Source organism: Hevea brasiliensis, unplaced genomic scaffold (genome assembly GCF_030052815.1).
Source record: "Hevea brasiliensis isolate MT/VB/25A 57/8 unplaced genomic scaffold, ASM3005281v1 Scaf377, whole genome shotgun sequence".
NCBI classification, from domain to species: domain Eukaryota; kingdom Viridiplantae; phylum Streptophyta; class Magnoliopsida; order Malpighiales; family Euphorbiaceae; genus Hevea; species Hevea brasiliensis.
In genome coordinates this window covers 1-71,843 of record NW_026614892.1, presented here as the reverse complement: position 1 = coordinate 71,843, position 71,843 = coordinate 1, and the positions used below count along the sequence as shown (strand labels likewise).

Genomic DNA, 71,843 nt, shown 5'->3' with positions numbered 1-71,843 from the left:
AAAACAGTGCAAAAAATTATTGTTTTACAGCAAACAGGATTAGGTGGGTTAGACGTGGGGTGGGGTGGCCCAAAGTTAGGTTTCGATTTCTTATGTATAATTTTGTATATTGGAATGCATGAGTGTCAGTACCTTTCTTTAAGCACCTTTCTTTAGTGGGAGCTCCCATCAAGGATATGGATATGTTTGTGGCACAAAGAGAGCTGAGTTCCTATTGTTTTGGTAAGAATGAGACAAGAAATCACCTCACTCTCAATTGGGTTAACTACTACAGGCCCCCGAAGAGAATGAAGTCAGTCACTGCTCAGGCAAGTTCCTGAGGGATCACCAATATCAGGAAATTGACTTGTGCAAGAAATGGACCACCGTCCTTGACATGACACGCATGGCGGAGGACGTAGCTGGTCCCTGTTACGCAATGCAAGTCTCTAGTCTTCTTCATTGTTTCAAGACTCGTGACATTGCAGAATGAGCTGCATTTTTAATTTCCGACTTCATCTGTTGGAGAAAAAGTGACAACCCATACATGCGTATATATTCTTAATATTATTATAAAATAAGCACTCTGTATTACATTAATAACTGTAATTATTGGAAAAAAAAAATTAGTCTAAAATTGGACAAGACATATAATAGATAAATCAAGTTAGACTTCCTTTACTCATAAGATGTATACTTAATACTCTCGTCGAGAGGCTTAATTAGCATGCATATTTTACATCTGAATCAATTAACGAAATTTTGATGGATGAAACTTTATGTATGTTTAACAGATTTGGCAATCAAGTAACCCATATTTTTTTATTCTTTGGCAAAGAATAAGTATAATTTTTTTATTTTGATAGGAGAATTAAGGGGGTGAAAATTAAAACTTGATACTTATTAAATAAGTGATAATTTTAATCATTGAATTAAATCAGTCTAAATAGATAAAAGTTTATTGTTTTTTCAATAGAAAATATTAATTATATACGTCGTTTGATCATTACCCCTAAGTATTGCGAAACTTGAGCTGAGGGATAAAATATAAAAACATAAAAAGGGCAAAGAAGAAGAAGAATTGCTTGCACGGTTGACCCATTGGCTGGAAAATCTGGCACTGCCATGTGAGCCATGTGTAAGATTGTGACTTGTGTTTTCTAAAAGTATACGTACCTGTGCTTGATCCGTCGTATTCTTGTTAAAATTTCAACAAGGCAATTAGCGAGATTAATATTAATACATATAAAGTTAGTTAAATGTAATTGATTATAATGTCACTATTAATTCATGTGTGTTGTGCATTGCATCACTTGTCTTATTCCCTTGTAACACAATCCACTTGTACACTTCTCATTGCTGCCTCCAAACTGCTTAGTTTGCTGCTCTATTATTGCCTTTTTCTTCTACTAATCAGAGGGGCACGGATCAGATTTCAATTGGTTTATCTTCCTAGCTAGCTACTTTCTTTATCTAACCAATGTTCAATCACTACAAGAAATCTATGTTCATGTATTGAAGTTTGTGAACATGGTTCAGACATTAATGGGTCAAGTTGAAGTCGACGTATCAACAAAGCCTAATTAAACTACTTCTTTAAAGCGTCAAGAAAAATTCACCCATATATATGCCTTAATTTTTTCGCTCCTGTTTATAAACGCCAAAAGGAAAATACATTGACCAATCAGATTTAATTCAAAAATATTAAAATTATCTTTAAAATTATAATTATATGTATACATTAAAAAAAAAAAAAATTGAAGGGTGTCCGAAAGCATGGATGGCCTACCATTCCTTAATTGAAGAAGGAAAAATAGAAAATATAAGGAAAAGGATTAGCCATAGGTACGTACAAAGTTGATACAATAATACATAGACTGAAGAAACTAAATGAAATGAATGATAAAATATGACCTCAAACAATGCAATTATATATATATATATATATATATATATATATATATATATATATATATATATATATATTTTTTTTTTTTTTTCTTCTTTTTTTTTTTTTCAATTGCCACATGGGTTACATATTTGCTGAACTGTATAACCTTTATAATATGGACCCCAAAACTTCTTCTTTTTTTTCTCTTTAATTCTTTTTCTTTATTGCAGGAGAAATTAATGAAAGAATAATAAAAGCTATATGCCTTCCTCTATTTTGTGCCAATCACTCATCATTTCTCTTTAGCTCCATAGCTAGGCTTCCCTCATGGAAAAACATATCAACTTAGAGATTGATACTCAAGACAACTTCCTTGCCTCATCTTCCATCACTTCCTGCGCTTCCTCATCGTCCTCGTCCTCTTCTTCTTCCATAACCTTTCCATGCTCAAAAATTGAAGAAAACTGTGCAGCTCCAAAAGGTTCATCGAGAAAAACTCAAGATGAGAGTAGGAAAAGGCAAAAGACTGACAATGAGAATGGGAATGAGCACCCAACATATAGAGGAGTAAGAATGCGGAGTTGGGGCAAATGGGTGTCTGAAATCAGAGAGCCAAGGAAGAAATCAAGAATATGGCTTGGAACATACCCTACAGCCGAAATGGCGGCTCGAGCCCACGATGTAGCTGCTCTAGCCATCAAAGGGAGCTCTGCTTACCTGAACTTCCCCGAACTGGCACACGAACTTCCCCGTCCGGTCACCAAGTCTCCTAAGGACATTCAAGCTGCCGCTGCCAAGGCAGCAACTGCGGCTTTCCCCGAAAGGACTCAGTACCAAGATGAAGCGGAGCATATGTCAGAATCACACAATTTGGCCTTGGACAACACACAAGAATCAACAAGCTCTCCTTCCGCTGATTCTGATGACACATTGTTTGACCTGCCGGATCTATTCATCGGCGGAGTTGATCAAAGGAATGGATTTTGCCAATATTCTTCATCATGGCAGCTGTGTGCAGCGGACACTGGCTTCCGGTTGGAGGAGCCATGCTTATGGGAGTACTATTGGAGAAATTCTTTTGACACCAAAAGTAAATAACCTGGAAAATTTGGATACATTTAACCACCAAAGTCGCTGCATTAATTCTATCAACAGAAAGAAACCCACCTGGGAAAATTATGTTTCATTTGAACCCTGAATTTACTGTCTGTACTAATTGGGTTCTCTCTGGAATTGCAGAAAGATTACATTTTCCTGCTTGTCTCATCGAAACAACACGAGGACGCACGGTGAAACTTTATTGCAGTTTAATATATGAGCACAATAAAGATGATAGATGACCGTTTTCTTTACCTGTATGAGCATGTTTTCAAGTACATATAAATTTAGCTGGTTGCTCTCTCTTTGCATATTTTAGCTTCTTTTCTAGTGACCTTGAGAGGGTTTCTCATCTGGGGTATACTGCAATTGACTTGAAGGAAAAACATTCTTGCTAGATAGATTTTCAGACACCCAAAATTTCATAAAATGAAACTTTAATGCAATTGGGTTTAAACATAAAGTAATTAACCTACCTTGTTAAGTTTAGATACCCTTCTAATATTTTTGGAAGAAAAAGACCCAAAGGTTGAATTGCATCATATGGCAATGATGTCTTTAGAAGCTTTTCTTTTCTTTCTTTTTCTTTACCATCTTTATTTTTTAATTTTAAAGATATATAAAAGAAATTAGTGTGTTTTTATATAGAGGAAGATCTTGGTGGAATATATTTGCCAACATCACTTTTTCTTGCATAATTAGGCCAAAGAAACCAATGTAGATTCCATGGAAATGTTTATTTTTTTTTAATATAATTAATCTTAATTAAAATTTGAAGTTTAATAATTTTGAAGATGACTGTGTGCACATGAATTTAAGTACCTAACCATCTAACTTTTTTTTTTTCAAAGGACGTCTCTTTAATGAAAGTGTGATCAATTTAGAAAAGCAAATTAAAGGGCCCTAGCTCTATCCCATTAGACTTGTTCACTCCATTATGCATTATACTAGTGACAATTGAGCTCTCCATCAATATCTCCTTTGTATTCTATTTGCCCATCACTTTTCTTACGTTTCCTTCTTTTATTGGCTACTATTTTAGAACCGACAATATATCATCTCTTCCCCTATTTTCAATTGTTGCTCTCACTAACTAATTGATTGCAAAATTGTTTATAAAAAAAAATTAATTGCAAAATTATCCTCCTCCCCCTATTTATATAAACAAATTATACAAAATTCAGCTTTACATTTAATGATCACTTCTCCTCATGCAGTGGGACTGTATTTATGTATTATTTTTCAAATTTAAAAATAATTATGAATTTCATATTTTATGAGAAATGAAGCATTTTGTTCTTTAATTAATATGTTGGAAGAAATAAATATAAGTAATTAATTGATTATTTTTAATAATTTTAATTCCTTTAATTAATATATTGGAAGAAATAAATATAAGTAATTAATTGATTCATTTTTAATAATTTTAATTAATCAATGTTGCCCTAATTGAGGAGAGAAAAGTGATCAACTTCTAAAATTAGGTGAAAGTTATTAAAAATAAAAGAATTTAATTTACTATAATTATAATAATGAAAATTTTAAATTTTTTTTTAATCATTAATCCCAAAGAATAGTATGAAAGAAGAAACAAATACAAGAATCTTATCACAGTGTGTGCCACTCGATAATAAGTTAATAATTAATGACACTATAAAAGAAAAAGATGTTCCCAAAATGGAAATCAAATCATCCAAAAATAACTCAGTTAATCGTAAATCACTCAAAACCAATTAGGTTTAGGTATATTCAATTTGATTTCAGATTAAAAATTTTATAACGAGAATGAATTTAAATCAGATCATACATAGAGAGAGTTAGATTCGTCCGCACTTTACTTTTTATAATTTTAGTTTTAATTTTAATTTCAGTTTAATTTAATTTTTTAATTTATATAGAAAATATTTTAAAAGTCAATTTCACTTCAGCTTAATTTAAAGTCGTAAATGAAGAAGAGTCGAACCTATTTTTTTTTTATTCAATAGAGATTAAATGGCCTAAATAATAATTGATAGGATACACAATGAGAGGTAGTCATCTTTTTTCTCATTATAAAGTGAATTATCTTAAAATATGTAGTTGATAAGACTCGAACTCGAGACCTTTTCACTCCTTACACTTTAAAAATGAAGAAAATCAATCAGACTATCCCCTGATTGACAGTAGAACTCAATCTTTGATATTCTCGATTTCAATAAGATTAATAACTTGGTCTACTTAGATTGGGTTAATTTATACACGTTTCTAACATGTGGATATAATGCTCGAGTTGGGCTTGTCAGTAGTCCGAGACAAGTTAAAACGATCAAACTCAAGTTCTTGGAAGGTACGTACAAAGCGTAATTCTGTTTGGGAGAAAAGAAAATATATAGAAAAGTAAGAAAATAATAAAAAGAAGAAGGTTTTTTTTTTTTTTCCTTGTTTGGAAGAGGAGGAAAAAAGAAAGGAAACCCAATAGCCATTTGCAGAGTGATAAGTACAAGTTATTAAATACAAAGAATTGCTGATGCCTATATGGATATTTAAAGGATCGCATTTTGACCTCAATATCATTAGCAGTAGAAAACCTATTATTCTCCCCCATTTTTTCTCCTCTCTTTCTTTTCATTAGGCGATCATCAAGTGTTTTAACGATAAAAATCCTTCTCTTTTTTTTAATTATTTTTTCAATAATTCTCAAATTTATATCTGTTTGTCTCTTCATATATATCATTATTGATAAATTTTGAATAAATAAATCCTTATATATGTCATTTTTGTAGATTTTTTTTTAATATTCTCTCTCATTTAACGTGCTATTATGTGTTTTTATTATTAAAATATTTTGTTTTTTTAAAGAATAGTACTATATGTTGTGCAAATTTTTCCTTCAATACTAAATTTAAGTTTAAAGATTATCCAATGGTATTCATATAAAAAATCAAGAAATTAAATAGTTAAGCATGCAACTCACGTATCGATTAATTTATATTTTTTGTTAATATTATCAGATTTCTTAAAATTTTAATATTATTTTTTGTATGAGTAGTTAATTTCATTTATACAAAAACATAATATGTTTATGTGTACGTTTCTTTTATACTCTTTTTATTAATATATTTTTATTTTTATCAAAATATATATCATTATCAGTTTTTCGGACTTCTTTTTAGTAATTGAAAGCATATAACTTATTTGATAAATTTAAGTCTGAGTTTCTATTCCCTTGGTCCCTCTATCAGTTTTTTGTTTTTAATTTTTTAATTACAAATATTCATAACCCTACTTACCCCATGAAAATAATTTCATGCCTAAGGAAATCCAGAAAAAATTTATATTCAAATAATTAATTTGTAGGTAATTAAGGACTGAAAAACAAGTTTTACCTTGCCAATTGGAATTAGCAAACGTAATTGCAATCCTACGTACTCATGCACGTATGTCTTGGCCCTTTATGGAAATGCTTTAGTTGCCCATTAATGAGATGTGGGAAATAAGGGTTTGCAAATAATTGATTTGATTTTAAATCAAATCGAATGAAAAAGAAAAAAAAAATTGAACGAACTCAATTTACTCAATTTAATTGGTTATTTCAATTTAAATCAAATTTTGCTTATATTTCTAATGAAAAATATTTACTCTAAATAAAGATAAAATAATTAATAAATCTTATTAGTATTTAAACTATTTTAATTTTAGTTCATTTATGTTTTCCCTCTATTGCTCAGTACTTGTCTTTCTTTAAACTTTTATTTGCCTTCTCTCTCAATATATATAAAATCGTCAAAAGCTAAATGCTTCGGCGGTCTGAGAGTCGCTAAAGTTTCATATTCATATAAACTATAGAAAGAAACATCAAACATAAGTGATGATCTGAGAAAGAGAATAATTAGATAATAAATAAATAAAGTTAATTGATAATTTGTTAATGATGAATTTAGATTTTAAAAGCTCAATAGGAGCTGTAATATATGGGTTACAAAGTGGAGAAAAGAGCAAAGAATCCAACCTTGTTTTTTTCTTTTAAGTTGGAAAGAGGTGCATCAAAAGCTTTCTGCTAAATCATGAGACTCTTGAATGCTTTTGATGCATGTGTTTTAATTTTTTTTTTTTTAATTATTTAGAAAATTTATTTTTTTTCATTTTTTATTGTAAATAATAGGTTGAGTGTTTGGAATAAATCTACTGATCATGGTTTAATATTGACTTGCTTTGTTCTAATTTTATCATTAATAAAGTCATGACTTCTAAAAAAAGAAAGGCAATGTTCCTTAACTTAGAACACAGATGGAAAACATGTCAAGACAGCGGTGTTTCTCGCACAAGGACGATACCCTTCAATCGAATATTTCATAGGCAAGAGAACTAAGGAATCCAATGTTCTTTTCTGGAAGTTATGATATATTATTGTACAACTCTACTATAATAAGAGCCGTATATGTATCAAAATCACAGTGAATGCCTGAGAGAGAGGATGACTGTTTTGTATGGGACAATTTGGAGGAATAGCTTCATGATTGATTTGGTTTGCTTATAATCACTTGTTGCTTCAAAGATCAAACCCTTTTGACAGTGAAGTCTGACTAATTATCATTTCTCACTAATTATATTTGGAAGAATGAAAAAACGAAAGTAGCATGGATCTTACTTGCAAGCTTCAGATTGGGATGGAGGAGAAGGACCACCACAAATGCAAGGATATTTGGGGTGTGATTTGAGAGTGAGACGTCTACTAGACCAGAGAGAAGGAACTTTCTTGTCGTAACTCTCTCCTTTCTTTCTTTTTTTCTTTTTCTCGGCAGTGAAAGTGAAGTCACTAATAGAATGGATTGGACGACTATTACTTAGACAAATTCATTAACTTCAAATTAAAAGACATGAATTTTTACACTCATTTTCACCATTTTAATAAAATTTATAACACATTTTTTCTTTAATTGGATAAATTTGTCAACAGCAATTAAATTTATCAGTATTAATGCTCATTTTCATGTTATAATTTCGTAAAGAAATTGGGGTTTTTCCTTTTCTTTAAATTGAGGGTTACAAAGCATAGTTTTGAAGAACAGTTAACAACTGTTAAATTATGAAATGATCTTGTCTCCCTCTTTCACAAAGGAAACAAGCACAATTTCAGAGCAAAAACAATAAAATATAAAAAAGAACTTATCATAAAAACTCCATTTTAAATGCTATTAAAAAATTATTATTTTAATATTTTTATAACTAATTAATAAATTTTTAATATTCTCCTTTGAAAAATACCAAAGCAGAGCACTTAAGAAAGGGTAAATTGAAAAATACCAAAACAGAGCACTTAAGATAGGGTAAATCCAATCAAATGAGAACAGAGGGGACAATGGAAATGCAATGATTCCTTTTTGCTGCATGTTTAATGACACGTAGCTTATAAAACTTCCATAAGAAATCAGCCATGGTCACGGTGACTTCGAGATCAGGCTCTTCATGGAAAGGAAAAATAATGAGAAATAATAAAATAACACAAATCAAATCAAATCAGATTTAAGAGTATGCACTTTGACATTTTGTTCTACAACACGCATCCACATTATTCCAACTCTGCCTCTTGCCCGACTTGAAAACTGAACATGAATTCAGGAACGGCGGGCTTGACGATAAAGGTATTCTTTAATTCACTTAAAACAAATATAAGGAAATTACCTAGTTGAAAATAATTATTGCAAAAAATAATTAAATAAATCGCTCTAAAATTTGAAAGGCTTGTACATAAAATCTGAAGTAATGCTAAGAACATCTTACACAAACTATTATTATAAATACCACTAGTTTGTAAACCAGGAAGACATGTTTCTAAAAAATCCAATGTATTTACTAAAAACCTGTACAGCCAAAAATTTGGTTAACGCTGTCTATGGATGGAGAAAAACTGGCATCAAATACCCAACGCAGTGAGCCAAGATGCCATTATAGAAGCTTAGAACATCACTTGCCATTCTTATGGGTTGCACAACCTCCAATGCCTTGGGTAAATAGCATTTCATCGATTCTGAACATCTGCAAATAATAGATTGAAAGATTCCAGTGGCTCTAAGCAGTTGAACCAAAAAACAAGAATCGTAAACACAATGAAATCAAGAAACTAGGCAAAATCACAACCTAGACTCAATCTAAGATGAATTCAAAGGATTGACAATTAGACAGGAGCAGCACTGTATCTTGTCATCGTTCTTCGCTCAACAATTTTCTAACATGACAATAAACATGAACCTGTGGGATCCATAGCTCATGCCTTTGATCAAGGCACACAGGCAAGAGCGAGCCCAAATTTGAGAACTGAGTCTCATAAACAAGCAGCCCAGGACAACTTATCCACATCAGCCATTTTCTATCTCAGATATAAACAGGCTTCACGTCATTAGGCCCAAAACTTGTGGCACACGCTGGACACTTCCGGTGACGGCTTCCCATAATTCTTTGCACACATGGATTGCAGAACAAGTGGTAGCATTTTGTAATGACAACCTGATCAAGCAAAAGAGAAAACAATGGAAGTGTAGCAGAAAGAATAAACGTGACAAAATGTCTAGTCATTCAATTGGTATACAAGTTAAATTATTTATTAATCGTAATTCTCCATGAAAAATGAAATATTATTTTCACCCTTCCAATTTTAAAGAGAATTTAGAAATCTATTAAGTTCTATATCTAATTTTAGAAAATTAGAAAACTTGTTTGCTTGCTCTAGTTTTTTAAGTTTAAGAAAGCATTTCTATTTGCATTAGATGCATTTTCTTAACTTCGTCATGGCAGAAAATTGGAAAACTATTTTCCCTAAGCTTCCATAAGCAAAAGCATGCCCTTCATTTTTGACAGGTAAACATAATACATATCAATGATCAAGATACCTTCCACAATATCTGTAATAAAAAGATTCAATAATATTATAAATGTTTCCCACAACAAACATGTGACACCAGACCCATAAAATAAGCAGGGAACATCTACCTCTTTAGGTCTTTCAAGGCAGATACTGCACTTCACAATTTCCCTGTATTCTTTAAGTTCCTGCTGAAGTTTTTCTACAATTGATGATCCCTCAGTCTGCGCTCGAAGACGTGAAACCTTTCTCCTTGCTACTTCCAATTCCTCTTCTATTCTTCTCTTATCAAACCTAATAAATGAATAATGATTGATCCATGCCAGCATTTGGAACAAATTGAAAAGAAAGGGAAGAAAATATATTTCCTTACCTCTCTCTCTCTAGTTCTATCTGCAGTTCCAAAAGGGCTGCTCGACTTCTTCCAACCTTGGATTGTGAGTCCTCCAGTGACTCTCTTGCTTGATTAGATGATTTTCTCACATCTACCAATCGCTTTTGGGTATTTTCCAATGTACTTGAGTTTTGAAACTTCTCTTCTTTAAGTTTATGAACCTGGTCAAAACAAATTTTTAACTGCAAGACACAGGTATTCATTAGTCAAAATATAAACTCTCCACCTAAGGTGGTTCCACCACAAAAATGTTAATATAAAAAAAAAAAAAAAAAAAAAAAAAAAAAAAAACCTGATCTTCAATTCTTGCCGCTTTCACATTATAGAAATCAAGAGAAATATTTGCTTGTTGAATCTCCCTTTCCATGGTTCGTTTGTCCATGTGTAGAGAATTCCGCAGCTGTCTTGCCCTCACACCTTCCAAAACAAGCTGAAACAGGCCAGAAAGATGACAAAGTCCAATGGAAGTAAATATATACCACACCAAATAAATGTTTGTTCATGTTAACCCCACAACGAACTCATACTAAACCCTGGAAAAAATATGAGCAAACGGTTGTCTACATGGATGCAAAAAAGGACATGGAACCATGCATTGTATATACAAATACAACATAGACAAAATAGCCCTTCTCACTATTTCACACTAATCATTCTAAACAAAAATTTAATGTGCAACTGAACTTCCACTCTTTCCCAAATTTATCCAAGTCCATTCATTTATTTAAGATGTTAATGTTAAGTATTGTCTATTTCTGATGCGGAGCATTTTGGCATGTTCCAGCAGGGTGTTGTGGATGCCTTTGTGGGCAGATCCTATGGCCGACGCTCAGCAACAAGGAGGGAAAATGTGCTAGCAGATCAGATTGTCGATTAAGTTGATTGCTGTCATGTTTTCAGTTTCAGGGTTCAAGGGAGCTGTTATCAAGGGACCAGTTATCAAGGGACCTGCTCCAGAATCCACATTTCAAGCCTTAATTCATGTTTTCAGATTTTTAAATTTTAATTTGTTGTTATGATGTAATTTTCGTATCGTTAGGAAGCCTTGTTTCTTGTAATGTTGTAACCTCTCTACAAAAGGGGACTGATTATGAAGAAAGAAAATAAGCAGCATTCATTTCAACTTGCCTTATGAGATTAGAAGGTTCTCTCTAACAAGCCCTCAACTAGTGTTCACAATAAGTTCTTCAAGAAAAAGCAGGAACGTGAACAAAGGCAAGACAGTTTCCTCGGAAGATATCCAAGTACAACAACTTGTGATGAGATCCTATTCGAGGGCACATAACAACTTGGTATTAGAGCCAGTCGTCATGGGTGAACCAACCAATTTGGAAGAGAAGCTAAATACTTTAATGCAACAATCCGAAGCTCAATTCAAAGACTTGGCTCAGAAATTATCTGAGCTCGTTCGAACTATCAAAAGGGGAATGAACCAAGATGGGACTAGTAGCAGCCAGCAGAATTTTGTCAATCAAAACGACGAGCAGGACGGAGGGGCGTACAGTGCCTAGACATACGAAACTTGACTTCCCTTGGTATGATGGTTCCAACGATCCGCTAGGATGGCTCAACAGTTGCAAACAATTCTTGCATAACCAGTGTACTTCGGAGGAGGACAAGGTTAGCCTAGCTGCCTTTCATTTGATGGGAGAGGCTCAACTATGGTTCGCAGGCTTGAACAGGAGGAACCTGCAATATCGTGGTGGGTGTTTAAAGAGTACAACAACTTGTGATTCGGCCCTCCTTTGCAAAGCAATCCATTGGCAGAACTTGGACACAGAATAGTACACGCCCAAGTTGTGTGGTCCACTATCCAGCAATGAAAGATGCCATTTTTTTTTTTGGGTAAATTGCTTGTCCAAAAGTCCTGATTCACCTGGAACCCTTACTATTTAGGTTGTGTGGTCCACTATCCAAGCTAGATTAATTTATGAAGTTTCCAACTCTATTTAGGATTTAATTACATTTTCCTATTCTATCTAGGATTACTTTTACTCCTATTTTATCTAGGTTTCTTCGAGTACTTTGGTTTATTTTAACTTCCTATTTAGTAGAGATCTTTTCCTATTGTGTTTCAGAGTTTAAGAACTCTATAAATATCCCAGATTTTTACGTATTTGAGTACAGATTTTCAGCAATAAAAATTCTGTTGAGAATTCTCTCAATTTTCACTCGGTGTATAGCCTATGTTTCTTTGTGAGCTTCACGCTACGTCAAGTGCTATCAAAGCGAAGAAATCGCCCCCAATCAAGATGGCTTACCTTGATGAAGGTGGCAATTAAAGTGGTTCTTGCGACGATGATTGGGGAACCAATGCCCTTGACCATAGGGACGAAATATTGCAATGATGGGAGCAGCATTTTGGAGCAACGGATGGATCTCAAATTCAGGTTTATGGAGGGACACCTTGAAGAAATGTAGATCATCTTGATGCTTTGGGAATCAATACAAACAGGTATATGTACGATGACAGAAGGCCAACAGTAAAGTTAGCTAGTGGTAACCAAATCAACAAAACTTTTTTCGCACATAGCCAATATGTCTACAAGGAAGACACGGAAGAGGAAAATAATTATGAACCAAACAGGTTATATAGACATCCACACAACGAAAGATATAAAAGAGAAGCATATCAACTAATTCTTGAATTTACGAAGGAGATTCAAAGGAAGATGACTTGGAACCAATCAAGTACGATAGGCATCAATGGAATAGTGACTATCGGAAAAGAGGCACATATGGATATGATGAGAGGGCTTTTCCAACCATAACTCGAAGCACTATCTTGATTTATAGCCGAGTGCAAGGGCACCCAACCCAAACATCTATTAGTGGAAAGGGTAGAAAGGCAAGAACAACTTGAATCCAAAACTCAACTTGAAGTTGAGGAGACTAATGTCGAATGATAGGAACTAGAAGCTATGGTTGAAGACGAAGAATGGAAGAACGTGTCAAAGGGAACAACAAATATCATGCCATGGAAATTTCAATGGTAGTTGAGAAAAAAAAAATCCATGGAGATAATATTGGAGATTGAAGAAAATCAAATCAAAGAGATAAAGATTGAAGATTTTTCTAACTCGTTAATTTTTATTGCTTCCATTGATTTTATTTGTTCGGATGTTCTTGTGGAAACAAAGATGAATGCAATCAAAGTCTTGCATAATTTTCCATTGGCTACTTCATCCAAGAGGGCTATATGGTGCACATTCCCAATGAAGATTTTCATTCTCTTTCACTTCAAAATTCCAGGAAGGGTTTATTTCAAGTGGGGGAGAATGATACGTGAGCTATGTTGGTTCGTTGCAACTCAAGGACGAGTTTTTTACAAGTGGGCAAGCATGATGCAGGGCATTTTGGTATGTTCCAGCAGGGGCAGCACTTGGACACAGAATACACAGAATAGGGCGTGTACCAGGTCCCTGCCAAATGCCCAGGGTGTGTAGTCCTCTGTCCAGCAGTAAAAGATGCGGTTTTTTTTTTTCTTTTTTTTTTTGGTAAATTGCATGTCCAGCAGTCCTTACTAGGTTATTTCGGTTCGGTTAAATATGAATTATATTTAATTTTATATATATTAATTGTTTAATTTCATTGATTAATGGTTATTAGGTTCAAACCAAAGTTAAAATTAAACCAAATAACTTGAAAATCAAGTCTAAATTAAAAAATCAATAAAAAAATCAAACCAATCGGTTTAAACTGAACCGAACCGAAATAGAGCTGTTCGGTTCGATTCGGTTTTTCACCTATTTCGGTTCGGTTCGGTTTTTAAAATTTACGGTTCGGTTTTTAAAATTTAATTTGGTTCAGTTCGGTTTGAACCGAATGCTCACCCCTAATCCTTACTCACCTGTGACTTCTTGTTTATCAAGCAACGGCAGCAGAATCCCAACTAGAATTAATTTAGAAAGTTTCCAATTCTATTTAGGATTTAATTATATTTTTACTATTCTATCTAGGAAGATTTTTACTCCTATTTTATATAGGTTTCCTAAAGTACTTTGGTTCATTTTAACTTCCAATTTAGTAGAGATCTTTTCCTATTGTGTTTAGGAGATCAACAACTCTACAAATACCCCAGATTTTTATGCATTTCAGATACAGATTTTCAGCAATAAAAGTTCTGCAGAGAATTCTCCCAATTTTTACATCACGCTGCATTAATTTCTTAGGTTATAACAATCTAAAATAGTTGATATAATAGCATTAGCTACATATTTGCCAATGAACAACCTACATGCCTCTCCAAGGATTTAATATCATAGATACACCACAACGCACTACTAGCCTTTCAAAGAAAACGAGCCAATCCATATAAAGATACTAATTTCCTCCAATAATAGAGTGCACAACCAATCACTGAACACATTAATGTGTATCATGAATTTTACAAAAATTACTAAAACATATGCAAACTGTAATTTACCATATAAAATCTTTGTTTGAGAGCTTGTGCATGTACTGAAATTCAAATTTTTAAGCCCATGATATATATATATATAAGGGAAAAAGAAAAATGAATATTAACACCACGCCAGACAACCCACAAATTAAGACCTTAAAGCTACGACCATTCACACGTATCGGAAACTGAATGTCATTTAACAAATTTTTTTGAAAGAAAGGTTCCGTACAGCCAATCACCTTAATATTATAGTCATCCCTTTCTGTGATTTGCTGCAACAGATGCTGGTTTTGAGTTTGCATGTCATCATATGCTTGTCCAATTATCTGAAGAAAAACCAGATTAATTATTTTCATATAATGCTGTTAAATTAGGAGAGTGTGTAGGGCATATTACATTTTAATTCAATTTTAATATAGGCTTATATAAGTGACTGAGTTGCTTTTACACATCAAAATGACTAGTCAGTTTAATGTTGCAACCCAACCACTTAGATTTACCCTTTCATTTTTGTTTACTCCCAACGTGGGACTTAGATTCCTAATAAATGCTGTGATTGAACAAAAGAAAGACCCATAATTGTGAACTGCAAACTAACCTCTATTTCAGATAAGTAGGCCTCATTTTCCTCATTTTTGGATTTCAGAACATCAGAAAGTCTAGAAATATCCCTGAAATAACAATAAAACAACACTTTTGGATCTCTTATATAAATAAATGTCACAAGATAAAGATCATATGATAGTTCCAACCAGCAAGCCAACAAAATAAAAATATCGCAAGTGCTCAATCAACAACACAGCTTCAGCCTTTTAAGAAATTTATTAACAAACATTGGCATGAACAAGTGCCACTTATTTAATTATCTAGAAAAGAAAAATCATTCGTTTGCTTGTCTAAAAGAATTTTTTAAAAAATGTGGGAAATTTTTTAATTCAGGAGGAGCAGAAATCTTTAAAAGGTTTATCAGAAAAAGTGCACATGGCATGTTTTGAACACATTTAACTGCATACTAGAAAAGAAAGTAATATTAATCACATTCAAATGTCACTTAATCTAATCAGAGGACAAGATCAAAATAGAATTCACTTTTCCACAAAAAGTTAAATTTTACCTTTTGGAAGCTTCCAATCTCTGTCTCAGATCAGCAATGTCAGCTTCTGTCGTGGCGAGCCTCTGCTGGGATATGGCCTCAGCTTCATTAGCTGTCTTCACTCGTAATTCTAAATTTTGCTCATCAAGAAAGGATTTCAAACTTTGAACTTGAGCCCATGCCTTGTATTCAAGATCCTTGGCTTCCATGACATCCCTGCAATTTGCAAAATAAACTTCTAAACTGACATACGTTTTCACATCATCAGGCCAACCATAGAAAAAAGGGTTTATCACAAGGCCACTTTTAATTGAAGCTCCAGAGTTCATTTTATTCAATTTTCAGCATAAGACAAATACTAAAGATTCTTCACAAGAAGGCAGATTGAATAGTAACTATCTATACTGAGGTTGGAAATGTCAAAAGTGAAGCAGCTCTAACCTAGAATCAGTGGATTCAAATCTATACATTTCCAGAATCAGTTTCAACTCCAGATCACTTTCCTTCAGATCTTGGACCTGCAACCAAAGAAAAAGTAAATTTATGAACCAAAACTCTGTAAATTATATCCCAAGAAAAATAGATGCAGGACCTGCTATATGAAAGGAAAAGTTCCCTATTAACTTGTCACCTCACAATATTTGTCATTTTAAGAGACTATTTGACATTGTGGTTCTAACCTGCTTTTTGGAAAAGCACCTTGATGATAATGGAAAAAGCAATTTGAAAAAGTTGTTTAATTGTTTTAGAGTTCTTATGAAAAAAAAAAAAAAAGACACGTCAAATTCAACTTAAAACCAATTTTTAATAGCCTCTAAATAACATATTTAAGGTGGTCTTTTCTCACTAGCAGCTCAAACAACAATGCCAAACAGGCCCTAACAAGGCAGTTATCTCAGCAGCTGTCAGCCCAGTAAACTAAAGATACCAATAATCAAATATCTCTTAAAAGATAAGCAATATTCCAACAAAAGAGGAACAGGAAATGTGGTCATCTTTCTCAAAACATAAAGGGATACAGAATTTTGCAGAACACACGCTAGGAAAGTAGAGGTGAGCATCAAAACCCAATTCATTGACCAATGAGAAAATGGGCCCGCCAGTACATATGCAACCTTGCTAAACTAAAAGATACCAATAATCCAATATCTCTTAAAAGATAAGCAATATTCCAACAAAAGAGGAACAGGAAATGTGGTCATCTTTCTCAAAACATAAAGGGATACAGAATTTTGCAGAACACACGCTAGGAAAGTAGAGGCGAGCATCAAAACCCAATTCATTGACCAATGAGAAAATGGGCCCGCCAGTATATATGCAACCTTGCTAAACAGCAATGCAGTTCAGTTCAAATTTGACACCCCATGCTGTTTTTGACAATTATCATGTGAAATCAAAAGAAGCTTGGCAAACAAAAGCAATCCCATAAAATTGAGTATGATAAAATTCAAATAAAGTGGAAGAGTGAAAACATGACATACCACAGATTGCAACTTTTGTATCTCAGCAACTTGGTTTTTGGATCTCGTTGACAAATTTTCACACTCTTTTACCTGCTCCAGAAAACAAAGCTTTTGATCCTTCAAATGAAAACAAGAATGTAAATGCGCACACACACCATAATTTACCCACCTTCCTATCAAGAACAGTAGAAAGAGACTGTACATCAGCCCTCAAAGAATGAATATCAGAAGTAGCCTCTTTGTAAGTACTCAATTGACGTTGCATATTTCCCATTGCTTCAGGAAACGAGGAAACCAAGGCTTTGAATTCAGCAATGATTTCTTTTCTTCCTGAAATAGAGTAATTCCATCAGAATTTAACCTCAAAACTGAAGATAAAAAGGCAGAATTATTGCAAATGATCATATGAAAGCATTGACAAATTACTTACCAAGTTCTCCTGATGCCTCTTCCAGCTTAGTCTCAATCACATGTCTCTCATTGATCTGTCTCTGTATCTCTATCCCTAAATCTGCAATTCTAGAATCCACAACTGCAGAAGATCTTCGAAAAAGATCAACTAAATCATTTTTCACGTTCAATTCGTTCTCCCTCAATGACAGGTTATCCCTCTCAACCTGTGATTCCAAGGGACATAAGTATGGTCAGTATCACAACAATATCCAGACAAAGAAAATGACACTTAAGGCCTAAATGAAACTACCGACCAGTTACAACCTGTAGTTTCTCATATAAGGCCTGATACTGGAAAACTTCTGATTTTGACTTTTCTAATTGATCTCTCAACAAACGGTAGGCTTGTGAAGAAGAAATACACTTCACATTCTTCAATGAGTCCTGTAAAGTCAAAATTCCCTTCTATTTATATTACTGAACAAGCAGGATTGCCTTCTTGAGGCAATTAACACCACATTCACACAAAGAAGTAACAATGATAGTCTTTCAAAAAAAAAAAAACCTGCAAATTTGATAATTGTTGCAATATTGTTATCCTTTCATCATGAAGACCTTTCAATTTCAGTAGTCGAGAAGAAGCTTCATCCTGTGGAGCTCAAATTTATCAACACGTGTACTTTTCCAGGTCAAGCAATCCAGAGAGAAAAATGGAAAGAAGGAAAGGAAAAACTTACTTGAAGCTCTTTGAGAGCTGACTCCATTTCTTGCAGATTCTTTTGTTTATCTCTAGCCCTATCACCAGGAACAGGCTTACTTCCAAGGTTTAGTACAGGGAAAAAAGTCCCTTTTGTTGCATCTCTTTCTGCTTTAAGAGTTGCCATTTTCAAATTACTCTCTTCTAATTCCGAAACAGCACTCTCCAATTCCCCTTTGGGGAAATAGAACATTAAAAAAAAAAAAAAGAATAACAGTCAAACTTACAGATGCAGAGGAAGAAAAATCAATTAATGGCATAAAATTAAACAATATATAACACTAGTTACATTATTTGATCAGTCAGTCATACATATAAGCAAAACAAAATTACTACTTAAATTTCATAACACTCGAGCATTAGTGGAAACAGTTCAAGAGACACTCTCAGCGAATAAAAGATGTGAGAAAAATTGCATCATTCTAATGAAAAATGAGGCTTCAAGTTCTTTTTTTTGGAAAGAAATGAAAAGGGCCTTAAAGTTTATAAAAATTAAAAGAAATAGAAAATCAACACATGATCATGCACGTGAAGACCTTTTGTTTATGCATGTCGATAAAAATATGCATCTGCATATTTGTAAATATATATAAACAGGTAAATCCACAAAAACAAAAGGTATGGTATGAGTATCCATGTATCTTACACGAGGTATGTCCATTAATTTGAGTAAGGGTGATAGCTTTGGGCTGTGTCTTGAAATTTAGACTTGCTCAAAACACAATGGAATGATACCTTTTAACCGCTTAAGCTCAGCTTTATTTTTTGCATTAATGTCTCTACAACTCTGCAATTCTCTTGCATGTGATTTGTGCTTGAGATGAAGGTCACTTAGTGCTAATCTCAAGTTTTTAACCTCTGCCACCAACCCACAAGATTCCTTTTGCCTGTCTGCACCTAGCAAAGAAACAGTACACACGGGACTTTCAGAAAAAAAAAAATCGAAAGGAGGCAGCAGGCAGCCTGCAAAAGATATCCTCAATGCACCAGCAAACTAAACTCTTACCATCCTCTGAAATCTTATTCAAGACAGTTGCATGCAATCCATCCTTTCGCTGCCAAATGTCATTGATGGCAGCCACTATATTACATAGAATGTTCTTAATTTTTTCAGAAGCATTTTCTTTATGTTCTTCCGTCGAGTTGAGGCAATCATTTGCAGAGGAAGTTTCAGTTGCACCAGTTTCTACAAGTCGGCTAAGAAAAGCTTCCTCAAAAGAAGAAGAAACCCCATCTGACAAGCAATTTGAAACACCCCTATCAGAAAATGCAATATGCTTTAATAACGGTATGCTGAAATCTCCCAGTCAACACATAACTGCCACTTCATGTATATTTATACATGAAAATATGCAATGCTACAAAAGATGGCAAATTTAAACTAAAAACTTCAACATTGAGCTTTCCTGGATATTGCACAGTTTTACAAGAAAGAGTGAATAGGTACTCATAGTTTTTACATGTAAAGGTGAATGGGAACATTTTCCTTTCAAAAAGCATGAACAAGGCAACATGGATAAGGCAAATATGCACATGTCCAAGGCCAAAAACCACTAGGCAGAGACAGTGCAAGATAAAAATTTGAAGAATATATCACATAGCGTGCCAAACAGGGTGTTCTCAGCTCTCCTCATGCATGCTACATTCCCAACCCAATAACCCATAAGAAGTAGGAGGCAAATCTTGCTAGGCAAATCCCATGCCCTTACAGCAAATGACAGGCTTATAAATGAATGACAACCTAAATATAATATTTTCCAGGTCCAAATGAATTAAGTAGTTCACGATGTGTGTGGTTGTGTTTTGGAAAGAGAGAGAGAGAGGGGGGGCTGTTGTGGGGGAATCTACTCACCCTCAGTAATTGATAAGCGTCCAATATCTTGCCCAATGCTAGACTCTCTTGTGCAGGTGGAGCATGCTTCCAAGTCAGTAACTAGCTATTGTGAAAACATGAAGCCAATTTCTCAGAAAGTAATATCCAATTCTGTATGCATAAATAAAAAAGATAACAATTTTTTTCTTAAAAGAAGAAAAGGAAAAGAACACAAAATACAGAACAACAAACAAAGAAATTACCAGTTCCCAAGACTTATGGACAGATTTCAATATGGAATTGTTAGGCTGTTGTTTCTCCTTTAATTGTGAGAACTTGTTCACTAAAGCAGAATACTCGACCTTTTGAGCTTCTAACTTCTGTACAAGCTTTTGATTTTGAAATTGGAGAACAGCAGTATCAAGCTACACATCAAAAGATGAAGGCATGAAGCATGAGCTCAATATAAATATTGCATCTTAGCAATCTAAAATTCTAAATATCAGATATTACCAGAGCAAGTAGCATTTTCATCATACCAAAATGGGAAAAAGTTTGCAAAGTCATTTGTCACAGTATTCAAATATTGAAAACAGAATTGAGCAGCTACAACCATCATAATCAAGCTATAGAAGAACCACATAAAATAGATAAATATAGACTACATGTTCAATGAATAAGAAGAAATTGGTTTTCTTCCTAATATTGGAAGGGAATAGTTAAAATCAAAAAGAATCATCTACCGACAACATCTCTAAGTCGCAACTAGAATTTAGTTCAGTAGACTTTGGCATGTTAATTTATCTCTTTCTAGTCAACTTACTCACAAGGAAAGAAAACCATGTCAGATCAATGAATGGGATCTTTAATCAGTACAAGTGCAAAGTAAAATCATAGGCAAAGAAGGAAACCACTGCCTAAAAAAATTGTATTAAACTAAAAACTCCAGTATTATCAAACGATCTAACACACAACCAACAGAACCAGAAAACAAAAGAAAAGGCAGAAGGTAATTACTAAACAGATGTCTTGAGTAGTCAACAATTCTAAATTACTTAGAGATTGTATAATTATAACATCAAAACAGATTATAAAAATTATACTGCGACTGCGAGTTCTTCAACTTTTGCTTCTATGGTTGTGTCCTACCATCAATCCCATAAAAAGTTCATCAACAAGATAAGTTCCATCCCACTTCCTGCTTCTGAATTCATTAACAAGGATAGATGTCCAAATTTCAAAAAACAAAGAAATAGCACAAGTTCTGGTCCCCAACAAACAAAGCTAAAAGCACAAGGAAAGTCAATTAATTATTTATAATGAAAACATGCCTAGTTAAGTAGAGGTGCATGAAATATCAGATATTAAGCAAAATCAGATAAAGAGAACCACAAAATTCACAAAATTAACCATAAAAAGAAAACCTAAATAATTTTTTAATTAAAAAAAAAGAGTAAATTTTGCAGAAATTAAAACCGACTGATAACAAAGCTAACACCTTCTTGTCCTCGGAGGATTGTGAGAATGGCTGCTTCTTAGCCATAGCAGCCATGGGTGATATGGAGCTGAAGTGACGCCGTTTTCGATCAGGTTCTCCAGTGCTGCCCATTGAAACCCTAACTCCCCGCCCAACAACAGCTTCACTCACATGAAGGTATACCAAATTTCAACACAATCCAAAAATAAGGGAGTAGATATAAAGACCATTCAGTATAGGACACTCTAGACTATTAATTTCTCGAAACCCTAATTTAAACCCAACATTTTTTTCTCTTTTTACTCTAAAACCCTCATACTCGAAATCCCAATCCAAACCTCTCTGTTTATACATCCATAAATTTGTATCTCTGTCTTGGCTTGATAGCTCGATCCCTCCTCATCTTCTCTCTCTCTCTCTCTCTCTCTCTCTCTAAAAGAGCATGCAGTTACCCATCTGTCTCGTTAGAGCAGCAAGAAGAGAAAGAAACGTAATTTGCCTAAGGAGATTGAAATTTCGCGAATGATAGAAGGGCAGTTTTGGTATTACATGCGAACGAGTTTCTGTCCATATACTTCTTCGAGGAATCTGAGGTTCTGATAAAGTTACCGATGGGGGAGAGAAGAGAGCAAGAATTGGGACTTCATTGATGACTTGGGACTTTTCTATTGGCTGTTCTTGAATGTATTGTCGCTCTCCCTCCAGAAATTATATCATGCAACGATTATTTCGTTTACAAATAATATACTCCCTTATTTTATGTTCACTTAAATTAAAAAATATAGTTAATAAATTACATTTATTATTTTTTAATATATCTTTTGAACATATTACTTTTTAAAAAATTAAATTTTAAGAAACAAGTCATTTATATTACTAAATTATTCTTAAAATTAATGCATTTTACATTATTAATAAATTAATATTTAAAAAATTTTATAATTTAAAATAAATGAAAAAATGAATTTACTTTTATAGAATAAAGGGGATGTGAAATAAATAAATTAATAAAATTGTTATAATTTAAATTTTAATTAAAATGTAAATTTATTATTATTTACTTATCACTTTATAATTAATTTATTATATATAGATTTAACTAGTATTTGATATGGAGTAATTTCTCCTCTTATTCATTTAATAGAAAAATTATAAAATATTTATACTACACATAAAAAATCGAGTATTATATAATTTTTGGTAACAAAATTTATATAAATACGAAAGAAAATATACAGGTAATTGAATAATTTTTCTCACTTATACAGTAAAAAAATGAGAATATTCACCCATGCGAGCCAAGTTGTTTGATGATGTGACATCATTTTCCGTTAAAAGATAAAATAATAATTTAAAGAAAAAAATATATATAAATAAATGTGATTTTGTATTTTTATTATTTAAGATGTGCAATTTTTCAGTGATATTTAAATATTTTTGTAATTATACTCATTAGTATTTGAAGGATTAAATCTGTAATGTTGTTTAAAATGCTAACACAGTCCATTTTTTAAGGCTAAATGACAAGAAAATAAAATATTTATGTCAATTATAAATTTTCATTAAACATTTTAATTTTATTAATTTAATTAAAACTTTTTCATATTATTACAAAAATTAAAAATAATTAAACTCATTAATTAATAAATTATTCAATTATTTTTATTTATATATTATCAATTTTAGCTAATTTATCTAATTTTAATTAAAAAAGTTTACATTTTCATTAATTTAATGAATTTCCTACGTAACACCCCAAAAATTTTATTATTTATGAGTATTTTTGGTATTTTAATTTTATTTGAATTTTAGAAATTTTTTTGAGATTTTTCGGATTTTAAAAATCGGGTTCGATTTTCCAAAAATATAAACTTTGATGATTTTTAAAAATTAATTTAAAGACCACGTGGCAAAACTAAAAATATATTTGGAGTCTATGTATTTTTCTGAGTTTTACGGAATTTTTTCGGAATTTTTGGACCTCGTTTTCGATCCCGAGGCAGAGTAAAAATTCAAAATTTTATATTTCGAATCGAACCGGCCGAATCGAACCGGATCGGACCGGTCGAATCGAACCGGCTCCCTTTCCTTTTTCTTCTCCCGCGCGCGTCGTCCCTCTCTTTTCTCTTTCTTTTCTCTCTCCTCCCCTCCCGCGCTGCCGCTTCTCCAGCTCCGCAAATCCGCCGATCCGGCCACCGATTGGATCGGGTCTTGTGTCTAAAATCATCTACTCGGCGAGAGCTTTCCATAGACACCAAGAACGCCGAAATCCATAGAGCGGTTTGTCCGATTTTTGCTCGGGAAGATTTTAGCCCATTTCGACTTTTGGGCTAGATTTCTCGAAAACCGTGAATCCCACGAGGAAACCGAGGCCACCAGCACGCTCCATTCGTCGAGAGCTTCGCAACGACATAAATTTCGAATTTTTCCGACACCATTTTTCGGTGGGTCCCACGGAACTTCACAGTGTAATTTCGAGCATTAAATGAGCTTAGAAAATTCTGAAAAATTTATGTGCTAACCCCCGTGTTATGGGCTTCGTGTAGGTATCCTCGATTCGCGGAAATTCGACAGTTGACCGGTTCGCAAATTTCGGGCGCATGGACTGCGTGACCGGAAAAGTCTCGAATTGGGCGAGGTTTTGGCTAGCCCCCCATTGTCAGACGTCCCGAGCGCGTCCCCGAAGTCGGAATCGGCAAAGGTAAACCCGAACCTAGTTTTTACGTAATTTTCTAGTGCTTAAATGGGATTAAAAATCCATAAAATATTCGTGGTATCTTAGAAAATTACGATTCTTTTTGCAATAGCTTAGTAATATTGCTAAGGACCGCGGGGCAAAGTTTTATAATTTTTAGAGCTTGTTTGGGCAGTTTTTGCAAAAATGATCAACAATAAGGACTAAATTGAAATTTTGCGTATTGTGATGGATGATTGATTTGATGGGCCCAGAGGGCTGTGTGATATGATTGAACCGTTGATGTATGGATTGTGAGTATAGAAGTGCTTTTTAGCCCTTTGCAGTTGGGTAGGTCCTAGGTATAGGGAGACTCACTGGATTTTCTGCACGACTTAGGACGTAATTGGTCTTTTTCTTTATTTGTATTGAGTCGATTGTATTAAATAAATGTAATATGATTGTCGTGAGCCGATGCCTTTCTTCCTCCGCCCACCGCCACAAAGTAATTTGTCGTCAAGTCCGTGAGTAAAATATTAATTTTAATTATAATTTCGATATTATTATATGTTCAAAGATGCCCATGCATCACTTATATGCATATATTTATGTAGTTAAACTCTAGGCACGATTTATGTTGCATTCATAATCATGATGTACCATGGATGTTGTTGTGGTAATTTGGAGCAGCGTGCGTTGGCGTGCGTGTGATGTGGTGTGGACTATGGAAAGGACGGTAGTCACGCTTGAGTAATTGGCCGACCTGCTCCTTCGAGGGGTAGTCACCGCTTGAGTAATTATTGGGACCCTCGATTTGGTTATTAAGTGGAAGTCCGAGCTTGAGTAATTCGGCCGCACTGTTGGATTTAAGAGAGTCAGATAGGGGATCACCCCATATGTTATGATTGATACTACAGGTGTGTGAGTGCTCCAAATTACCTTTTTGATGTTATGATGTGAAAATGTTGTGTATATTGCATTTCACTCTACAAAGTTGCATTAGTTTCAGATAGTTATAGAGATTATAGTTAAGATTGATATTTTACTCTCCGAGTCGAACGCTCACTCTGCTCAAAAATTTTTACAGCCACAGGAGGATATTTTGTTCAGGTTAACTCGCCTTTTTACCTCGCAGTTGTTTATCAATATTGTGTAATTTTAATTACTCCTAGAATTTCCGCATGTGTTAGCGTAATTATTTGAAATTGGTCCGTAATATTATATTCATGTTGGACCCGTAAACTTAATATTTTAAGTCTGCTTGATGGATTGGATGAGGAGCCGAGCTCCCATTTATTATTATGTTGATGAGTATGTGGAGGGTGAGCCGAGCTCCCAATGGATTGTTTATTGTGTTTACAGTGTCGGGTGAGTCGAAAACTCCCGTTGGAAAGTCCATTTTATGGCCTGACTCATCCGCTTGTTTTCTTGATATTGGGCCCAAATGCGCCTTAGAGTTGGGTTAATGAATAGTTAAGGCTTACTACGGCCTCGGGGCTTTAGGTCGCCTGTGTCCTAGTGCCGGCCCACCTATAGGTTGGGTCGTGACAAATGTGGTATCGAGCTTAGGTCCATTCCTAGGGAAAAGTTGTCTAAAGTGTTGGGAAAAGTCTAATAGGAGTCACATGCGGAAAAATAGGGTCCATATTCGTCTTGCATTGTCATCTTTGCTTCTAGTTTCTGCTCCATATGTTATGTATGAATATGAGTCTATAGAGTCGTAATGTGCGCTTTGAATTTTGTGGGCTAATGTCTTGAATTTCGTGAAAATGCGTAGAAGGTGAGAGGTGCCATCGCACGAGCCGATGTGCCTGACGAGGTGTCAGCACAGGATGAGGCGCCTGCCCCGAGGAGGCGGGGTAGGAGGCCTAGAGCTGCTCAAGTAGAAGAGCAGCTACCCACAGTTCAAGAACAGTCTTTCATGGCACAGGGTCCCATGGACCCCATGGCAGCTACTCTAGCTGGTCTGCAGAGAACCATCGACATGATGGCGCAGTATATGGTCCACCCTCCACAGCAGCAGCAGTCCACCGCACCAAGAGGGGAACCTTACAAACAGATCATAAATTTTAAGAAGTTGGTGCCTGGTACCTATGATGTGTCAGACGATGCATATCGGTTTTTGGATTCCTGCAGACAGGCAGGAACAGAATTACAGTTGACTGATAGAAGATTGATAGAATGTATGCAGCACGTCATGGGGCCCATGCCTAGGCAATGGATGAATGACTACGTGTTACCCCGGATGGAGGGTTTGACATGGGCTCGCCAGGAACTTTTTATCAATCGGTTTGTGCGTAAAGCTTCAGAGATCGAAGCGGTGGGCCTTTGAGGCCTTAAGACAGAATGGCGTGTCAGAGATGAATATGCTCTGCAATTCTCGAATTGAGCAGATATGTCCCTTCAGAAGTATCTACAGAGACTATGAAGGTGAAAAGATTCCTAAAGGGGCTTGACAGAGGTATGCGAACTGGCCATGATGTCGATCGCCTTTTGATGTGGTGGTTGATCGAGCTGCATGATTGAGATTAGCTATGGCCGTGGATGACAAATGAAGAGCAAAGAAAAACATAGCAGAGTGTTCATCATGTGTCCCTTCAATGGGTACTCCTGACGGTGGTGGCTGTGGTAATTACAGAGGAAAGGGTAGGAGCAAGAGAAGTGGTTTCGCACACGACCACGAGGATCTGCACACGCAGACGGATCCAGCAGTGGTAACAGCTGGGGTACAGAGTTCTGGTCCGTTCAGATCCTCCTTGGCACCTTGTGCACGTGGTGGAAGAGGACATTCAGACCTTGTTTGATGGGATCAGAGTATGCTTGTGTGGCCAACCGGTCACTTTGCTAGAGAATGCCCCATGTTCAATGAGCCACGATGGGGTCACGTGGTTCTTGCGAATGTTCCTCGACGCTTGTATCCGGTGCTTCCAACATGGCAGCGATCAAGTACAACAGGCCGAGGACAAGGGGGACGTGGATTTGGAGGCGATCAAGAGGTAGAAGTCGATGATCGTGGTTACGCCACTCGTAGGGGTCAAGCTCAGTTTTCACCCCGACCCACCAGATGCTCAAGCTTCAAATGCGCCAGGCGTGTATTCTTCCGTCTGTTCTTATGAGGCTCGTGTTTTGATAGATCCGGTGCTACGCACTCATTTGTCTCCCCTGTGTTTGCCATGAGGTTGGGTAGAAACCCTACAACCTTAGAATGCCCTTTATCGGTAGCTACCCCACTTAGTGACAACATAGATGTAGACATGGTATTTCCGGGCAGCCCAATGGTAGTGGATGGAAAGATCCTCCCAGCAGACTTGGTTCCTCTACCAGTAATGGATTTCGATGTAATCCTGGGGATGGACCGTTGGCAACTCATTATGCCACCTTAGACCGCAGGAACAAAGGTATACTTCCACATACCGTGTGGAAGAGTTTAGCTTTGATGGTGACAGAGCGTGGCTCCATATAATTTGGTGTCGCAATTAGTGCCGAAAAATGTTGAGGCGTGGATGCCAAGGGTATTTGGCATTGGTGAGAGATACATCCGTAGAAGGTGTCGCATGGAAAATGTTCCTGTTGTCAGAGAATTCATGGATGTCTTCCCTGAAGAGCTTCCAGGGTTGCCACCAGAAAGGGGAATAGAGTTCTGCATTGATGTTATTCCGGGTACAAACCCCATATCGATGCCACCTTACAGGATGGCACCAGCAGAATTGAAAGAGCTGAAGGAGCAACTACAGGAGCTCTTGGACAAGGGTTTCATACATCCGAGCACTTCACCACGGGTGCTCCTGTTCTATTTGTGAGAAAGAAGGATGGGTCATTGAGGTTGTGTATCGACTACGCATACCGAACAAGGTGATCGTGAAGAACAAGTATCCACTTCCTCGGATCGATGATTTGTTTGATCACCCAAGGAGCTAGATTCTTTTCAAGATAGACTGCGTCGAGCTACCATCAATTGAGAATCGGGAATGAGGACGTGTCCAAAACGGCTTTCGTGACAAGATATGGTCATTATGAGTTCTTGGTGATGTCTTTTGGACTCACTAATGCACCAAGACCTTCATGGACTTGATGAACAGGGTGTTCAAGCCATTTTTGGACCGCTTTGTCATCGTATTCATAGATGACATTCGTATACTCTGGACCGAGGAAGAACACGTGTGGCACTTGAGGATGGTGTTGCAGACTTTGAGGAGCACCACTATACGCCAAATTTTCAAATGTGAATTTTGGCTAGAAAGCATCTCATTCTTGGGACACGTGGTTTCAAGTGACGTATTCAAGTGGATCCCAAGAAAATTGAAGTCAGAATCGATTGGCTTAGGCCTACAACAACCATCGAGGTGCGAAGTTTTCGGGTTTAGTAGCTACTACGAGCGTTTTGTGCAAGATTTCTCCGTGATAGCGGCTCCCTAACTAAGTTGACCAGAAGAATGTTCCATTCATTTGGACAGATGATCGTGAGGTGAGTTTCCGAAGCTCAAGGAGTGTCTAACCACCGCCTCGTGTTGACACTACCCGTGAGTGGTGAAGGATACGCTGGTAATCGTGACGCCTCGAGTTGGCCTAGGTGTGTTTTGATGCAATGGAAAGGTAGTGGCTTATGCTTCAAGGCAACTGAAGAGGCATGAGCAGAACTACCCCACCCATGATTTGGAAATGGCGGCTGTAGTCTTTGCACTTAAAATCTGGAGACACTACCTGTACGGTGAAGTGTGCGAGATATACACCACCACAAGAGTTTAAAGTACATCTTCCAACAGAGGGATTTAAACTTGAGACAGAGGAGATGGATGGAGCTTCAAAGACTATGATTGCACCATCCAGTACCACCACAGGAAGGCCAATGTTGTGGCAGATGCCTTGAGCGAGAAAAATCTTCCAGCGCTTGGCGCACATTTCACAGAGAAAAGACCATTGATTCAGAAGTACATGAGTTGATGGATCAAGGTATAATACTAGATCTGTCAGATGAGGGGGTATTGTTGGCTCACTTTTCAGTGAGGCCAGACTTGAGGGACAGAGTTAGAGTTTCCCAGCACAGAGACCAACAATTGATGAAGATCATAGAAAGAGTACAAAGAAGGTGAAGGTGGTGAGTTTGGATTTGCCAATGATGGCGCCCTAGTGCAAGGTTCTAGGATATGTGTGCCCGATGTGGACAACCTCAGAATGAAATCATGCAAGAGGCACACTATACATCAGACAAGATCCACCTGAGTTCCACCAAGATGTACCATGATGTGAAAGATAGCTACCGGTGGAATGGCATGAAGAGAGACATAGCGACTTTGTGTCCAAGTGCTTGACTTGTCGAAGGTGAAGTTTGAACACCAGAGACCGTCAGTGGAAGTCGCAAGAGCTCCCTATCCCAGAATGGAAGTGGGAAATGATTACTATGGATTTTGTGGATCGGGTTGCCTCGTACCACGCGAGGAGATGACTCGATATGGGTAATTGTAGACCGCTTGACCAAATCAGCTCACTTCTTACAGAAGACTACATACTCGGGCACAAGATGCCCGCTCTACATTCGAGAAATAGTCGATTGCATGGAGTTCCGGCTTCCATAATATCCGACAGAGGGCTGATTCACTTCTCGCTTTGGAGAAAGTTGCAGGAGGCACTTGGCACACAGCTTGAACTTCAAGCATGCCTTCCACCCTCGCATGCAGCGGATAGTCCGAAAGGACGATCCAAACACTGGAAGACATGCTTCGCATGAGTGTCTTGGATTTTGGAGGTCAATGGGATGAGCAGCTAGCTTTGGTGGAGTTTGCCTACAACAACAGTTATCACTCCAGCATAGGGATGGCACCCTATGAGGCACTATATGGAAGAAAGTGTAGGTCTCTCCGTGTTGGACAGAAATGGGGAAGCAAGGGTGCATGATGTAGACACAGTGCAAGACACTTGAGAGATGGTTCCTTTAATCGTGAACGATCAAAACAAATTTTCAAGATGGCGTAAGAGTTATGCAGACCCCAGACGGAGGGATGTGGAGTTTGCAGTGGGCGACTATGTATTCCTGAAGGTATCTCCAATGAAGGGAGTCATGAGATTCGGAAAGAAGGGCAAGTTGGCACCTCGGTATATCGGACCTTTTGAGGTTACTGATAGAGTTGGAGCAGTTGCCTACCGGTTAGAGCTACCACCCAACCTTTCTCACGTTCATCCCGTGTTTCACATCTCCATGCTCAAGAAATACATTCCCGATCCTTCTCATGTCTCGCATTGGATGTGATAGAGCTAAAAGAAAATTTGACATTTGAGGAGCAGCCTGTAGCCATAGTGGACTACCAAGTGAGACAGCTGAGATCAAAACAGATCCCTATGGTTAAGGTTTTGTGGAGGAGTCAGTCGGTGGAAGAGTGCACCTGGGAGTCAAAACGGGACATGCGTAGCAAGTACCCTTATTTGTTCAATGTATAATCATGTGCTTTATTCTGCCTTGTGTAAAAATTCGAGGACGAATTTTCTGTAAGGGGGGAAGAATGTAACACCCCAAAAATTTTATTATTTATGAGTATTTTTGGTATTTTAATTTTATTTGAATTTTAGAAATTTTTTTGAGATTTTTCGGATTTTAAAAATCGGGTTCGATTTTCCGAAAATATAAACTTTGATGATTTTTAAAAATTAATTTAAAGACCACGTGGTAAAACTAAAAATATATTTGGAGTCTACGTATTTTTCTGAGTTTTACGGAATTTTTTCGGAATTTTTGGAGCTCGTTTTCGGTCCCGAGGCAGAGTAAAAATTCAAAATTTTGTATTTTGAATCGAACCGGCCGAATCGAACCGGCCGAATCGAACCAGACCGGATCGGACCGGTCGAATCGAACCGGCTCCCTTTCCTTTTTCTTCTCCCGCGCGCGTCGTCCCTCTCTTTTCTCTTTCTTTTCTCTCTCCTCCCCTCCCCTGCGCGCGCGCATCGCTCCAGTTTCTCCGGCCAAATCCGGCCGATCCGGCCACCGATTGGACCGGGTCTTGTGTCTAAAATCATCTACTCGGCGAGAGCTTTCCATAGACACCAAGAACGCCGAAATCCATCGAGCAGTTTGTCCGATTTTTGCTCGGGAAGATTTTAGCCCATTTCGACTTTTGGGCTAGATTTCTCGAAAACCGTGAATCCCACGAGGAAACCGAGGCCACCAGCACGCTCCATTCGTCGAGAGCTTCGCAACAACATAAATTTCGAATTTTTCCGACACCATTTTTCGGTGGGTCCCACGGAACTTCACAGTGTAATTTCGAGCATTAAATGAGCTTAGAAAATTCTGAAAAATTTATGTGCTAACCCCCGTGTTATGGGCTTCGTGTAGGTATCCTCGATTCGCGGAAATTCGACAGTTGACCGGTTCGCAAATTTCGGGCATGCACCGTGGACCGGAAAAGTCTCCGAATTGGGCCGAGGTTTTGGCTAGCCCCCCATTGTCAGACGTCCCGAGCGCGTCCCCGAAGTCGGAATCGGCAAAGGTAAACCCGAACCTAGTTTTTACGTAATTTTCTAGTGCTTAAATAGGATTAAAAATCCATAAAATATTCGTGGTATCTTAGAAAATTACGATTCTTTTTGCAATAGCTTAGTAATATTGCTAATGACCATGGGCAAAGTTTTATAATTTTTAGAGCTTGTTTGGGCAGTTTTTGCAAAAATGATCAACAATAAGGACTAAATTGAAATTTTGCGTATTGTGATGGATGATTGATTTGATGGGCCCAGGAGGGGCTGTGTGATATGATTGAACTGTTGATGTATGGATTGTGAGTATAGAAGTGCGTTTTTAGCCCTTTTGCAGGTTGGGTAGGTCCTAGGTATAGGGGAGACTCTGCCGGATTTTCGGCACGACTTAGGACGTAATTGGTATTTTTCTTTATTTGTATTGAGTCGATTGTATTAAATAAATGTAATATGATTGTCGGTGAGCGGACAGACCTTCTTCCTCCGCCCACGCCACGATAATTTGTCGTCAAGTGCGTGAGTAAAATATTAATTTTAATTATAATTTCGATATTATTATATGTTCAGCATGCCCATGCATCACTTCTATGCATATATTTATGTAGTTAAACTCTAGGCACGATTTATGTTGCATTCATAACTGTTGATGTACCATGGATGTTGTTGTGATAATTTGGAAGCGGTGTCGTGCGTTGGCGTGCGTGTGATGTGCTGTGGACTATGGAAAGGACGGGTAGTCACGGCTTGAGTAATTATTGGGACCTGTTCCTTCGAGGGGTAGTCACGGCTTGAGTAATTATTGGGACCCTCGATTTGGTTATTAAGTGGAAGTCCGAGCTTGAGTAATTCGGCACTGAAGTTGGATTTAAGAGAGCTGTATAGGGGATCAGCTCCCATATGTTATGATTGATACTACAGGGTGTGTGAGTGCTCCAAATTACCTTTTTGATGTTATGATGTGAAAATGTTATGTATGTTGCATTTCACTCTACAGGTTGCATTAGTTTCAGATAGTTATAGAGATTATAGTTAAGATTGATATTTTACTCTCTGAGTCGAACGCTCACTCCTGTTCAAAAATTTTTACAGGCCACAGGAGGATATTTTGTTCTGGGTTAACCTGCCTTTTTACCTCGCAGGTTGTTTATCAATATTATGTAATTTTAATTACTCCTAGAATTTCCGCATGTGTTAGCAGTAATTATTTGAAATTGGTCTATAATATTATATTCATGTTGGACCTGTAAACTTAATATTTTAAGTCTGTTTGATGGATTGGATGAGGGAGCTGAGCTCCCATTTATTATTATGTTGATGAGTATGTGGAGGGTGAGCTGAGCTCCCCAATGGATTGTTTATTGTGTTTACAGGTCGGGTGAGTCGAAAACTCCCCGTTGGAAAGTCCATTTTATGGCCGGACTCTGTCCGTTTGTTTTCTTGATATTGGGCCCAAATGGGCCTTAGAGTTGGGTTAATGAATAGTTAAGGCTTACTACGGGCCTCGGGGGCTTTAGGCTGGCCCAGGTCCTAGTGCCGGTCCGGCCCATAGGTTGGGTCGTGACAATAACAATTGAATAGTATATCTAATATACATTGTTATCTTAATTTTAATTTTATCTCTCTTTATATTTTATTTTTAATTCACATTTATTATTATTTTAACTCGAATTTAAGCATAATAAATAAAAAAAATCCTTAAATATTTAAGCATAAATATTAATAAATATTATAACGAAAACAAATCTAATTATAACTTTCAAAATAATAAGTATTTGATTTAATAAAATAATATTTTTATTTGATTTATGTAAGACTTATTGTTGAAATGATAAAAGAAATTAATATTAATTATGTAGATAAATATTTGAATTATTTTTTTATTAATTAAATCATCTAATTAAATAAATTATTAAAATTAAATTTAATGTGAAAATTTGAGATTGGGACTAAGATTAAAAAATTTTACTAAAATTAATAAAACTTATAAAAGCCTGAATTTCTTATTTTAATGAGTTTTTTTGGCACGTATTTTGTAACACCCCAAATTTTATTAATTATGAGTATTTTTGATATTTAAATTTTATTTAAATTTTAGGAAATTTTTTGAGATTTTTCGGATTTTAAAAATCGGGTTCGATTTTCCGAAAATATAAACTTTGATGATTTTTAAAAATTTATTTAAAGACCACGTGGCAAAACTAAAAATATATTTGGAGTCTACGTATTTTTCTGAGTTTTCGAGAATTTTTTCGGAATTTTTGGACCTCGTTTTCGGTCCCGAGGCAGAGTAAAAATTCAAAATTTTGTATTTCGAATCGAACCGGCCGAATCGAACCGGACCGGATCGGACCGGTCGAATCGGACCGGTCTCTTCTCTTTTTCTTCCTCTTCCTCCTTGCGACTCCCCTTCTCTCTCTCTTTTCTCTCTCCTCCCCTCCCTGGCCACCGCCTCCCTGCGCCCTCCTCGCCGCCGCCTCCCGGCCGTCGGCCCGGTGACGCGAACGGAAAACGCGCGCGATTCTCCCCCTGCGCGCGTCGCGCCGCTTCAGCTTCCTCGGCCAAATCCGGCCGATCCGGTCACCGATTGGACCGGGTCTTGTGTCCAAAACCATCTACTCGGCGAGAGCTTTCCATAGACACCAAGAACGCCGAAATCCATCGAGCGGATTGTCCGATTTTAGCTCGGGAAGATTTTAGCCCATTTCGACTTTTGGGCTAGATTTCTCGAAAACCGTGAATCCCACGAGAAAACCGAGGCTACCAGCACGCTCCACTCGACGAGGGCTTCGCGGGATATTAATTTCAAAATTTTCCGACAACGTTTTTCGGTGGGTCCCACGGAAATTCGCAGTGTATTTTCGAGCATTAAATAAGCTTAGAAAATTCTGAAAATTTATGTACTAACCCCGTGTTATGGGCCCGTGTAGGTATTCTCATTTCGCGGAAATTCGATTGGCCAAGATGCGAAATTCGGCGGACAAACCGATTCTGGAAAAGTCTCGAATTGGCGAGGTTTTGGCTAGCCCCATTGTCGACATCCCGAGCGTTCAAGTCGGAATCGGCAAAGGTAAACCCGAACCTTGTTTTTTCGTAATTTTCTAGTGCTTAAATAGGATTAAAAATCCATAAAATATTCGTGGTAGCTTAGAAAATTACGATTCTTTTTGCAATAGCTTAGTAATATTGCTAAGGACCGCGGGGCAAAGTTTTAGAATCTTTAGAGTTGATTTGGGCAGTTTTTGCAAAAATGGTCAATTATAGGGACTAAATTGAAATTTTACATATTGTGATGAATGATTGGTTTGGTGGGCCCAGGAGGGGCTGTGTGATATGACTGAGTTGTGGATATATGGATTGTGAGTATAGAAGTGTGTTTTGAACCCTTTTTCAGGTTGGTTAGGTCCTAGGTATAGGGGGGACTCTGCCGGATTTTCGGCACGACTTAGGACGTATTTGGGTCTTTTCTTGATTTGTATTGAGTCATTTGTATTAAATGATTGTAATATGATTGTCAGGTGAGCCGGGACAGCCTTCTTCCTCCGCCCAGCCACCACAGTGATTTGTCGTCAAGTCTGTGAGTAAAATATTAATTTTAACTGTAATTTCGATATTATTATATGTTCAGCATGCCCATGCATCACTTATATGCATATATTTATGTAGTTAAACTCTAGGCACGAATTATGTTGCATTGATAACTGTTAATGTGCCATGAGTGTTATTGTGGTAATTTGGAGCAGTGTGCGTGCGTTGGCGTGCGTGTGATGTGGTGTGGACTATGGATAGGACGGGTAGACACGGCTTGAGTTCTTCGCTGGGACCCGGTCCTTCGGGGTAGACACGGCTTGAGTTCTTCGCTGGGACCCCGATTTGGTATTTAAGTGGAAGTCCGAGCTGAGTTCTTCGCTGGCACCAGATTGGATTTAAGAGAGCTGTATAGGGGATCAGCTCCCATATACTATGAATGATGTTACAGGGTGTGTGAGTGCTCCAAATTACCTTTTTGATGCTATGATGTGAATATGATGTTGATGTTGCATTTCACTCTACAGGTTGCATTAGTTTCAGATAGTTATAGAGATTATAGTTAAGATTGATATTTTACTCTCTGAGTTGAACGCTCACTCCTGTTCAAAAATTTTTACAGGCCGCAGGAGGATATTTTATTCTGGATTAACCTGCTTTTATACTTCGCAGGTTGTTTATCAATATTGTGTAATTTTAATTACTCCTAGAATTTCCGCATGTGTTAGCAGTATTTATTTGAATTTGGTCTGTAATATTTTTATCATGTTGGACCTGTAAACTTAAATATGTTATGCATGTTGATGGATTGGATGAGGGAGCTGAGCTCCCATTTATTTTATGTTGATGAGTATGTGGAGGGTGAGCTGAGCTCCCCAATTGAGTATTTATTGTGTTTACAGGTCGGGTGAGTCAAAAACTCCCCGTTGGAAAGTCCATTTTATGGCCGGACTCTGTCCGTTTGTTTTCTTGAAATTGGGCCCAAATGGGCCTTAGAGTTGGGTTAATGAATAGTTAAGGCTTACTACGGGCCTCGAGGGCTTTAGGTGGCCTGTGTCCTAGTCTGGTCCGGCCCATAGGTTGGGTCGTGACAAATGTGGTATCAGAGCTTAGGCTCCAGATTCTTAGGGAATATTGTCTAAAGTGTTGGGAAGAGTCTAATAGGAGTCACATGCGGAAATATAGGGTCCACATTCGTCTTGCATTGTCATCTTTGCTTCTAGTTTCTGCTCCATATGTTATGTATAAATATGAGTCTATAGAGTCAGATAATGTGCGCTTGAATTTTGTGGGCTAATCTGCTGAATTTCAGAAAATGCGTAGAAGCGGTGAGAGCCGCCATCGCACTGTAGAACCAGATGTGCCCGACGAAGTGTCGGCACAGGATGAGGCGCCTGCCCCGAGGAGGCGGGGTAGGAGGCCTAGAGCTGCTCAAGTAGAGGAGCAGCCAACCCCAGTACAGGAACAGTCCTTTATGGCACAGGGTCCCATGGACCCCATGGCAGCTACTCTAGCTGGTCTGCAGAGAACCATCGACATGATGGCTCAGTATATGGTCCATCCTCCACAGCAGCAGCAGTCCACCGCACCACGAGAGGAATCTTACAAGCAGATCATAAACTTCAAGAAGTTGGTGCCCGGTACTTATGATGTGTCAGACGACGCATATCGGTTTTTAGATTCCTGCAGACAGGCAGGAACAGAATTACAGTTGACTGATAGAAGATTGGTAGAGTGTATGCAGCACGTCATGGGGCCTATGCCTAGACAATGGATGAATGACTACGTGTTACCCCGGATGGAGGGTTTGACATGGGCTCAGTTTGTGGAACTTTTTGTCAATCGGTTTGTGCCAGAAAGCTTCAGAGATCAGAAACAGTGGGCCTTTGAGGCCTTAAGACAGAATGGCAGGTCTGTAGATGAATATGCTACAGAATTTCTGGAATTGAGCAGATATGCCCCTGTAGCAGTAGCTACAGAAAAGATGAAGGTGAAAAGATTCCTAAAGGGGCTTGACAGGAGGTATGCGAACCTGGCCATGATGTCTGATCAGTCTTTTGATGTGGTGGTGGATCGAGCCAGACAGATTGAGGTTAGCTATGCTGTGGATGACAGCGGAAGAGCAAAGAAAAACAGAGCAGAGGGTTCTTCAGGTGTTCCCCACATGGGTACTATGGATAGTGGTGGCCAAACTACTTACAGAGGAAGAAGCAGAAATAAGAGGAGTGGATTTAGACACAAATCCCGAGGGTTCAGACCAGGGTACGGATCCAGCAGTGGTAGCGATTCGAGGCAAGCGATTCTGCTCGTTCAGATCCTCTTTGGCACCGTGTGCACAGTGTGGAAGAGGACATTCAGGACCTTGTTTGATGGGGTCTGGAGTATGCTTCAGTGTGGCCAACGGGGCCACTTTGCTAGAGATCGCCGTTTTGATGAGCCACAGATGGGGTCACAGGGTGCTGTTGCGAATGTTCCTCGACAGTTGTATCCGGGTGCTTCCCACATGGCGGCGATCGATTCAATGTGGCCGAGGACAAGGGGGACGTGGATTTGGAGGCAGATCAGGAGGTAGAAGTCAGTATCAGGGTTCTGCCACTCAGGGTAGGGGACAAGCTCGAGTTTTCACCCTGACCCACCAGGATGCTCAAGCTTCAAATGCAGTTGTGGCAGGTATTCTTCAGGAATCATCTTATGAGGCTCGTGTTTTGATAGATCCGGGTGCTACGCACTCATTTGTCTCCCCTGTGTTTGCCATGAGGTTGGGTAGAAACCCTACAACTTTAGAATGCCCTTTGTCAGTAGCTACCCCACTTAGCGACAACATAGAGGTAGATATGGTTTTTCCGGGTAGCCCAGTGGTAGTGGATGGAAAGATCCTCCCAGCAGACTTGGTTCCTCTACCAGTAATGGATTTCGATGTAATCCTGGGGATGGACTGGTTGGCAGCTCATTATGCCACCTTAGACTGCAGGAACAAAAAGGTGTATTTCCACATACCTGGTGTGGAAGAGTTTAGTTTTGATGGTGACAGGAGCGTGGCTCCATATAATTTGGTGTCAGCAATTAGTGCTAGAAAAATGTTGAGGCGTGGATGCCAAGGGTATTTGGCTTTAGTGAGAGATACATCTGTAGAAGGTGTCAGCATGGAAAATGTTCCTGTTGTCAGAGAATTTATGGATGTCTTCCCTGAAGAGCTTCCAGGGTTGCCACCAGGAAGGGAAATAGAGTTCTGCATTGATGTTATTTCGGGTACAAACCCCATATCGATGCCACCTTACAGGATGGCACCAGCAGAATTGAAAGAGCTGAAGGAGCAACTACAGGAGCTTTTGGACAAGGGTTTCATACGTCCGAGCACTTCACCCTGGGGTGCTCCTGTTCTATTTGTGAGAAAGAAGGATGGGTCATTGAGGTTGTGTATCGACTACGCATACCAACAAGGTCACTGTGAAGAACAAGTATCCACTTCCTCGGATCGATGATTTGTTTGATCAGCTCCAAGGAGCTAGATTCTTTTCCAAGATAGACCTGCGATCAGGCTACCATCAGTTGAGAATCAGGAATGAGGACGTGTCCAAAACGGCTTTCAGGACAAGATATGGTCATTATGAGTTCTTGGTGATGTCTTTTGGACTCACTAATGCACCAGCAGCCTTCATGGACTTGATGAACAGGGTGTTCAAGCCATTTTTGGACCGTTTTGTCATCGTATTCATAGATGACATTCTGGTATACTCTCGGACTGAGGAAGAACACGTGTGGCACTTGAGGATGGTGTTGCAGACTTTGAGGGAGCACCAGCTATATGCCAAATTTTCAAAATGTGAATTTTGGCTAGAAAGCATCTCATTCTTGGGACACGTGGTTTCTAGAGACGGTATTCAAGTGGATCCCAAGAAAATTGAAGCTGTAACTGATTGGCTTAGGCCTACAACAGTCACTGAGGTGCGAAGTTTTCTGGGTTTAGCTGGTTACTATAGGCGTTTTGTACAAGATTTCTCCAGGATAGCGGCTCCCCTAACTAAGTTGACCAGGAAGAATGTTCCATTCATTTGGACAGATGACTGTGAGGTGAGTTTCCAGAAACTCAAGGAGTGTCTAACCACTGCCCCTGTGTTGACACTACCTGTGAGTGGTGAAGGATACACCGTGTATTGTGACGCCTCCAGAGTTGGCCTAGGGTGTGTCTTGATGCAGAATGGAAAGGTAGTGGCTTATGCTTCAAGGCAGCTGAAGAGGCATGAGCAGAACTACCCCACCCATGATTTGGAAATGGCGGCTGTAATCTTTGCACTAAAAATCTGGAGACACTACCTGTATGGTGAAGTGTGCGAGATATACACCGACCATAAGAGTTTGAAGTACATCTTCCAACAGAGGGACTTGAACTTGAGACAGAGGAGATGGATGGAGCTTCTGAAAGACTATGATTGCACCATCGGTACCACCACAGGAAGGCCAATGTTGTAGCAGATGCCTTGAGCGAGAAAATCTTCCGCGCTTTGGCACATTTCAAAGAGAGAAGAGACCATTGATTCAGGAGGTACATGAGTTGATGGATCAAGGTTTAATCCTAGATCCTTCATATGAGGGGGTATTGTTGGCTCACTTTTCAGTGAGGCCAGACTTGAGGGACAGAGTTAGAGTTTCCCAAACACGAGACCAACAATTGATGAAGATCATAGAAAGAGTACAAGGTGAAGGTGGTGAGTTTGGATTTGCCAATGATGGCGCCCTAGTGCAAGGTTCTAGGATATGTGTGCCCGATGTGGACAACCTCAGGAATGAAATCATGCGAGAGGCACACTACACACTGTACAGTGTCCACCCAGGTTCCACCAAGATGTACCATGATGTGAAAGATAGCTAGTGGTGGAATGGCATGAAGAGCGACATAGCAGACTTTGTGTCCAAGTGCTTGACTTGTCGAAGGTGAAGTTTGAACACTGAGACCGTCGTGAAGCCGCAAGAGCTCCCTATCCTGAATGGAAGTGGGAAATGATCACTATGGATTTTGTGGATCGGGTTGCCTCGTACCACGCGAGGATATGATTCGATATGGGTAATTGTAGACCGCTTGACCAAATCACTCACTTCTTACCAGAAGACTACATACTGTGGGCACAAGATGCGGCTCTACATTCGAGAAATAGTCAGATTGCATGGAGTTCCGGCTTCCATAATATCGGATAGAGGGCCCCAGTTCACTTCTCGGTTTTGGAGAAAGTTGCAGGAGGCACTTGGCACACAATTGAACTTCAAGATGCCTTCCACCCTCGCATGCACTGACATTGAAAGGACAATCCAAACATCGAAGACATGCTTCGCATGAGTGTCTTGGATTTTGGAGGTCAATGGGATGAGCATTAGCTTTGGTGGAGTTTGCCTATAACAACGATTATCACTCCAAAGATAGGGATGGCACCCTATGAGGCACTATATGGAAGAAAGTGTAGGTCTCCTCTGTGTTGGACGTAAATGGGGAAGCGAAGGTGCATGATGTAGACCTAGTGCAAGACACTTGCAGGTAGTTCCTTTAATCGTGAACGATCGAGACAGCTTTCGATGAAGCGTAAGAGTTATGCACTGCAGACGGAGGGATGTGGAGTTTGCAAAGCGACTATGTATTCCTGAAGGTTTCTCCAATGAAGGGAGTCATGAGATTTGGAAAGAAGGGCAAGTTGGCACCTCGGTATATTGGACCTTTTGAGGTTACCGATAGAGTTGGAGCAGTTGCCTACCGGTTGGAACTACCACCCAACCTTTCTCACGTTCATCCCGTGTTTCACATCTCCATGCTCAGGAAATACATTCCCGATCCTTCTCACGTACTGCAGCCGGATGTGATAGAGCTAAAAGAGAACTTGACATTTGAGGAGCGACAGAGCCATAGTGGACTACCAAGTGAGACAGCTGAGATCTAAACAGATCCCTATGGTTAAGGTTTTGTGGAGGAGTCAGTCAGTGGAAGAGTGCACCTGGGAGTCAGAACGGGACATGCGTAGCAAGTACCCGTATTTGTTCAATGCATAATCATGTGTTTTATTCTGCCTTGTGTAAAAATTCGAGGACGAATTTTCTGTAAGGGGGGAAGAATGTAACACCCCAAATTTTATTAATTATGAGTATTTTTGATATTTAAATTTTATTTAAATTTTAGGAAATTTTTTGAGATTTTTCGGATTTTAAAAATCGGGTTCGATTTTCCGAAAATATAAACTTTGATGATTTTTAAAAATTTATTTAAAGACCACGTGGCAAAACTAAAAATATATTTGGAGTCTACGTATTTTTCTGAGTTTTCGGGAATTTTTTCGGAATTTTTGGACCTCGTTTTCGGTCCCGAGGCAGAGTAAAAATTCAAAATTTTGTATTTCGAATCGAACCGGCCGAATCGAACCGGACCGGACCGGTCGAATCGGACCGGTCTCTTCTCTTTTCTTCCTCTTCCTCCGCGACGCACTCCGCTTCTCTCTGTCTTTTCTCTCTCCTCCCCGCCACCGCCCGGCCGCCTCCTGCGCCCTCCCCTGGCGCGCCTCCCGGCCGTCCCGGCCCGTGACCAGCCGGAACGCGCGATTCTCCCCTGCTGCGTCGCGCCGCCAGCCTTCCTCGGCCGATCCGTCACCGTCCGATTGGACGGGTCTTGTGTCCAAAACCATCTACTCGGCGAGCTTTCCATAGACACCAAGAACGCCAAATCCATCGAGCGGATTGTCCGATTTTAGCTCGGGAATATTTTAGCCCATTTCGACTTTTGGGCTAGATTTCAAAACCGTGAATCCCACGAGAAAACCGAGGCTACCAAAGACGCTCCACTGACGAGGGCTTGCGGGATATTAATTTCAAAATTTTCCGACAACGTTTTTGGTGGGTCCCACGGAAATTCGAAGTGTATTTTCGAGCATTAAATAAGCTTAGAAAATTCAGAAAAATATATCAACTAACCCCCGTGTTATGGGCTTCGTGTAGGTATTCTCATATCGCGGAAATTCGGACGATTGACCGGTCTGAAATTCCGCGCATGCACTGCTACGGAAAAGTCTCCGAATTGGGCCGAGGTTTTGGCTAGCCCCCCATTGTCAGACGTCCCGAGCGCTGCCTCAAGTCGAATCTGCAAAGGTAAACCCGAACCTTGTTTTTTCGTAATTTTCTAGTGCTTAAATAGGATTAAAAATCCATAAAATATTCGTGGTAGCTTAGAAAATTACGATTCTTTTTGCAATAGCTTAGTAATATTGCTAAGGACCGCGGGGCAAAGTTTTAGAATCTTTAGAGTTGATTTGGGCAGTTTTTGCAAAAATGGTCAATTATAGGGACTAAATTGAAATTTTACATATTGTGATGAATGATTGGTTTGGTGGGCCCAGGAGGGGCTGTGTGATATGACTGAGTTGTGGATATATGGATTGTGAGTATAGAAGTGTGTTTTGAACCCTTTTTCAGGTTGGTTAGGTCCTAGGTATAGGGGGGACTCTGCCGGATTTTACACGACTTAGGACGTATTTGGGTCTTTTCTTGATTTGTATTGAGTCATTTGTATTAAATGATTGTAATATGATTGTCAGTGAGCCGATATGACCTTCTTCCTCCGCCCACCACCACGGTGATTTGTCGTCAAGTCCGTGAGTAAAATATTAATTTTAATCGTAATTTCGATATTATTATATGTTCAAAGATGCCCATGCATCACTTATATGCATATATTTATGTAGTTAAACTCTAGGCACGAATTATGTTGCATTGATAATCGTTAATGCGCCATGAGTGTTATTGTGGTAATTTGGAGCAGCAGTGCGTGCGTTGGCGTGCGTGTGATGTGGTGTGGACTATGGATAGGGCCGGGTAGACACGGCTTGAGTTCTTCATTGGGACCGGTCCTTCGGGGTAGACACGGCTTGAGTTCTTCACTGGGACCCGATTTGGTATTTAAGTGGAAGTCCGAATGAGTTCTTCCGGCACCAGTTGGATTTAAGAGAGTCAGATAGGGGATCGGCTCCCATATACTATGAATGATGTTACAGGTGTGTGAGTGCTCCAAATTACCTTTTGATGCTATGATGTGAATATGATGTTGATGTTGCATTTCACTCTACAGTTGCATTAGTTTGAGATAGTTATAGAGATTATAGTTAAGATTGATATTTTACTCTGAGTTGAACGCTCACTCTGTTCAAAAATTTTTACAGCCGCAGGAGGATATTTTATTCGATTAACTCGCTTTTATACTTCGCAGTTGTTTATCAATATTGTGTAATTTTAATTACTCCTAGAATTTCCGCATGTGTTAGCAGTATTTATTTGAATTTGGTCTGTAATATTTTTATCATGTTGGACCTGTAAACTTAAATATGTTATGCATGTTGATGGATTGGATGAGGGAGCTGAGCTCCCATTTATTTTATGTTGATGAGTATGTGGAGGGTGAGCTGAGCTCCCCAATTGAGTATTTATTGTGTTTACAGGTCGGGTGAGTCAAAAACTCCCCGTTGGAAAGTCCATTTTATGGCCGGACTCTGTCCGTTTGTTTTCTTGAAATTGGGCCCAAATGGGCCTTAGAGTTGGGTTAATGAATAGTTAAGGCTTACTACGGGCCTCGGGGGCTTTAGGCTGGCCCAGGTCCTAGTGCCGGTCCGGCCCATAGGTTGGGTCGTGACATATTTTACTAAGTTTCATATAATAATAATAAATTTCTTCCCCTCTCCCAACGAAAAATTAAAAATTAAAAAAAAAAAAATCATCATCTTCTCCTCCAAATCAAATTCATCACCACAAAATAAAAGATGGTCGTTAACACATCTATCCTAATATTTACTGAAAAAATTTACATTAAATTCCAACAACATTCACTAGTGCAGTTTAAGTTTATTAAAAATAAAGATAATAGAGATTAATTACATTAATTTCAACTCCCTCCTATTTAGGGATGGTTGAAATCAACGTATAGAAATTAATTTCATTCCTTTAAACTCCCCTGCTCGTTTGCTTCATGCCCATCACCATGTAATTCAGCCGAGTTTAAACTCCCAATCGCAATAGCTACTCCCTTCTAGCAAATCCTAAAAGAGATGGCCAATCAAGAACTAGGTCAAATTCCTTTGCGGTTAAACAATATGGTTGCGAAGGTAAAGATGGTGTGTACACAGCTGGTGCGGCACAGATTTATTTGGAAGCAGGACAACACTAGGAGTCATAATGGGAGACAATGGTGGGTGGGTCAATTTCAGCTGGGAGAAAATAAAGATTTTTTTTTTTTTTTTTAGTTTTCATTGTGTGAAACCCTCTAAATAAATATGTAAAAAAATTCATTTTTTATTTTACATTAGCGTTGTAACAGTGTTATCGATTTCATTAGTCAAAGAGCATAACTAGATGATATCAAAATCTAATTCTTGGTGACTAGGGGCTATATATTTACAATTTCAAATGGCACCAAGAGCCATTTGCTATTGATGTACAGGAGTAGCATAACAATCAGTGAAAGGCATAAATCGCAAGAGGCTCTCACTCATCTTTTATTGCAAGTTCGTGTCTCTTCTTTTGTCCAACTTCCACAAGCAACGCTGATAGAGCTTCGCACACTCGAGAAGCATCCGCTTTAGCACACACGAGAAGCATCTGCTTCAGAAGGGTCGTCATTCAATGATGAGGAGACCATCCAAGCATGGTCCAATTTTCGTTTAGGGTGCACTAAAATGGATCCAGGGACTTATGCATCACAACACGTGACAAGCCCATTGCTCCTCTCGCAATACCTGATTTGCAGCGCTTGTAGATCACCCTTCAGTGTTACAAATAACACAAAAATTAGCCAGACACTAAGAACTCAAGTATAACGATCTAATAACTTCACAGAGATTAGAAAATAATTTCACAATAAAAACAAATTATTAAAAAAATCATGACAAGGAGAATTATTTTAGAAGCAAAAATCCTCAACAGATTGATCAAAACCACATCCCAGCCAACTGGGCTCCACCATTCAGTCGTCTCTCTTTTCTGTTATCTGCATCAATATTTGTTGTTAAATCACAGGGTGTAATTGTGTCTTTCTTACTTCCTCAATTATGTCCCTCTCTTACTCGTGAAACCACTTTTGACTTTAGCGGGGAAATGACTGCTTAACTACACATTGATCACCAATCACTCCAATTGGAACAAGATCATTTCCATAAAAGCAGTCATTTATATTTGTATTATCTTATCTTGAAACTATTCTATCTAAACATGTTATTCTACGTGATTGCACAGTTCACTTTCCGAGCAATCAATTAATCATATTAATAAATAACCATATTTGGTGGAATGTTTATCAAGTTACTATCTACAATTTCATGTGCCATGATAAAAGGACGCATACCTGCTATACTAAGGATTCTATTGCAAATTGTAATCCATGTTTCCTAACAAAGTTCATTTGCAAGCATTGGAATATACATTTTATATCATGCAAGATAAAACATCAATGTCACTTCTATTTCACAAACAGGGAAATAAAACAAATATAAGAAAGCAAGCATTATTGGCATGAATTTCTCATTTTTAAGGGGTGAAACCAAAAAGATATATCCACAGAACGACCATAAAAAAGCATAAATTGATTTTGTATGTCTTCATTATATAAAAAAGAGATTACAAGTCTATTATCTTTTAGGAATTTCTAAAACAGGATTCAAACACACAAAAAAAAAATCCTTGAGAATTTCTTTTTAAGACTGAACAAGTAAAACTGAGGCATACCTTAATCACTTAACAGATTATAATCCCCATAAGTCTGCACGCATTAACATAATCACCAAGTTGTCCTTCACATAAATATTTGAAGCTATTGTGCTACCACCATAAGGACTTTGTGCTAATACCAATCCAACTACCTTATCTTTCAAATCAGAGCAACACAATGATAAAGCAGCAGCTGCATCTATCCCTCCTTTACTATGTCCCAGAAGCATGACATGTTCATTTGAAGTTTTGAACCACAATAGATTTCCTCGATATACTCTTTTATCTCTCTGGCATTTTTCTCCTCTGAAGCCTAATTAGTGATTATCATTATACAAGCTCAGAAAAGGATTTTGGACATGATTATATAAGGGAAGAATATGACTGAGGAAAAACAAGGGTACCTCACTGTGAATCTATGCAATGTGACAGGCTAGGCCCATCTTATAGAAGCTCACTTTTGTATTAACAAAATAAAGTGGTCCATGATTACTGAAAAGACCTGCAAAATAACTGATCGAAATTACATAAACCATTTGAGTTTCAGAAAATTAATAGGAAAAGCTAAAACTGCAGAGTTAAATAAATCAGAACTGCAAAACAATGCTCTTAGTATACAGTATTTTAAGTATAGTTAGTTCTGTTCATTTAAATAACTTCAGAGGATGACAAACAGAGTCTTACCAATGAAGCCTCCTCAAGAAATATAATAGTATAGCCGACTGATTACACAGTTTTCCACACTGTGACGATGTAACCTAAAATTTCTTTCTAGCAAATGATTGAGGAATCTATTATATTGCCCAAAAATTAGTTCCAGAGAGGTTCATTGCCTTTTGTCACTCCAAACGAATGGTTTTTGTACATGTACAATATTCAACATCCCGAAGATATGCTGAGCTAGCAGATGAAAAAAATTAGCCTAATACTGATATTATTTTGTAAATTCAAGAAATTCCGCTTGGAAAAAGTACATTTGCCCAGGCACACATGAAACTAATTATAGGACATCTCACATGCGGGATCCAGGATGCAACAGTGATGAAGAAATTCTGATGCCTACAATATTGACAGAAAATGAACAACAACTTCTTTTCACATTGTAACCTAGCATTCAGTATATAATTGCTACCTGGAACCAACAAGTAAACCATTGAATTCGACAAATTGTGCAGACAATGCCCGACGAAAGGAAAAACAGATGAATCATTTGACTGAATAATGAACTTTAATAGCTTATTAAAGATGAAAACACGCTCATATACCCGATGTTATCAAGAATTTCCATAACCCTTTCAGTGCCATCTTCAACTGAAGGCACCTGTGAAGCACGTTGCATCCATCCTATATCATCAGCAGATCCATGAACAGTCCTCCGTGCTCTTTCAATAAGCATGAAAGCAATCATAACATGATTTGAAAAGAAAGATAAAGGTAACTACTCTATGTGGTCAACAAATTAGCAAGCAACAAAGGCGCAGATATTGAGAAACTCCAGATGATGTTTCCCCTATCTTTAACCATCATGACAAGGAGAGGTTTTCAACAAATCAGGATACAACTCAACTCAACTCAACTAAGCCTTTATCCAAAAAATTTGGGGTCGGCTATATGGATTCGCTTTTTCCACTCTGAACGATTTTGGGTTAAATCTTCAAAAATGTATAATGCTTCTAAGTCATGTTGTACTACTCTCCTCCAAGTCAATTTAGGTCTACCCCTTTTTTTCTTTCTATCCTCTAACCTAATGTGCTCTACTTGTCTGACTGGAGCTTCCGTATGTCTACGCTTCACATGACCAAACCACCTCAATCTCCCTTCTCTCAACTTATCTTCAATTGGCACCACTCCTACCTTTTCTCTAATACTTTCATTACGGACTTTATCTAGTCTAGTATGGCCACTCATCCACCTTAACATTCTCATCTCTGCAACTCTTATCCTAGATGCATACGACTCTTTCAGTGCCCAACACTCACTACCATATAACATAGCCGGTCGTATGGCTGTACGGTAAAATTTTCCTTTTAATTTATTGGGAATCTTACAATCACATAAAACTCCCGTGGTACGTCTCCACTTCAACCATCCGGCTTTAATCCTATGACTAACATCCTCCTCACATCCCCCATCTACTTGAAGGACTGAGCCTAGATATTTAAAGTGATTACTTTGGGACAGTACCACTCCATTCAAACTAACTCCTTCCCTATCATCAGTTTGGCCTTCACTGAACTTGCAATGCATGTATTCTGTCTTCGTTCTACTTAACTTAAAACCCTTTGACTCTAGAGTACTTCTCCAAAGTTCTAGCTTCCTATTGACTCCTTGTGTCTCATCTATCAGAACAATATCATTCGCAAACATCATGCACCAAGGAATACTCTCTTGTATATGTTTCGTCAGTTCATCTAAAACTAATGTGAAAAGGTAAGGGCTTATGGCTGATCCTTGGTGTAATCCAATTGAGATCGGAAAATCTCTTGTGTCCCCTCCCACTGTGCGCACAATAGTAGTTGCTCCTTCATACATATCTTTCAATACTTGTATATACCTAATAGATACCCTCTTTTGTTCTAACACATTCCATAAGACCTCTCTTGGAACACTATCATAAGCCTTCTCCAAATCAATAAAAACCATGTGTAGATCTTTCTTCCCATCTCTATAATTCTCCATCAAGCTTCTAATGAGAAAGATCACTTCCATAGTTGAACGACCCGGCATGAAACCAAATTGATTGAGAGAGATAGAAGTATCATGACGTAGTCGATGCTCCACAACTCTCTCCCACAACTTCATAGTATGGCTCATGAGTTTAATTCCCCTATAGTTTGAGCAACTCTATATGTCTCCCTTATTTTTAAAAATAGGTACTAAAATACTCTTCCTCCATTCATCAGGCATTTTCTTTGAGTTTAAAATCTTATTAAATAATTTAGTTAACCATGCCACTCCCATATCTCCCAAATACTTCCACACTTCAATTGGTATTTCATCGGGTCCACAGGCTTTATCCACTTTCATTCTCTTAAGTGCTTCCTTTACTTCTAAAGATCTAATCATTCTAGTATAATTTACATTCTTTTCAACAAATCAGGATAAGGAGATAAAATTGTTGCTTCTCATTTTTCTATCTAAAAACTACATCACAATCTATTAACTAGAAATTTTGGATCAATTAGGAAACATCCTGAGCATAGTAAATAAATAATAATAGGAGCAACTATAATGTTGGAACCCATGAATGAGAGCAGGCCCAATAGTTTTAACTTTTAAATAACAGAACCAGTTGCAGGACTGATGGTACCATCTTTATAGTATTGAACTGTATTGACCAGTAGTACTTTTTTTTTTCTCAAAATACTAAGCAAAATGATTCTTCATTATTTAACATCTCTCTCTTTCTCCCAAAAATAAAAATAATAATAATAATAATAATAATAATAATAATAATAATAATAATAATAATAATAAAAAATAAATAAATAAATAAATAAAATAATAATAAAGGTAAAGGCCATTTCACCTGTTATGTGTTGTTCATATTGGATCCATATGGTATGAATCCAAATTTATTTCACCAAGTTAGGCTAAAAGGCCAAAATGGTGTGAATCTAAAATTTTTGCTTTGCAATGGTTAATCCCATCTCAATAGGCTAAAAATTCAATACATATCAGCTGATATAGTACATTGACCAATATTTAAAACCCAGACAAGCCATTAGGAGCCAAAATCCTCACATTTTCCAAAAAAAAAAAAAAAACCTGTTTTTCCCTTTTTGTCTGCTAAGTTTGAACGTAGTATCTATCTCCAACCCCTTCCCACCCTCACAGCAAAATTTCAACATAAGGAAACTTATTCATGATGATGATTTACCCATTACCAATATCATAGGAGAACTTAGTATCTAACATGTTAACATCCCACTTTTTGAAATCTATTTTTCCAGTGAGACATCCCCAATTAGTAGCAATGAAGAGAATCAATACCCTTGAAAAATGGAAATGCCATTTTGACCACTATGATTTGACGGTACAGTTGACTAGTATTTTGAGATGGGCGTTCCAAAGAGGCTCTTGTTATTCTATCATGGACAGGAGGGGGAGCAGTGGAAGATGTAGATGTAGATGATTCCATAAACATTGAACGGCTTCGACTGGAAGATGCGCAATCACCATCTTCATACTCCTCAGTTTGTTCAGAAGAAAATGTCACCAATTCCTGTGCATGTGTAATTGAATTCCCAGGATCTCTAGAAGAATATTCCACTGCAACAGTTCCAAATAATTCTAATCAAGTGATGCAAAATTCAGTACTACCCAAAAATAATGAGCAAAAAATAATGATTAAGCAAGTAAATACTGTCTTGGAAAGTCGATATATGCCGCTTTGGATTTCTTCTAGTACATAATTACACCACATGAAAGTTTTTGATCCTTTTAAAAGCTGTCCTTAGCGTTGATAACAAGATGTGACAATACTAATTTTACACCGTCAACTAAGTTCAAATTTCAAAGAAAAGGAATGGATATAAAGATTGAATGAATTTTTCAAAGCCCAATGTAATCAAAAGGTAAGGAAAAAAACTTGTAACAATCATTCTTGTACAATATGAATTATGAGGATAACGAACATTTACGGTAATGGCAATTTTTCTCTACACTAATTTTAGAGACTTTCAAACATTATGCAATTCTGGAATGATCCCTGTTTTGTATAACAGAAAAGAAAAAATAATTAGCAGTTCAAAGCAGTTTGGTCAGCAATCCCAAAACAGATGAAAAACAAACAATAAGTTTTTGATAGAAGGCCAATATCCATGGTGTGCTTTGAATTGACTATATATTGTATAACATTTCATGTTAACAACAGAAGCATCAAATAAAGTAAAACAAGCTTACAAGAATAATCAGAGAAACAACTAGTAATGAAGTTGTTTGAGCAAGTTAAGAAAGATGCAGCCTCATTGAGAGCTGGTACCGCAGTAAATAGTTGAGGAATGAACACATCATTCCCCAGATCATGATTCTGTGCATGAAAAAAGAACAGCTGTTATAGAAAATGTAAACCTTTGCAGATAATTAGTCCAATTAAAGAAAACTGTCCTAATAGTTAATTAAATTCAATGGAGCATCTACTGAGCTAGAACTGGTACATGCCAGTTCTAGCAGTTCAGGGTTTAGAGAGGGAATGAACCAGACTGGCCCAAGGAGGTTCTAGCCAGTTCTGGTTCAAGAAGGTCTAGGGCCGAGTTCGGTCAATTCAATGGCCGTCCAATTTCATTGTTAAGCGGTTCAGCCCATGTGGCACCTTCCTGCATCTAACACGTCGTTTTTTTTTTTTTTTAAGATATGGTTCAAACCAGTTTAGGGCTTAGTTAGGGATTAAAACTTAATTGTTGTTCTTTGCTGTTTCAAACCAGACCGCTGGTTCTGGTTTAAGACTGGGAGGAGAACTGAAACTAGCCACTATATAAGGTTCAAGGCCTGTTCAAACCCTTAAACCGTTGACCTGGGCTGGTCCAGGTTTTGACGAGGGTCAGGCCTGATCCAATTCAAGGCGTGAACAGGCCCCTGGCAAAGTCTATTATCAACCATTCTTAGCATAAATATTCATGCTGTCATGCATAATTTATCGACAAATTATTAGGTGCACCGAGTACTAATATAAAAGCAGTTGCACCATAAGATTAGGAAGGTAGAACCCATTGCTTTGTGGGTGAAGTTGTACATGCACACCGGGGGGTGCACCTAATAATTTGCCTAATTTATCCCCATTTATGCCTATCAAATTAAAAAAATTAGTATATAGATACATTGAGTTCTGTTTTAACAAAAATCATAAGCCCCTACACCATTCAAACTGCCTAATGTATCTATAAATTCATTAGAATTTTGAGTACAACGAAGAAATCGCCCACAGAATTTGAAAAATAAAATGGGAAATACTAACCATCAATGAGGTACTTGATTCTCTACTTGTTCTAGGACTTCCAGCTTTCCCCCATCGAGACCACCCTCAAACAAACATAGGCGAAAGCATAACAAATTAGTTTTTCAACGGATATGCCCGAACACCCACGAACCTTCTCGTCGTTTTATGGAAAGCAATAGTGCCACTAGTTCTTTTTAACCGAACAATTACTAAGAATTGCTCTCGCGTTACAGTCCACCAATATTACATATTCAAATCCAAATGTATATATAAGCAATTCCAAGGAAGTGGATGCAATGAATAATTGCAAGATCACATTGCTACGAAAGTAATCGAACTTTATTCAACCAAATCAATTAATGACCTGATAAAATTACGCAAAATTGAGAAAGCAGAAGGCCTGAATTAGAAAGTTGGGTTAGTTTCTTACCAGGAGACTGGGCAGGTTTAGAATTGTGAATCAGAGAATTCGCAATTGATCTGGATTCTGAGCGAAGGATGAGCCGTGAAATAGAAATAGAAGACAGCGTCGTTTTCAATAGATTTGGGCTGCAAAACACGGATCTCTAAAATGATTCTGCTTTCGTGAAATGTTCTCTTCTGCCCTTTTCTTTCCTGATAAAATTTGCAGAGGAGGAAGGAGAAAAAAAAAAAAAAAAAGGGAAAATTTCTAAATAATATATTTTAAAATATAATTAATAATTTTATGCGCAATTTTATATATATATATAAAGTAAAATTAAAAATTTTAAAAAATAATTAAAATATAGGTATATAGTAACGATTTGAACCACTAGCTTTCTAAAATTAGGTATAATTAGCATTAATATCAAAATTTATATTATATAATTTACGGAATTTAAGAAATTAAAAATATATATTTTAAATTTTTTTTATTAGCCCAATAAACATTTAGCAAACTAAGAAAGCTAAAAATTTAATCGTAAGTAATTTTATTTATATTAATTGATTAGGAAAATTATTTCCTAAATCAACGCTAGGTATGATAAATAGTAATTAATAATTAGATATAATATGATAATTATTTGGGAAATTTATAATTTGGTTTATTGATTTTGTCTTATATTATATTCTTAGATTTTAAAAAATTAATTATTTAATTCTTAAATTTTATATTATATTATATTTTAATTTTTAAATTTTAAAAAATAAATTATTTAATCATTTAATTTTAATACGTAGACTAATTTAATTTTTATAATTTTAATATTTATAATAATTTTATTAATTGACAGAGTAATTAAATTATTTTATATATATTTTATCAAAAATTTGTTAAAAGTATAAAAATTAATGTGTGACAGTGTAAAATTTATAAATTAAATAATTAATTTTTAAAAATTTAAGGATTAAAATGTAATGTTAGGTAAAATTCATTGACTAACTGAATAATTAATTTTGAAAGCAACGCCCAGCCCAAACGCCAAGGGAAGTCCCCAATCTTCATTCCTTATGGACTCTCTTCAATTCTCCCCTCATCTATCCGTTAACATAGAATACAGTATTGCTGCTCCATTAGAGCCTACCTACTGCTCTCTAGCTTCTCAGTGTTTAGCTTCAGAGTGCTCTCTAGCCGGCTAAGAATTGCCGATCCGCCAGGATGAACAGCCCAAAACAAATCATTGAACTCTGTTAATCCATTCTTTGACATGAGCTTCTTGCAGAATTCCTTTATCTTCTGTCTTCTGAGGAAGGTCCCTTCCAAGCTTGAAATTTATGCCCTCTTGAGCAAGGCGTCCATCAATGACATTAATTTGTGCACCTAGCAAGAATTGCTGGACTGCATGGTTGAGCTCCATGAAAGGAGACTCCTTATTTATTACAGGGTTGGCTCCAATGATCACAGCTGCAGCTCCATCGCCAAAAGTGTAGCCCCTGCGAGATCATAAGGGCGTTCCTTGTTTGGGGGTTGAAAACCTAGTAGTTTCAGAAGTGGTTAATAAAACACCGCTTCCTGGATTATTTTTAGCTATGTCCTTGGCAACTCTGAGGCCAGTTACACCACCATAACATCCTAGAAAATGTAGCATTACTCAACTAACATCACTCTTTAAGCCAAGCTGGCTAGCAAGATAAAGAGCGCCACCTGCAGGTAGGCATATCTCTCACTTGAACAGACATAGACTATACATGGGTGACATCTTCTCCTGGCCTTCCCCACTCCTTGATGCAAGCAAGGCTTGCTTCCTTTGCCATCTCAACACTGCCGGATTTGCTATTTCAAGCCTTTGTTTGATTGTTGGCGAGCCCTCGGTTTTCTCCAGAATCTCCTTAGACATGACTGTGTGTCTTCTCTTCACAGTAGCAGGAGTGAAAGAAATGCATGGTGATTGTAACTGCAATAAGCAACATAGTTTGAATGAATTATTCTTAATCCTTGCTTGCCAACTTCTAACGAGTATTTTCTTGGAACAAACAATAATATAAGATTTTATTTTTCTTTTTCAAGAGAATTGTATACCAAGATATCATGACAATTACAAGCTATCTCATGGTTGCTTCAGATGCACCTGTAAATTCCTTATGAATAGTGTAAAATTTTAGCTAGAACATTTTTAAACCCAACAAATAAAATTATATAATGTTAATGGAAGTAAATTTCACTTACAAAGTCGCTCCAATTTCTCCTAGATGGAAACATCTTCTCAGTTGGTGGCACGGATACAGCCCTCCACCCGGCATTCCTGGGGAATGAGCTGCCTAGGAAAGGCCTTGCCAATTGCAATTTTATTGTTGCCTAGGAATGCGCCTAGTGAGAACGGGATAGTGACCTGAAGCACCATTGCTTCCATTTTTGACTTCTTCAAGGCAGGAAATTATCAAAAATTAAAGCAGGGAAAATATAAATGAGAGATCAGCTAGTTCTTGTAGAGGGGTTGGCTGAAGTTATACTATCCGCTTGACCTGATAGACCATTGGAATTCCCATTTCCCAATTCCTGCTAAAAAAATAAATAAAACAATCAAATAGTTAATTAGTAAGTCAAATGAAAAGAAGAGCTGTAATCCAATATTGATGTAGTGTAAATATGCTTTAAATTGCCTTTGAAGGTAGAATTACACTCAAATTATTTTTATCAATTTAATTAATATCAGATTTAATTAATTTGACTCAAACAGTGAAACGAGACATTTTACCGCGAGGAACGGAAAAGTTCTAGAATCTCTCCTCTCAATTGCTCCCAAATCAGGAAACATTCACAATTGCGGACCACTACAATCAAATCAAGTGACAATAAGTCTACTCCAAGCAGAGAAATAGGGTCTAATCAAAATTCGATTACAACAGAAGGTCCATCCATGCACATATATATGCGAAATGTTCCTAATTTGGAAGTGTCCAAAGTGCTGCTAAGGGCTTTTGAGTTGAAGATGCGATCATCAGATTCCAGGTTTCCACAATAGACGGCCAAAGCAGGACTGTGGTCCCCTAATTTGTCATTGTTTCGGCAGAATCACACCGACGCCACTCTAAGGCATCAAACTCGTAATCATTGTCTTTCTTAGTGCTATTTTTTTTATTTTGTCCTACCACACCTAGTCAATATGGGCTCCAAACACTTGCAAATCACCATGCTGCCATTTTCATGAGATTTTTTTTTTAAATAAAAATCGCCTTCTTTATTTTGCCCATATTCTGTGATTTTATTATTTAAATTTAAATTAACTATTTTCCTCTTATTTCAGAAGTTTATATTGCACGAGTTACTATTAAAATTAAAAAAAAAACTCTTTGAAAAATATTAATTTTAAAATTTTTTAAATATTTTTAATTAATTCTTCCAAAAACATTTAGAATGACTCTTTTATAACAGGCCAAATTATTAAAAAAGTCAAATCTTTATATACTTTTATGTTTTAATCATATCATTTTAATAAGTCAAATATTTGCATATTTTTATGTTTTAATCATATCATTTTATTTTTAATAAAAAAATCAAAATTAAAAGGTTTGCATAAATTTTATTCAAATTTAAATTTTCAATTTAGGGAAGTGTGGTGATGTGGCATCCGTTTGATATTTTTTATTCTAAGATTGTCCACTTGACTTATCATTTTGAAAATCTTACCAAAAAGTCAAACATTTTAATTTTACAAAAAAACTAACCCCTATCTCTCTAATCTCTCTTTCTCTCTCATTATGAGAGGAATGACAATATTTTCATATTCAAGAATCTTCAAGTAGTCAATAAATTATATCAATTAGCAATGGTTTACCAATCTTAAATGCAACTGTCTTCTTAGAATCATTTATCGCATCTTCTCTACTTGTATACGCATTTGGCATGCTATTAAACCAAATATTGTAATTTCTTAATCTATCATATTTGTCAATTAGGATTAGAACCATTATCGTTTTCACTCCAACTTTCAACCATCCCAACTTCATTCCTAGCTTAGTTGTCCCGTTGAAACATCACATAAGATAATTGGACTCACAACGCAATTTATATGCCTTGTTGTGTCAAAATATGAATAGAATAACAAAGAACAACCCTTTATTCGACCACCTTCTTAACTTTGGTAAAAAATATTAGCTTCCATCCATGGCTAATTGGGGGTAAAGAATCATCATTTTTACCTGATACTTAAGTATAAATCAAGCCATGCTCCTCTAGTCATTCAATTAAATCTGAGTACTTCTCTTTCATTATCTCATAAATGATATGGCTAAGAACTAAAGTTTCTCCCCAACTCTTTGGTTCTATTTCACAAAAGAAAAACAAATTTGATGGAACTATAAAACAAGAAAATTAATAATAAAAAAGAATAAATTTTTATACTATTAATTATCAAATAACTCATAATCAACTAACTCTTGCTACCAATCAATAAACAGAACCACTGATGAGAATCATCATGGGGCACCACCACCCTTCAAAAGTGCAATAACTAGAGCGAGAGCTAAGCAACTTCAAAGTATACTCATGGACCATAAAAGGATTTTTGGCTTAGGAGGGGAGCTGCATAAGGAAGGCCTAGCTTGTTTGCTCTAAGAATCTAAGTTGATCACCATGTGCCAAGTTGGAGCTTCCATTGCCACATCACCAGCCACATCAGATTCCATTGCCACATCACCAGCCACTTTGGATATGCCTCATGCCACCTTGGAGTCTACTTGGCAGCCACCTAGGTGTTTGTAGGGTTCACACCACGTGGAGAGAGCTCATTGGTTCATTTGAAATAAAGAGAGCTACTTTTTAACCAAGTGGGCCCTAATATTCTACCATAAAGAGGGACTAATTACTGCCACCTTCTGCCCTTTTACAATTAATGCTGCTGTCATCTTTTGTCTTTATAATTAATGTACTTACTATTCTTGTTAGGATAGCCAATATGGCATAATTATTTTTAACTTTTGTCTTAACAAATTTAGCTTGTGTTTCTGTAACCCTAGGTTTATAAGGAAGAGAACACCATCTTCTTGCTTCAGTTTTCATTTTCTGCTGTAGATGAGAGTCTCTCTTAGAGAGAGTTTGAGTTTTCTTTCTTGCTAGTTTCTAGAAGAACTAGAACTTAGGCAACGTGATCACTTGCCTATTTTACTTGATGATCAATGTAATCTCCCACAAGTTGGGTTATTGTGTTGACACTTGATCTGTTCCTCTTTGAAATATATATTATGGTGCTTCTTTTTCCAATAGAGATTGCATCTTATTTTGTTCAAAGAAAACTTGTTTTGGAGTTGATGATCCTTGGATTCTATTAGAGGTCTGCATCCTTAGGCAATGTTCATTTGGGTGCTTATCATATTGGTATCAGAGCATTAGGACATCAAATCAAGTAAGTATCCTTAATTCTTTATATTCCTTAAGTTGATTTTTCTGTTTGATTTAAGCTTCTAAGGCATTCTGCCAAGGAAGACATTTCTAGGGTTTTTGTTTTTCTTCATCTTCCATGCTTTTCATTTCTGTTTCTAATACTTGCTGCTGAAATCTTCATCTAGGGTTTTAGAGAAATTTCTTTAAATCTATTTTTGATTCCAGTTTTGTCTTAGGGTTTAATCTATATTCCAGCTTATATCATCTTTGTGCTAGCTAATTTCTTTGAACTCTTGCATAATATCAAGCATGTTGAGCCAACTGTAGTAATTTTGATTTATGAGAGATTGATGAATTGATGACTGAAAGTGGGAATTGACATGATTAGTAACTGATAGCAGTGCAATTTTGATGATATATCTACTGCACTATTGGAGTTTGTGATATTTGTGCTGGAAATTGTGATTTCTTACCATTGTTGAATTGGGGGAAATTATAAAAACGTGGGGTTAAAGTTTGAATTTGGTTTTGAAATTTCACCATAATCATTTGGGTATAATTATTGTGCTTCATAACAAATTTGGGGTAAAAATACCACTGTTTGCCTATTGAACCAAATTTTGCGGAGAAACTGGACTATTTTTAGTTCACATATCAAACTAACCCAGAAAACTCTGAAAATTTACAAGCTTTTTATACCTCATTTCACTAGTTCCTATGTCAATTTTCGGAGTTGTTTGATATTGTTTGCCTAGCAAACCAAAATTTTACGGCAGACTGGATCAAATTTAGTTCACATAAGAAACCAATCCAGAAAACTCTGAAAACTTATAGGCTATTTATACCCCATTTCAATAGTTCCCATGTCAATTTTGGGGGTCGTTTGACACTGTTCTCTTACTAAACCAAAATTTTGCGGCAGACTTGATCAAATTTAGTTTACATAGTCAACCCCCTCAGAAGCTCCTGAAATTTTACCAGTAGTTAGTCCGCATTGGGTTTCCAGTGTGTACCAAATTTCAGATCAAAATATAATCGTTTGTGTGGTGAACCAAAATTGGAGCATATTTTTGGTAAATTATATGAACTGCTGGTATATGTGCTGCATTGCTTATGAAATTTGATATTTGAGCTTGATATCATTTCATTAGGTTGTCTTCATTCTAGTTTACTAACTCTTCATTTGGTATCTATATCTTATTTTGACCCCAGTGTCACATTGCTTGTTCTTGTGTCACGTCTTGTTCCTTGTCGTTCTTGATCATTTTGTTTAAAATTTGTGAGTTTTTGAATTGCCATTGGTATCTTAGTTCCAAGGGAACCAAGCAAGAAGAAGTGAGTGGTCAAAGGCTTGAGGGTGTGAGTGCATTAGAGGGTAAAAGCCATCTGTTTGTGTGAAACACCTAGAGAGGGTTAGCCATTTCCTACTAACTTGTTTTCTTGCTGCTCAAAATCATGTCAAATGAAACTGGTAGTAGTGGGGAGAGAGTCCTAGTTGATGAAGCTATGTATAGGGATGCCGTGGCTGTACAATTTGAGAGGTTGACCTTGGGCATGAATGCATTGATGGATGACATAAATAGGATTTTGGAGGAGATGAGAAGGGATAGGGAAGAGAGAGCAAGGGGTAGAGATGATGCTAGGGACAAAAGGCAAGAAGTGAGAAATATAGGGGAACCAAGAGTGGAAAACCTTGAGGGTGAAGTGCATGTTGAGGAAGAGTTTGAGGAAGCGATAGAAGAAGAATTTGAGGTTGGGAACTATAACTATGGTGGTAGGGTTTATAGACCACCTAGGGCCAGGGGAGCTAAAGGTAGAAGAGGAGGTAGGTTGCCTAGATGTGGGGAGTGTAGATATGGTGATTATGGATATGGAGGCCCAGAAGAGAGGGTAGACACTAATGTGGGTAGTATTAAGATGAAAATTCCTCCCTTTCATGGGAAGGAGAATCCGGATGCTTACATGGAATGGGAAAGGCAAGTTGAGCTAATTTTTGAGTGTCATAACTATAGTGAAGAAAAGAAAGTGAAGCTTGCAGTCGTAGAGTTTAAGGAGTATGCTATAGTGTAGTGGGACCAGTTGATGGTTAGGAGAAGGACTTTAGGTCTTAGACCCATTGCTTCTTGGGAGGCTATGAAAGAAGCAATGAGGGAGAGATTTGTTCCCCAACACTACTTTAGGGAACTCCACCAAAGGTTGCAAAGGATAACACAAGGAGGGAAGAGTGTAGAGGAGTACTATAAGGCAATGGAGATAGCTTTAGTAAGGGCACAATTAGATGAACCTCCAGAGGCTACTTTGGCATGTTTCCTAGCCGGTCTTAACATGGAGATTGCTCATATTGTTGAGTTGCACTCTTACACTAATTTGACTAAGTTGGTGCACATAGCCATTAAAGTAGAAAAACAATTGAAGATGAAGAGAGCTTTGAAGTATGGTAGTGGTGTCCATTCAGCTCCAAAGGCCCCTTGGAAACCAAATGTAGATAAGACTTCTAAGGGTGAGAAAGAAATTCCTAAGTTTAGGAAAGAAGAGTGGAAGGGGAAAGAAAAGGTAGAAAGTAAAGATAAGGCGAAGAGGGGTACTGCCACTACTAGGACTAGAGATATGAAGTGTTTCAAGTGTTTGGGATATGGGCATTATGCTTCCCAATGTTCTAAAAAAAGAGTCATGGTGATTAGGGAAGATGGGGAGGTAGAGAGTGAGGAAGAAAATGAATCTGAACCTTTGATGTTAGTTGAGGGGAATGAAAATGAAGAGGATGTGCACGTTGAAGAGCCATCCGATGGGTATGACTTTGCATTGGTTACCATGAGGACCTTGAGTGCTCAACCTATTGTGGATAGTGATGAGTTGCAAAGGGAAAACATCTTTCATACTAGGTGTGTGGTGAAGGAGAAATTGTGTAGCATGATTATAGATGGGGGTAGTTGCTGCAATATGGCTAGTTCCTTACTTGTGGAGAAATTAGGATTGCCTACGCTTAAGCATCCTAAACCTAATGGGTTACAATGGCTAAATGATTGCAACAAAGTGAAGGTAACTAAGTAAGTAGTGGTACCTTTCACTATAGGGAGCTACCATGATGAGGTCTTATGTGATGTAATGCCCATGATAGCTACACATATCTTGCTAGGTAGGCCATGGCAATATGATAGGTATGTGATTCATGATGGCAGGAAGAATCGCTATAATTTGAAAAAAGATGGCCGCACACATTCCTTGGTGCCCTTGTCACCATCACAAGCACATGAGGCCAAATGATTCATAAGCCTATATTCTTGTCTATAGCAAAAACATTAATGATCAGTTGCATCATTTGAAACTTGTGTTTGATGTGTTGAGGAAAGAAAAATTATATGCAAATGTGAAAAGTGTTCTTTTTGCTTAGAAAGAATTGTGTTTTTGGGATTTGTTGTGAGTAGCAAAGGTGTTGAAGTAGATGATGAAAAGGTTAAGGCAATTAGAGATTGGCGAACACCTAAAAATGCATATCAAGTTAGGAGCTTTCATGGATTAGCAAATTTCTATAGGAAATTTGTACCTAACTTTAGTACATTGGCTGCTCCATTAAATGAACTTGTCAAAAAGAATGTGACATTTGTTTGGGGTAAAGAACATGAACATGCATTTGCTATGCTTAAAGAGAAATTGTGTTCTTCACCTTTACTAATTTTGCCTAATTTTGACAAGACATTTGAGATTGAATGTGATGCATCAGGAGTAGGGATTAGAGCTGTTCTCATGCAAGAGAAACGTCCAATTGCTTACTTTAGTGAAAAGTTGCATGGTGCCGCATTGAATTATTCTACATATGACAAAGAATTGTATGCATTAGTTAGGGCATTAGAGACATGGCAACATTATCTATGGCCTAAGGAATTTGTCATACATTCTGATCATGAGTCTTTGAAGTATATCAAAAGCCAACATAAGTTGAGTAGGAGACATGCTAAATGGGTAGAATTTATAGAGTCTTTTCCTTATGTTGTGAAATATAAGCAGGGCAAAGAGAATGTGGTAGCTGATGCACTTTCCCGCAGGTATAATCTTCTTACTACTCTTGATTCTAAATTATTGGGATTTGAGTATGTTAAAGAATTATATGAGCATGATGATGACTTTGCTGCCATATTCCATGCATGTGAGAAATCTGCATTCCAAAAGTACTTTAGGCATGATGGATATTTGTTTAAAGAAAATAGATTGTGTGTGCCTAAAAGTTCTTTGAGGGAATTGCTTGTAAATGAGAGTCATAGTGGAGGCCTTACGGGGCATTTTGGTGCTGCCAAAATACTAGATGTCCTTAGGGAGCATTTCTTTTGGCCCCACATGAGAAAAGATGTTGAGAGACTATGTGCTAGATGTGAGACTTGCAAGAGAGCAAAGTCTAAGGTGATGCCTCATGGGCTATATACATCTTTACCCGTGCCTAAGCATCCTTGGGTTGATTTGTCCATGGACTTTGTCTTGGGATTGCCTAGGTCACAAAGGGGTCATGATTCAATTTTTGTTGTTGTGGATAGGTTTTCAAAAATGGCTCATTTTATCCCATGTCACAAAAATGATGATGCTACATATGTTGCTAATCTATTCTTTAGGGAGGTTGTTAGGTTACATGGTATACCTAGAACCATTGTGAGTGATCAGAATGTCAAGTTCTTAAGTCATTTTTGGAAGGTTCTTTGGAGAAAATTGGGAACTAAGCTACTTTTCTCTACTACTTGCCATCCCCAAACTGATGGCCAAACAGAAGTAGTGAATAGGACGTTAGTCACACTTTTGAGAGCCTTAGTGAAACAAAATTTAAAGTCTTGGGAGGAATGCATGCCATACATAGAATTTGCATATAATAGGGTTGTGCATTCATCTAGTGGATACTCTCCTTTTGAGCTTGTTTATGGTTTTAATCCACTTACTCCTTTAGATTTGTTACCATTGCCTTTTGATCATGTTGCTTCATTGGATGGTGAGAAAAAGGCTGAAATAGTTAAAAAGATGCATGAACAAGCTAGGTTGCATAAGGAAGCAACTTCAAAGCATGCTCATGGACCATAAAAGGATTTTCGGCTTAGGAGGGGAGCTGCATAAGGAAGGCCTAGCTTGCTTGCTCCAAGAATCTAAGTGGATCACCATGTGCCAAGTTGAAGCTTCCATTGCCACGTCACCAGCCACATTAGATTCCATTGCCACGTCACCAGCCACTTTGGACATGCCTCATGCCACCTTGGAGTCCACTTGGCAGCCACCTAGGTGTTTGTAGGGTTCACGCCATGTGGAGGGAACTCATTGGTTCATTTGAATTAAAGAGAGCTACTTTTTGATCAAGTGGGCCCTAATATTCTATCACAAAGAGGGACTAATTGCTGCCACCTTCTGCCCTTTTGCAATTAATGTTGCTGCCATCTTTTGTCTTTATAATTAATGCACTTACTTTTCTTGTTAGGGTAGCCAACATGACATAATTATTTTTAACTTTTGTCTTAATAAATTTAGCTTGTGTTTCTGTAACCCTAGGTTTATAAGGAAGAGAACACCATCTTCTTCCTTCAGTTTTCATATTCTGCTGTAGATGAGAGTCTCCCTTAGAGAGAGTTTGAGTTTTCTTTTTTGCTAGTTTCTGGAAGAACTAGAACTTAGGCAACGTGATCACTTGCCTATTTTACTTGATGATCAATATAATCTCCTACAAGTTGGGTTATTGTGTTGACACTTGATCTGTACCTCTTTGAAATATATATTCTGGTGCTTCTTTTTCCAATAGAGATTGCATCTTATTTTGTTCAAAGAAAACTTGTTTTGTTCAAAGAAAACTTGTTTTGGTGTTAATGATCCTTAGGTTCCATTAGAGGTCTGCATCCTTAGGCAATGTTCATTTGGGTGCTTATCAGTTTTGAACTTAGAAACATAGCCTACCTCCTTTGTCTTTAAATTAATGAAAATATATTTTCAGTTAAAAAAACATAAAGGTTGAGTTCATGTAATTATAGGAAAAAGATAAATAGTCTATTATGATAAAAAAAAAAACCATGTCCAATTAAATGGAATTCAAAATTTTTAATTTTATTTTTAATTACTAAAATTTCATTGTAGACTATGACTAGTTTATATCTGTAACAGAGACATATAGCACATTATTAATAGGTCATATATTTTTTTGAAATTCGTATAAAGTTTTTTAGAAAAAAATTCTTGTAAAGTTGATAATTAGGTATTATGTGATTGGGAGTAAGTAGGCTAAATAAGTAGAACTTACTGAGAAGTGGAGATAAATGTCTTATTTATTTTGCATTATCAAAACAACTTTTCGAGAAGTACATCATTCTACTTCCCTTGCGTAAGGAAAATAACTTACTCAAATAGAACTTAATAAGTTACACTTTCTCTAGTTAAGTGCAATACAATTTACTAATTTCCCTTTTAATTTGTTACGCTTTAATAAATTATTTTATAGATTTTTTTTTTATGATTTATGAGTAAATTACTTCTCGATAAATAAGCCTCTTGAAAGTATACTTCTTGATAAGTATACTTTTTATAAAGTAGAGTATTTTAAATTAAATAATACCCTAATTATATGATATCTAAGAATAAATCTACTTAGTATTATTTGTTGATTAATAAAATAAATTCACCTTATAATTAAAATTTTAATTTATTTAATTTAAATTCAAATTTAAAATCTCATAATTTAATTAAAATATTCTAACATCACTAAAATATTACTATAGTAAATTTTATTTGTAATTAAAGTTTTAATTATACTATAATTTTTTAATGATATTACAGTCAAAAAAAGTGAAAATTTGTCAGGTGAAAGACCAATTAGATACATAAATGCACCTACCGATAATTGAATAAGACTCCATTACACCAACCACTCTCTGGCTCCTTGATTTGAATCCAAATCCAATGGCTCACCAATTAGAAAATCAAGAAATCAAGATTCAAGAATAACAGTGACAAAACCAGGAAACTGAGGACTGAGGGGAGCCTCTAGTTTAAGGTTCCAGTGTTCCAAGAAAAAGGTGAAAGCACTAAACCAAGGGGCGAAAAAGAAAGATGATAACAGAGCTACGCACATGTTTCAACATCTTCCTTGTCTATTATAAATACCAATCCTCCCCTTGCTTGCCACTTCCACCCACTCAATCCATCTCTAGTTCACTTTCTAGACATCTGTTACAGCCTCATCAAGAAAGAATTCAAGAAAATGGAGGCATTTCAATCTTGGGTTTCAGAGCACAAGCTTACCAGCATTGGTCAGTAACAAGAATATTAATTATACTAACTCATTTCTTTTTATCATATAAGAACCTTATCATAGCATGCATGATGTGTGTTGGGTATTGCAGGAGCACTGTGGGCAACAGCAGTTGGAGGATCACTGGCTTATACACGTACAAAAACTCCTCTAAAGCCAAGTCTCAGGCTTATCCATGCCAGGTACATATATTTTATATTTATATAGTCTTTGTTCTGCCAGGTTTTTGCCTCATATACTTGTATTTTAGTGGGTTTTTTGATGTTGCAGGATGCATGCACAAGCCTTGACACTTGCAGTGCTCTCAAGTGCAGCAATCTATCATTACTATGAGAAGAAGCAAGGAGAGAATAATGCTGCTGCTGCTTCTGGAGCTACCAACTCTCTGCCTAACTAAATGATAACAAGTCTGCTCTACTATTTTATGTTAATCTTGAGGGGGTTTTGCTTTACAAATTAAAATGATCTGTATTGACCTGGGATTTGCTTTGGCTGTTGGCGCCTGGGTTAATCATATAGTTAATACTAATATGATTAAGTTTTTCTCTTTGCTATTTCCATGTTGAATGTGTATATCATTGGCTTCTGGTTATTCAATAATTATATTGAAATCATTTTTAAAATTATAATTATGTTGAATATAAATTATAATTAAATTAAATAAAAAATAATACTTATAAAATAAAATTTTCATAATTAAATCTTTAATGTACTATGAACTAATTATTCTGTAGGCTGCAGCACCACCTAGCTGTAGCACCAACCGCCTATCTCTCTCTCTGCCGCTTCACCCTTGAGATTGGGAAGCTCGTACCTTAAAATCATTGCAACGATGAACTTGATTATTGAATTGACGATTAAGAAATATGGTTTTGGTTTGAATATGAATTATCATCATCGCGGTTATGGTGTCTTGATTCATATCATCAAGTAAGCTTCGTTGTCTTCGCCATTTAAATCCCTTCTTTCCTTCTTTTGCGAAACAGAATCCATCGAGCTTCAAGAATCGCATTCCCGTTTCCATCACTGGAAATTCGAAGCTGAGGGTAATCGTTTACAATACATATGGCTGTAGCACAAAGATAAGTGGTCTGGGCCGTCATGGCAATGTCAAGTAAGCGAGGAATATGTTCGATTAAATGCCTCACCTGGACATCCTTTCTTAAGCTTCGATGATTATTGCTTATTTGAAAAGCAATGATCTTCTCCAAGCTGAGAGGATTTTTTGGGCAAAGCTAGAAAGAAATGCTGTTGTTGATTCTGCAACGATCAGCGGTTACGTCAAGGCTGGTCAGCTCGATTATGCTCGTGAAGCTTTTGTTCATATGGTGGAGAGAAATGTGTTTTCTTGGACCAGTTTGGTTTCTGGGTATTTCATGATTGGGGAAGTTGATGAGGCTCTTTAGCTTTTCCATCAAATTCCTGACTAGAACGTGGTCTCCTGGACTATTGTGGTTGTGGGTTTTGCTCAAAATGGTTTCATTGATCAAGCTGATCATGTTTTTTTTTTTATATCAAATTCCAGAGAAAAAAAAATATTTCTTGGACTGTTATGGTCAAGTCTTATGTCGAGAATGATAGAATTGATAAGTCCTTTGATCTTTTCTATCATATGCCCCAGCGGAATCTATATTCTTGGAATATTATCATTTCGGGTTGCTAAATGAAGCCATTCAACTATTTAATTCAATGCCTCCAAGGAATGCAGTTTCTTGGACGACATTGTTCACAGGTCTGGCTTGAAATGGAATGACCAAACACGCAAGGGCGTATTTTGATCAGATGCCTAAAAGGGGCATAGAATGCTATGATCAGTTGATCACAGCATATGTTGATCAAGGCAGCTTGGTTGAAGCTAGCGAGCTCTTTAATTTGATGCCAGAAAAGAATATTGTGAATTGGAATGCGATGATTGATGGGCATGCAAGAGATGGGCCAGGAGGTGTTGCCTGAAGTACCTAATCCTTATGCTTCAGTCCCATTTTAAACCAAATGAGACTACTATCATAAGTGTATTGACAAAATGTTATAGCACACTGTAGCTTAATCATGCAAGATCATGGCCTAGTGATTCATCTTGGGTTTGAGCATGACGCATTTATTGCGTTGATGTCCTCTGAGCTAGCTTTATTTTTCATTAGCTTGCGGCCAAGTACGTTGTGTCATGGACTTCAATGATATTAGCTTATTCAAACCGTGGTTGTTGGTATCACGTATTACAGGTTTTAGCATGCATGCTAAGATCTAGAGCCAACCTTGATGAGATTACATTTGCTGGAGTCTTATAAGGTTGTAGAGACGCAGGTCTTGTCAGAAAAGGTCAAAAGCTCTTTGATTCCATGGGTTGTGCGTGGGGTATAGATGTTAGTGTATGTGCACTGCAGCCAATATATTAGTTGCATGTGTGATCACTTAATATATGTATATACTTTATTCTTAATAAAATGCTACTTTATCTTTAATATTTAATTTAATTGTAATGAATATTAATTAATAAAGATAAAGTCCATGGGACCTATATGCATGGCAGTGAAAATTATAATGTTGTTATAATTATGAGATTCCGACTGCATTATAGCATTATTTCAAAATGTTCCTGATTAATGTTATATTGAGATTGGACATTGATATAACCGTTGAGACCAGTACACGTTGTATTATTTTCTTTATGAAAAGAAGCAACAGTTCTCATTAAGCTGAGGTATGTGAGATACCTAGAACCAACGTGTAAGTGCTTGTGGTGACAAGTTCACTGTACTGACCCGCACGAGGATTCCATACAGAAGTTTACCTGTGTCTATGAAAAGACTCACATGACAGTCGTATAAATGATCCTTAGACTTGAGACATTAAGTTATCTTATATAGAAATTACTGTGTTTTGATACCGCTCACATGTCATTCTATGTAAAGATAACGAATGTAACAATTGTTGGATATAATATGAACTGCGTAGAGATATTTAATTGTTAAGATAGAATTCATCACCTTAGGTAATTAAGAAAAATATTTCAATTGTTCTTGGCCAGTATGGATTGTTAAATCCTTGCGCAAGGTAAAATAAGATTGAGATCTTATTTAATTAATCAATCATATTGGGAGGACAGAAATGATTTATACATAGCAGACACATTCCATGCATCAATGTATAAATAGAAATATTATGATGAAAATATATTAATTACACTGACAGACTGATCACAGAAAAGTTAGTCAAACCACTTTGACAAATTCTAATATTTGGGTGATCGTTACACATTGATAGATGTCAATAATGATCTACAAATATAATTAATCAATTGTAAATTGACGATAAAATTAAAGCATTAATTTTTTTTAATTATATTTGTGGCCAACATATTAGGAACCTAATGGGTCACACACATAAAAATTGTAAGTGAGGAATTAAATTGGATTATCAAGTTGGACTTGATAAAAATAATTCTAGAGACTTAAGGATTGAAGTTTAAATTTTATTTACACTGCTTAATATCCTAATAATTAAGTGTAGACTTAATTTAAAATTTCTAGAATTATAGGAATTAATTATGTGAATTATAATTCCTATAAGGGGTCAATTTATAATTAACAAATTTAAAGAGTTAAATTTATAATTATAAAAGGTTGTTCCCTATAAATAGGAAAGTTTGTCTTCCTTTCTTGACTAGTGAGAGAAGAAAGAAAGGAGCTAGCACTCAAAACTCCCAATATTCTCTAAGAGTGTCTTGGAGAATTTCCTCACAACTCGACTCAGTTGTTAGAAAATTCTTTAAGTTGTTTGAGATAATTTGTTAAATAATAAAATTTTAATTATCATTATTTCATACTTAATTAAAGTTGATCTTGTTTAATTGAGAATTAATGCTTCCTAACAGTGGCATCAGAGCCATTTTAATTAATTATGGAATGATTTATTGTTGTTGGTGTTAATTTGAGTATTAAATTCATGTGATTATATATTGTTTCTCCCAATTTTTTTCTTTTCCTCTGCTCAAATTTGGTTATGAAATTTTGAGATTTTGAGATTTAAGTTTTGTTATCTTAAAATTTTAGATCTACAAAATCAATTTGAATTAAAGTAAATTTTGAAAAATTTTGAGATTGAACCAATTTGGAGAATTTTTGCATGAAACCCATTTGAGCATCCATGAAAATTTGTCGGTGAAGATTAATCGCCACCCAGCTGCGTAAATGGGTATACCCATCAGCAAGATGGTGACCGGCACTCCTCATGGCTGGTATGGTGGCTTCCGGCAACAGAAAAATGGAGGAGATCGGGCTGTGATCTGCTGCTCTGGATCACACATGGTGGCTGGACGTGTTTGCAAAGCTGCCGGAGATATCCCTGTGCGTCGCCGGCCTTGTGGCAGCGTGGGCTGGCTGATGCGAGGGCCAGTTCTGGTGCGGCGGTGCTGGTGGCCTCCATGGCTGCTTCTGGTTCACGATGAACCAGATTGAGAGAGGGGAAGGGTGCTGTCTGCTCACCTTATTTTGGGCAGAATTACAGTTTTGCCACTGAACCAATTTACCCTTCATTTTAAGTAAAATTGCAAGTTTGCCATTGCAGCTTATTTACAAAAATGCCACCAGTTATTTTGTTGTGCCTTTTGGCTTAGCAAATCACAAAAATGCCATTAAAAATTCCATGTTCCCAAATTACCTTGGTCTTCTTTTATTCTATTTTGCAATTATACTTTTAAATTTAATTAAAATAATTTAATTTAATATTAATTTTAAAAATTAGTTTCTAAAATTAATTTAGGGAATTTGGATAAAGGAATTTATTGAATTAAATTGTTTAATTCAATATTAATTTTTGAACATGTGTTTTCTAAAATTAAATGGTAGATTATGGTGTATCTAAAATTGTTTTAGATTTTATTTATCTAATTAGATTAGATATTGAATTAAAATAATGTTTAATTCACATATATATAATATTAGAAAATTATTTCTAAATTATATATGGCATTGGGTAGCATAAAATTTAATTTAATTGTTTTGTTAAATTAATAGGTATTTAATTGTGATTAAATTACTTATTAATTAAAGGAAATTGTTTTCAAGACAATTAAATAGAATTATTTAGTGGGAGGAACATTATACATATTTTTTGATTTAATATTTCTAATTGTTAGAAATATTATTTTAATTACACATGAAACCAACAACATCAATGAAGATGATTAAATTTTTTTATGCATTTTAATTTGATTATAATGCATGATGGATGGTTATGGACTAAAGACCAATGTGATTGTTTTTTATATAGTTGAATGCCTATATATTCATAAATAGAGACTGTGTTCCCTGTCTTCTCTTATATTCTATGTTGTAAATTCTTTTCTCATCTTACTCCCCTCGAATGTAACTCGAGGTTTCTATTTCTGAAATATGTAAACGTTATATAGTTTTAGAAAGAGTAGATAGGAAAATTATTTGTAACTGTAAGCAAAAAGAGGAGCTAATGAATGTACTTCAAGGAGCTGTTGAGAAGACTTATGAAGTCCTACATTGCTACTACCTAGGTTTTTGACCCTATAATTCTCTCAAATGGCTCGAGAGAATTATTTAGTAAAGTCCATAATCATCCGATTAGAAATGCATGCTAGGGGTGTATGTTATATATATATATGATGTATGATATTGCTAGCATGTTAAATAATGAGACCTAAAAATTGGCATAGACCTAAAATCCCTCATTCAAATATTAAGTACATGTTATGAACATGATGCCTTCCATTGTTATAGCATAAACCTAAGTTCTATATTAAAGTTAACTTGTTGAGCACACTCAAGGTTGCTTTTCTCTCGAACATGTTTATGGCTATGAAATATTGGATATTTCTGAACAATGGGTTTTACTTAACTGATTTACATGATTTGGATGAGCACACTCATGATCATGTAGAATCAGAGGCATAGTTAGGAGAAACATAAAATTATGTTTAGACAAATAATTGTCACCTAACTGATCTAGGAGTCACATAGATATGTGATTGATAAATAGTTATCTACCTAATTTAATTTTATTTTGATTTGTTGAGCACACTCAAGGTCAAATAAAATTAAATGGGGTCCTAGCCCACTAAGAAAATTAATGCATTAAATTTCCTGAATCAATGGTGAGGGCTATTAATTTGAGTAAAATAGTGGGAGACCAAATGGATATTAAAGACCTTATATTAATTTGGTTAATGAAAATTATATACATGAAATTAATACAATTTTATCTTTGCATTTGTAGATCACTAATATCACCATGAGTAACAACCATTTCCTACGTAGCATACTGGATGCTAATAAGTTGACTGGACCAAATTTCTTGGACTAGTACAGAAACTTGAGAATTGTTCTCAAGCAAGAAAAGAGGCTATATGTCCTTGAACGTGCCAAACCCAATATTCCTCCTGTTGATGCTCCTGAAGAGGTACTGAATGAGTACATTTGTCATACAGATGATGATGAGCAAGCCACATGTGTGATGTTGGCTAGCATGTCTCCTGAACTTCAAAAGCAGCATGAGAATATGGATTCTCGAACTATCATTTTGCATCTCAAGGAGTTGTTTGATTCAAAATGCAGAAATGTGCGGTATGAGGTATTAAGGGAATTATTTCGCTATAAGATGACATAAGGATCTTTAGTAAATGTTCATGTTCTGAAGATGATTGGCTATAATGAAAAATTAGGCCAATTGGGTTTTGTCATGGACCATGAGTTAAGTATTGACTTGGTCTTACAGTCTTTACCTCCTAGTTTCTCACAGTTCATAATGAACTTCAACATGAATCAGTTGGAAACTACATTGCCTGGACTGTTGGGTATGCTAACTACTGCTAAAGGGGAACTTAAGAAGAACAAGTCCCCTGTTCTT

General features: G+C 36.8%; 3 protein-coding genes, 2 long non-coding RNA genes and 4 pseudogenes across 9 annotated transcripts; 4 read left to right on the top strand and 5 right to left on the bottom strand.

The window, feature by feature from the left end:
- The first annotated feature begins 2,027 nt into the window (after positions 1-2,027).
- LOC110657765 (ethylene-responsive transcription factor ERF034-like) lies at positions 2,028-3,279 on the top strand. The gene has a single exon (XM_058142213.1). The coding sequence runs from the start codon at positions 2,198-2,200 to the stop codon at positions 2,966-2,968; it is 771 nt and encodes a 256-aa protein (XP_057998196.1). The 5' UTR covers positions 2,028-2,197; the 3' UTR covers positions 2,969-3,279.
- Positions 3,280-8,643: 5,364 nt separating this feature from the next.
- LOC131177248 (E3 ubiquitin-protein ligase BRE1-like 1) lies at positions 8,644-22,126 on the bottom strand. 4 transcript variants are annotated; one of them, XR_009146842.1, is made up of 20 exons: positions 21,623-22,124; positions 20,388-20,549; positions 20,164-20,248; positions 19,318-19,545; positions 19,047-19,208; positions 18,292-18,485; positions 18,120-18,203; positions 17,879-17,998; positions 17,592-17,778; positions 17,331-17,491; positions 17,180-17,251; positions 16,140-16,216; positions 15,720-15,914; positions 15,204-15,276; positions 14,845-14,931; positions 10,493-10,630; positions 10,180-10,382; positions 9,935-10,100; positions 9,086-9,451; positions 8,644-8,983 (listed from the first exon to the last, which is right to left on the bottom strand). XR_009146842.1 is itself a non-coding variant. In XM_058142212.1 (19 exons), the coding sequence occupies exons 1-19, from the start codon at positions 21,731-21,733 to the stop codon at positions 9,320-9,322; spliced, it is 2,616 nt and encodes an 871-aa protein (XP_057998195.1). In that variant the 5' UTR covers positions 21,734-22,126; the 3' UTR covers positions 8,644-9,319. The 4 variants fall into 4 exon arrangements, 3 of the variants coding, with proteins under 3 accessions (XP_057998195.1, XP_057998194.1, XP_057998193.1); XM_058142212.1 differs by having other exon boundaries at positions 8,644-9,451; positions 10,180-10,361; positions 21,623-22,126; XM_058142211.1 differs by having other exon boundaries at positions 8,644-9,451; positions 19,047-19,202; positions 21,623-22,126.
- A 9,535-nt stretch (positions 22,127-31,661) lies between these two features.
- Positions 31,662-36,150, top strand: LOC131177247 (uncharacterized). Its single transcript, XR_009146841.1, has 3 exons — positions 31,662-31,753; positions 35,255-35,313; positions 35,887-36,150. It is a non-coding gene; the product is annotated as an uncharacterized LOC131177247 (long non-coding RNA).
- Positions 36,151-44,549: 8,399 nt separating this feature from the next.
- On the bottom strand, positions 44,550-47,386 carry LOC131177246 (uncharacterized). 2 transcript variants are annotated; one of them, XR_009146840.1, is made up of 4 exons: positions 47,249-47,386; positions 46,388-46,496; positions 46,002-46,296; positions 44,550-45,042 (listed from the first exon to the last, which is right to left on the bottom strand). It is a non-coding gene; the product is annotated as an uncharacterized LOC131177246 (long non-coding RNA). The 2 variants fall into 2 exon arrangements; XR_009146839.1 differs by having other exon boundaries at positions 46,388-46,485; positions 47,249-47,381.
- Positions 47,387-49,508: 2,122 nt separating this feature from the next.
- On the bottom strand, positions 49,509-52,345 carry LOC131169182 (uncharacterized; annotated as a pseudogene).
- A 1,083-nt stretch (positions 52,346-53,428) lies between these two features.
- Positions 53,429-54,662, bottom strand: LOC110657807 (type III polyketide synthase A-like; annotated as a pseudogene).
- A 1,389-nt stretch (positions 54,663-56,051) lies between these two features.
- On the bottom strand, positions 56,052-57,009 carry LOC131177244 (clavaminate synthase-like protein At3g21360; annotated as a pseudogene).
- Positions 57,010-64,809: 7,800 nt separating this feature from the next.
- Positions 64,810-65,521, top strand: LOC110643008 (uncharacterized). Its single transcript, XM_021795228.2, has 3 exons — positions 64,810-64,965; positions 65,059-65,149; positions 65,238-65,521. Exons 1-3 carry the CDS (start codon positions 64,917-64,919, stop codon positions 65,362-65,364), a joined length of 267 nt encoding a protein of 88 aa, XP_021650920.1. The 5' UTR covers positions 64,810-64,916; the 3' UTR covers positions 65,365-65,521.
- A 366-nt stretch (positions 65,522-65,887) lies between these two features.
- LOC131177243 (pentatricopeptide repeat-containing protein At1g09410, mitochondrial-like) lies at positions 65,888-67,348 on the top strand (annotated as a pseudogene).
- The last annotated feature ends 4,495 nt before the right edge of the window (positions 67,349-71,843 follow it).

Coding starts and splice junctions, on each gene's coding strand:
- LOC110657765 (XM_058142213.1), top strand. CDS start 2,198: ATGGAAAAACATATCAACTTAGAGATTGATACTCAAGACAACTTCCTT.
- LOC131177248 (XM_058142210.1), bottom strand. CDS start 21,733: ATGGGCAGCACTGGAGAACCTGATCGAAAACGGCGTCACTTCAGCTCC. Junction 10,631..14,844: donor GGGATGACTATAATATTAAG/GTGATTGGCTGT, acceptor GGCCTGTTTCAG/CTTGTTTTGGAAGGTGTGAG. Junction 10,383..10,492: donor CGGCAAGAATTGAAGATCAG/GTTTTTTTTTTT, acceptor TGTGTCTTGCAG/TTAAAAATTTGTTTTGACCA.
- LOC110643008 (XM_021795228.2), top strand. CDS start 64,917: ATGGAGGCATTTCAATCTTGGGTTTCAGAGCACAAGCTTACCAGCATT. Junction 64,966..65,058: donor GCACAAGCTTACCAGCATTG/GTCAGTAACAAG, acceptor TGGGTATTGCAG/GAGCACTGTGGGCAACAGCA. Junction 65,150..65,237: donor CTCAGGCTTATCCATGCCAG/GTACATATATTT, acceptor TTGATGTTGCAG/GATGCATGCACAAGCCTTGA.